Source organism: Pinus tabuliformis, chromosome 1_2 (assembly GCF_031772625.1).
Source record: "Pinus tabuliformis cultivar Carrire ecotype Pingquan chromosome 1_2, CPIR1, whole genome shotgun sequence".
Taxonomy (NCBI): domain Eukaryota; kingdom Viridiplantae; phylum Streptophyta; class Pinopsida; order Pinales; family Pinaceae; genus Pinus; species Pinus tabuliformis.
This window is the reverse complement of record NC_142298.1, coordinates 627,763,352-627,835,440: the sequence shown is the minus strand read 5'-3', so window position 1 is coordinate 627,835,440 and position 72,089 is coordinate 627,763,352.

Genomic DNA, 72,089 nt, shown 5'->3' with positions numbered 1-72,089 from the left:
CATATTAAAACAAATCTATCACAAAAAAATTAGAAAACAAAGATTTTCTAAATGCAATTAAAATTATATTCACACGAAAATAATAATATAATATAAATACATTACGCTATCTCTAGAGATAGATAGCTAGTTTATCTTCGACATACAGTCTCTTGGTTGAGTGAATATCTCAACACATACTAATCTAGGAAGCTAACTAGTTGGAGAGAATCTCTTAACAACTAGACCTCAACAAACTCCCAAATACAAAGAATAGACTTCTATACATAGAATAAATCGCAACAAAGACAAGTAGGAATTATATTTTCCAAGTGGAAAGAATCCACAACATTATCATTTACAAGTTTAAGCAAAAGCATTCATAGTGTCCAAATAACGGGAAGATGCAAAACATGCAGCTATATATATATATGGGTTTATTTTAACTTATAGATGAAATAATTTTTTTCATCAGAATTTGACGATACAATTTCAAGCAGGATTGTGATTTTTGTTGTTTAAAATACATTTTTGAATGTATAAATAGATTCAACACCCTGAAAAGCCTTTTGGTCACTCGAATTCTACAGATTAAACAACTTAAACTCAACCTTTTAAAATCTCTACTAGATAAGTTAGACTATGCCACTCAAGGTTCTTAAATTCTCTACAGGATTTTGATTAATATTATCTAGAAAAAACACTTTGGAAATTAAACAAGTGCTACATAGTATCTACTCCTTGCCACTTAGTTTAAATATAGTTAAATTAAAGTAAAAAACAATAAAGACATAATGGATAAATTCGTTGACTATCGTGTGCCCAAAATTGGAGCAATTTACCTAGATTGTACCATCCAATTTATTGAGTATGAATGAATGAGGTAGATTGACTATTGTAGAGTGAAATTGGCCCTTGGTGTGCCGACTATGAATAAATTTCTACTCAATGGGATTATATTAAAGAAATATTTCAAATTGGAGAAATAAATATATTTAATAGAGATGCTTCGTAGTTGCATAATTATTGTTTAACTTAGAGAAAAATTTAATTAAAGTACAAGCTAGTATTATTAATTTTTTAAATAATAAATGCAAAGTATTTTGCAGTGTTAATTTTTAAAATAATAAGTATAGAGTATTTTTATTTATCAATAACATTTAGAGTTATCAAATAATTTTATAAATTAATTTTAAATTTTATATATTATTTTATTTTATTATTAATTTTTTAAATTTGAAAATTTGAAATTTTTCTTTTTTATAAATATATTACGATTTAGTTAAAAATATTTCAACCAATATCTTTTCTTAATTAAAAAATTAGAATATAAAGTTTAAAATATATAAAAATAATAATTTTAAAATCATCAAATATTTGAACTAATATTTCAAACTTTTAAATCAATAATTCACTTACAAGATATGGAGAAATCTTTGTAATTAAAACTTCAAGGGAGCAGAAAATAATGCTTAGTTTAGTAATGAGATAATGATAATGTTCTAACAGACTTATCTTTAGATGGCAATAACTTTAGATGGCAACCATTGTTATCAGAGAGATTGTAATGAGTATGTAGAAAAAATTCCCACAAAGCTGCACTCAAATTGGTTCCTATAAAATTGCACATCTAAATTGTAAGTTAAGTCTGGGTAATAATGAGGTGCAAAACTTGAGTCTTGCGCCTTAAACCATTTGGCCAACCTGAGCACATGTTCTTTAGGGGAATTTTGAGGTTTGGGCTCCTAAGAAAAATGTACAACCAAAATAAACTTTATAAGAACCAATAGGATTCAAGATGATGATGTCAACCATGGGAGATGATTTACCATTTTTAGAATAAAAAAGTAAAAATATTAAAAAATAATAAAATAATAAAAATATTTTTTCAACTCGTATTTTCAACTTATCTCCCTAAGGTTTTACTCAAATTTCGAGCGGTAGCACTCATTGGATGCAAAATTTAATCACTCATCCAAGGATTACTCATGTTGCATACTTTCGATGAACCTTGCTACATGAAAAATGATAAATACATGAAAAAGTGTGATTGCAATCACGTTTTTCATGTATTTCTCATTTTTCGTGTAGCAGGGTCCATCGAAAGTATGCAATATGGGTACTCCTTGGATGAGGGATCAAATTTTGCATCCAACAAGTGTTGTCGTTGGAAACTTGAGTAAACCCATAGGGAGATAAGTTGAAAATACGAGTTGAAAAAATAGTTTTTTTCTTTTTTCCCTTTACACTTTGATGATGTAATCTAATCTTATTTTATTATTTCCACTATTATTTTATAATTTCTTTAAGAGGCCCATTTTAGACTTCAAAATTCCCCTAATAAACTACAACTGGTAATAATTTCTAAAAGACATATATAAAACAATTTTAAAAAACCAAAAAAAAATTAAGTGTACACTGGAAATATCAAGATTTTCCAATTTGACATCTAAGACATCATTTAAAACCAGACTTATATCAAACGATATATATCTTTTGATTTTTACCTTTTTAATTATTTAATAATTTTGAAATTAAATAAAAATGACTTAATAATAATTTATAATTAATAATAATTTATAACTCATTGTGAAATAATATATATATATATTAAAAATAATATAATTAATTTTAATTTAATAAATATATTTTTTAAAACACTTTTTCTTTTAAAAATTATTGAAAAATCAAGACACATTAAATATAGAGTAATTAAAAGTATAATAACACTAAAACTTAATGAAAAATCAAGACACATTAAATATAAAGTAATTAAAGGTATAATAAAGATGGTAAAGGTCCCACTGGATCAAGTCACATCGCAATGCAAGGTTGACATGATTACGCTGGAGGAGGCCTGTAATGGTAATTCTTAAGAACAAGTCACTAAGCAAAACTCGGATGGAAAACTCCTCTATATATAAAATACTGCATAGTGAAAAAGTTTTTTTTTTGTGAGTGAAAGTTTACTTAAGTTACATTGTTCCAGTTATTGTTTTTGAGATGTAATTTTCTCTGGCTTGTTTAAAATATTGTGAGTGACATGGTTGTTATGTAATGGGCTGACATAATGAAAATATAAGTGTAGTAACTTTGAGCATCCATGAATCTTTTGCGTGTGCCTTGATCTTGGTAATTTGTTTTTCTAGTTATGTGTTGATTATAAAAAATATTTATTTATTAATTTTATATAAAATAGGAAAAATATATTTGTATTTATTTATAATTTTTAATATAAAATAATAGATATATATATATATATATATATATATATATATATATATATATATATATAAAATATGTTATAATTAATATATATATATATATATATATATTAAATATATGCATATTTTTTTCATACTCATTTATTTTTCTATTATTTATTATTTACTTATCCATTTATAATATAGTTTTTAATTTTTTATATTATTTTAGTTATTTTTTTTTCCATGCTTATTATATAAATTAAGGAAGTTCATACTTTTCATACTTATTATTATTTCATAGAAGTTGATCTTAACCCATGATGATTTTCATATTTCATATATATATATACTTATACTTTTTAATCTTTCTCTTTATTTCAATTCAAATATTTTTAAAATTTATTGTTTTTAATCTTTTTCTTTACCCTAACTGATATAGATTTATGCTCACTCAGGATAGGACACTCGCTATGTTCCCAAGAAGTTTTCTTATTTGTGTGTGAGGGTAAGAGAATGGAAGCGAAGAGAAAGAAACATGACAATTATTGTAGAATGGTGCTACATATTGATGTGCTTTGTTTGCATATTGGTGTGTGCGGTGGTAAGATGATGGAGGGGAAAAGGAAGAACAAGGGCAATTATTGTAGAATTGGAATGCATATTGTTCTGTGTGAGGGTTAAAAGATGGAGGAAAAGAGGAAAAAGAAAGGGAAATTATTCTGAAACCAACCTATCCACTTTATATATCTACAAATAATTTAGTGAAGATGATTACATCATTGGCCATTATGAAATAAGCAAGGATTTGATTTTTTCAAGCCTTGGTTGATTGTAAAGATCCAAGGTTCTTCATAATAGTTGTCTCTGCAACACAATGATGGAAATGGTCTCCTACTAAGCTTGAGTCCTATGGCTCAACTATTAAATTGACAATCAATTTTCTCTTTTTATACTTTGTGGTTTTTGTTTTAATCATTATTAGTTTGATTTTGGATTTTATTCTAGAGGTCTCACTAAAATAAATTCAATAGTTATATAATTTTCCATCTATCTTGGTACTTTATAGAGTTCATATACAAATTATGCATCCAACAAGTTGACATGCTTTGTTGACCACAATGGTACCAGGTGGATGCCACACCAACCCCTATTAGTCAACCATGGAGCTAGTTATGTGTGGAGTTTCAAGAAGATTCTATAACATCTAGAAAACTTAACACTAATTGAAGGATGAGGAAGACACTAACCCTAACCCTAGACAAATATTACATTATTTTAAATAGTAGGTTGCTAGGAGGAGAGGGTGTCCCATTCTTTTAGCTTTGTAGTTGAGTAGAGCATCTATGAGTGGTATTTAAGCATACAATAGAGGAAGAAGAATATTTTTTGGTCACTGTTTAGGCCAAAGTGTTAAAGAAAACTCTATAGTGAGTGTTTCTTTATTTGTGTTTTCATTTCCATAACTAAAGGAAAGAGAGCAAAGAATAGGTCTCCACATTTTCATATCTAAAGAAAAGATAATAGAGCAAAGGTATAACTTTCTAGTTGGATTTTCTCCAATTTTGAGTTTCCCAAGATACATCTTGTATTCATTTGTGTGGATGGTGTGTTCATTTTCCCATTCTTTCATTTTCATATTTTAGTTATTTTCAGAAATTTGAACAATAAGCTAGTGATAATAAATCTATAATTTAAGAAAACAAAACTACATAATAAAATATTTCATCATAGTGCAAGATGTATTATGAAGAACTACTCCGATAGAATATCACAAGACTTGAAAAAATAGAGATAGTTATCTTTGAATGTTGGGTGAATTTTCTATGGAGTTCCACTTCCTATCTCAATGCCAAGTCTGTCGATGAGTTCACCTACTATAAGCCCCCTCTAATTGAGTCTTTTGAGGCCTCCACTATTCCATGCAGGTATTTATTTACACAAAAGTTTAGCTTACAAAGTAAAATAGGATATGACACGATTACATAACTCAATTCTAGACAAAAGAAAAAAAAAATTATCTAAATAAAAAATTGGAGTTGAATTTGAGGACTACATTCCTAACACATGCTTCTCTTACACAAGTGATACAAAATTTTTAGCCTTACTAAATTTCACTAGCTCAAAAAATAATGCATAGCTCAATTTGTGGAGGAAAAGACACTAAAACAACATACTACCCTCCATAAAACTAGACTTGATGAAAAAAAAATAAAAAAAATTTGAAGCTATATTTAAAGCAAAATTTGACATTGATATCATAGTCTCCAACTCAAAGCTAGAAACAATTATCCTTTAATGGTTCCTAAGTTGACTCAAAACACCTTCCAACCCTATTCTTATTAATGAAAATTCCATACTAGTGGAAGATGAAAATATACCTACATATCTAGGCTGGCATAGATAAAGCCAAATAGGCTTGCAAATATCATTATGTTATTTCATGTTTTCTACTATAACTAAAATTATAACTCTATCAAAATTATTATTATTATCGAGTTTATAGGCGATAGACCCAATATGTTGAATCATGTGATAAGGTCCATAAAATTTGGGAGCTAATTTTTGGAAGCCATTTTCTTTGAGAGATGTTTTCTTATAAGGTTGGAGTTGAAGAAACACTTGGTCAAAAACTTTAAAATACCTTTCTGAGCGATGTTTATCAACTTGTTTCTTCATCCTATTTTGTGCTTGATGGATATTATCCTTAAGAATAGTGAGAGTGGTGGCTCAATTCTGAAGTAACTTATCATGTCTCTAGCCAATACCATGCATCTTCTCATGCTGACCATGCTCCCCCTAAGCATGTAATGGAATTATAGACCAAAAAGTGTCATTTTACAAAAACAAAGGTGTTACAACCATGAAGTACAAAAAATATTCCCTAATAAATGTGATGACACTTAAAAATGATCAAGAACATTTGAAACACATTGCATGACTGTAAACACCACTTGACGACCAAGGCGATGCTAGATACAACAGTTAAGTAGGCTCCAAACTTTGAATATAGTGAAATTTTTGGAGGGTGTTGTAGCAACAACAACACACACACACACACACACACACACACACACACATATATATGACCTTGGTAGATTAGTTCCTTAATCCTTGGGAGAATGGAGTCTATGTTGATTATGCGTAAGATTTCTTGGTTCTTAGTCAAGGAGGCGTCAAAAGTACTTCACAAATCCTCCAGGTTAAGTGAACGAAATCTTGTAGCTTTTACACTTCAAATGCACAAGAGGAATGGCTTTTCAAGGTCAAATTTTACCCCTAGGAGATTTCGCTCAGAATACATGGCCCATACAATGGAGAGAATGTTATAATAGAGACAATTCCAAAATATGAAGCAATAATTAGCCCTAAAAGAACGAAAATCTCAATCCAGCATATATGACAAAAGTAACAACAATAAAATCAAAATTTTATATTTACATGCAGTAGAGTATATCCAATCATTCACAAATGACAATAGAGAATCTCTAAGAGAAGATACACCAATAACCATACATCAAAATTCATCCATAAATTCTCCAATTCATCCTCCAGAAAAAAGTGTGAAATCCTCTAAAGAGAGAGAGATCCAACCAGAGTGATGATGAGAAATGATCTCACCTCCCTTGTATCTATACACATGTTAGGAGTTCGAATTAGCCTCCTTGGCTTACATAAGCCTCAAAAATAAAACAATGTGCTAATAATTCAACTTTTGGTGACAAGCACACCAAACTAGCTCATACACGAAAAAGTAAGCCTCTCAAGAGGTCTAATAATAATTTATGCATGTCGTAGGGCCCTCTAAGAAGCCTAATGAGCTTCATGGGTACCACAATGAAGAATAGGACCCTCAAAAATAGTGGACAAGGGGTTGGCCCCTTGTAATAACCTGTGGTGCTCCAAATGACATGTGGGGTCACACAAGTGTCCTCGTGGGTCTCCAAACAAATAAAATATGCATGTAGGTTTCCCTCAAGGGCCAATACGATAATGTAGGTGATACCACATCATCGTACAGGCCCTGGATCATCTTCCAAGTATATGGTGTATATTTGGGGCCATTTGGGCATCATGGACCAGGTACATCCTCTTCGTCCAATAAGTGAACCACGACAAATATCTGAATGGTTGTGGGAATCCACGAAGTGCAATATGTTGCTGTGGAGACCCATGGTGCTCAACTCATGCCCTATATGTGCCAATGTAGCTCTCTAGAGGATTAGGAACCTATGATGATGATGATGGTGGTGGTGGTGGTTAACGTCCACTGAGACCAAATTGGTCTATCGGACCTATAATTTTCTTAGTTTTTAATTATCTGGCTCCTCATCTTTCTTGGCGAGATTGGTGTTGTAGCTTTCTTTCTCTACGGTCTTCCAACTTCCTTTATCTTACATCTCCTTCATCGCTTCTGGTTCTTGGGACATTGGTGTCTTAGCTTCGCGATCTATTGTGTTTGTCCTTTTGAAGATAGTCGGAGAAGAAGTTTGGTCTAGGAGATCTGCTTTGTTGCTACATGAAGATTTATTTTGTGCGGTATTCAAATCCTCATAACTGTTGATTTGTTGGGTGGGGCTTTCTCCTTGCTTGTCTTGAGAGTTGTTTCTTTCTTGCCCGATTTCTTGTGATTCAGAGTTTTCTCTAGAGTATTCTTCTTTGATAACAGTGTAGTTTTCATTTTGTGCTCCTTCCCACCATGTAGATTTGTGGTGGTTTTTTCTAACAGAATTTTTCTGGGAGGCTTTTGGGCAATTTTTGGCTAGATGCCCTGTCTCAAAGCACGATCGACATCTGAAGAGGACACTTTCGTAATCGAATTTCTAGTTCCACACATAGTCTTTACTTGTTAGGTTTATTTCAGCTGGGAATCCAGCGCTAAAATCCATTTCCACACAGATGCGTGCATAGGTGGTTCTGGCATATTCCTCTATTTCTGGGCACCTACAGTAAAATTTCCCAATTGCATTTCCAATGGATTTTAGCGAGGAGAGATTCCAGAGATGCAAGGGTAGGCTTGGCAATCTCACCCAAACTGGTGCTGAGGTTATGACTACTGTAGAGGGATCGAATGATGGGTTCCATGGCTTCATGAATAGCCCTAATTTTTCCCAAAACCAAGGGCTAGAATCTAGAAAACATTGTCTCCTTTCAAGATTTTCAAAATATACTATAAAGAAACCCCTAACACAGGGGTAGATATTAATTTCATTAGAAATGATAGGCTTCCATACCTCCAAGATCTAATTGTGGAGAGCTGTCAGCCGCGACCAAAAACCATTGAACCGACGGATTAGGGCACTTTCAGAAAACTTCAAAGCCTCATCGAGTGAGGCTTGGACCACCTGGATAGTGGGAGCTGGGGCTTCACTGACGATATGGGAAAGAGATTGCCCTTTAGAAGCAGATGAGCCAACATATATTTTCACGAAGCTGGGAGCCATATTTTACTTGCCCATAGAACCCAGCCGCAGAGAAATAAAGCAAAAGATAAGATTAGATCTAGACCTAGCCATAGAAGATTAGATCTAGAACCCAAAATGTGCAAACAAACTTATTCACTCAAAATTTTCAGATGCCGATGACTAACAAGATCTCACCTAAACAGCGAGTGCAGATCAAATCGCCACATCCACTATAAATAGTATCGCCACAAATCCCTTTCACAACCATCCAATTCTCGATTAATTTCCTTATTGTATCACAATGGCCACGAGACCAAACCCCAAACGAAAATTTTCTGCAATCATGCATAAGATCCAATGCGTCCCCTAGCCTTCCAGTACAACAAGTCATTAGAGAAATCGAGTAGATGAGCTTGCCTAATCATGGACCACATGTGAGGAATTCATAATGGCCTGACCTTCCATAATGGGCTTTGGGATGTGCCAACGTCTCCTAAACTCCTAACGGGGTTAACCAAGTATCATATTAGGTAGTTTCTACCTTTAAAGGGGATAATGTAGTCAAGGTACATCCGTCAAAGGGTGGTGGCATGTGACAGATAGGTGAATGGAGTAGGAGATGAGAAGGAGCAGCCCTGGGTCACATGTTGGGGTACAAGGGTAGCTAATGAGAGGGAATTCCACATTTGGGTTTATAAGGTGGAGGAGGGAGCAATCGTGGTACATCTGGTGCCCCGGCCTTGATTTTTCCACCCTTCTTTATATGGCATTTTCCTTTTTATGATTTTATCTGATTCATTGCCTGGGGCTCAAAGGGTTAGAGCATGATGTGTAAGATATAGAGTGAAATCCCCATTTTAAGGTGGGGTGGTCCATCGCTCACCAGGGTTTGAGACAATCATGGGTTCCTATATGATGAAAGAGGCTCACAGAACATGTAGGAACCAAGGTGATGGCCATGATGGTGGGGTAAATATCATGTATTGTATTTTTCCCACGTGCTAAATTCTTTTGTCTCGACCATCTTTTGAATTTTGTGGTACTTTTCCTGTTGAATGTGGCCATATATGCTCTTAAGTTTCTTTTCAAATACATCAACCTTCGAGCTTCATTCCAGGCCATAACCCAAGGTGTGTGCAAGGGGAAGGGGCGAGTTGAACCTATGTGGACTCGATGGAGGAATGTGGACCTAGGTGGGAAAATGATGAATGAGGTAGTAATGGATGAAAATAGGGTGATATAAGCAGATAATGGAGCAGGACAGCGCAACCAAAATCAAGGTTTCCTGTGAAATACCATCCCTGGAACCAAATGTCAATAAAAGAGATCCCACGAGACTAGAATGCAAGGTTAATTCCAAAAAGGGGTTAGGGGACAAAAGCACATACATGACTCATTATTTATGCCGAATCCCCCCATTAATCCATGCCCAGAAGTGTCTATGATAAGCAAAATACAATACTCAATTTCAAAATGACAAGGCATACCTTTAGATTTAGGAGGCCCACCTTCAAGCATACGAATATGGAAAATGGGTGAGAGATCACATGGCTGGCTCAGGTGGTAGAGAAATGGCATAATGAGCTAGTTGATTTCTACAAGAGGTTGTAGGTTGTCAACTGAGGACCATCTTGGAGAAAAAATTTCTCCTAGGGATATTACTCACAAAATTGTGGGTAACACACATATATAGAAGCTTCCATATATGCGCACATATATTGAAGCTTTTGTATATGTGTATAGTTGTATATGTGTATATATGAAAGATTTCATAAATGTGCACATATACAGAATCTTTCGTATATGCACATAGTTTTATATGCTCATAGGATAGTAATAGTGGCATATACAAAAGTCATCTTTTGTATATGTACACATATATAGAAGTTACACATATATGGAAGTCATCATCCATATATGTGCATATATACGGAAGTTTTGCATATATGGAATCTGATATACATGGAAGTTATGCATATACAGAAGTCATCTTTTGTATATGCACATATACAAAAATTACACATAAACGGATGTTGCAATATGGAAGCGTGCATATATAGAAGTCACATATATGTGGAAATGTATTCACAAGATTAAAATTAACCATTTTTTGTTCTTTGTTTTATGTGTAATTAAAAAAAAACTCATTCTTATTCTTGCATTTTCATTTGTTCTAAAACACCACACACTCACTCAAGCATCATAGGGGAACACATAGTCACACATATGTGGAAGTCATATTTTGTATATGTGTATTAGACATATACAAAATCCATCTTCTGTATATGCACATATAAAGAAGTTACACATATATGGAAGATATGCACATATACGGAAGTTGTGCATATACGGTAGATGCACATATGCAAAACATGCACATATACATAAGTTACACATATATGGAAGATATGTGCATATACAGAAGTTACATATATACGAAAGTTGTGCATATACAGAAAATGTGTGCATATATGGAAGTTGTGCATATACAGAAGATGTGGGCATATACAGAGGTTGTGCATATATAAAAGTTATTGTATATGCATATTATGGAAGTTATACACTGCTTATTTATATGCACAACTTTCGTATATGTGCATATACTGAAGTTTCACATATATGGAAGCTATGTGCATATATGGAAGTTGTACATATATAGAATATATGCACATATAGAGAAGTTGTGCATATATGGAAGATATGTGCATATACAGAAGTTGTGCAGAACTTTAGCCTCTGTATACGCGCAACTTTCGTATATGTGCATCTTTTGTATATGCGCATATCTTTAGTATATGTGCAAATATATATGCGCATATCTTCTGTATATGTGCAAATGGATATGCGCATATATGGAAGTTGCGCATATACATAAATTGCGCATATACGAAAATTGTGCATATATGGAGGTTGCATATATACAGTGATTGAAGTTGCACATAAATTATGTATATGCACATCTTCCATATATGCGTAGCTTCTGTATATGTGCATCTACCTTATATGCACAACTTCCATATATGTGCATATATGGAAGTTATCCATATACGGAAGTTATCCATATACAGAAGTTGTGCACAACTTCAACCTCTGTATATGTGCAACTTTCGTATATACACATATTTTCTGCATATGCACAAATTTCGTATACGCACAACTTCCGTATGCACATATATGAATGTTGTGCATATTGAAAAGATATGTGCATATATGGAAATTGTGCATATACGAAAGATATGTGATATACAAGATGTGCACATCTTCTGTATATGCATAACTTGTGTATATGTACATATCTTCCGTATATGTGCTTATGTCGTATATGTGAATTTATTTCATATATGTGCATATTTAGAAGTTTAACATATACAATAGATGTACATATACAGTAGATGTGCATATTTAGAAGATATGCATATATACGGAAGTTGCACATATACAAAAGATATGTGCATATACGGAAGTAGTGCATATTTGGAGAGTGTCGTATATTCATGTTACGACAGTTGTGCACTTTTTTATATGTGCAACTTATGTATATGTGCATATACATAAGTTTCGCATATACGAAAGATATGTGCATATACGGAAGTTGAAAGCACAACTCCCGTATATGCCCAACTTCCATATATGTGCATATCTTTCGTATATGCGCATCTCTTCATTATATGTGCAACTTTTATATGTTGTACTTGCAAAATGTGTAAAATGAGTATTATAAAAATAATATTTGTAAATTCTAGAAGACTTGAAGTCTTGGATGTGAAAACCTAGGGTTTGTAGATGAAACCTTAGAGTTGATGTTTTCGTTGAAAGAAGAAACCCTAGTTCATGCAAGGAAATAATGGCATCATGATGATGATGAGGATGAGGAGGAGACCCAAAACCCTAACTACTCGTATATATATGGAAGATGGATTATGTATATTTTTTTTGCATATATACAGAAGTCATATTTCGTATATGCGCACACACACACACACACACACACACACATATATGAAAGTTATGCATATGTGCATATATACAAAATTTACACATATATGGAAGCCATCTTCCATATATGTACATATATATGGAAGTTGCGCATATACATAAGCTATCTTATGTATATGCATTTTATTGAATTCTTGCAACCACATTGGATTCGCTGACACAATGGGAGATGAGAACTTATACATCCTTTGAAGAGTAGTAGCATTGTATGATCCAATTATGTGATAGCTCTTTGATTGCAATGATTGATTGGTTATATCTGATTCCCAATTAAAGAATTTAGCATGTCTTTGATTTGAAACAATTCCTCCCTTGCTCTCACATTGTGGAGGTGAGATACCTTGACATTGAAACGCCTACATGCTTCTCCTAGTTTCATTGATTACTATAACATAAGGTTGTACTTATTACTATACAAAATTTTCACATATATAGAATCCAACTTCTATATTTGCACATATATACGAAATTTGCACATATAAGAAAGCCATATTATATATATAAACATGTATATGGAAGATGGCTTATGTATATGCACACATATATGGAAGTTGCACATATATGTGCATATAAATAGAATATGTCTTCCATATATGTTTTTTGTGCATATACGAAAGTCATCTTTTGTATATGCACATATATATGGAAGTTGCAAATATATACAAAATTTGTACATAGACGGAAGCCATCTTCCATATATGTGCAAGTTGCACATACACAAAAGCTATATTATGTATATGCATTTTATTGAATTCTTGCAACCACCTTGGACTCACTAACACTATGGGAGGTGAGAACTTATACATCCTTTGAAGAGTAGTGATATTGAATGATCCAATTATGTGATAACTCTTTGATTGTAATGATTCATTGGGTATATATGATTCTCAATTAAGGCATTTAGTATGTATTTTCTTTGAAACAATTTCTCCTCTGCTCTCACCTTATGGATGTGAGATACCTTGACATTGAAATTCATACATGCTTCTCATAGTTTCACTAATTACTATAACATAAGGTTGTATTGTCATCATCAACATTATTACCCAATGCATTATTTTGAGAAAAAAAATTCAAGTTTGGATTATGAAAAACAAAATTTTGAAAGGTCCTAATAGAAAACTATTATGTCAAAAATAATTTAGGAAATCACTTAAGAAAATTCCCACCACTTGTAATCGAATAATATTCATAATGTTTGCAAATGTTAGTGTTGATCATAGGAAACAAAATTATGGAAATGGAAAAGTTTGTTTTTGTCTTATACAGGAAAAAAAAATTATGCATTAATAATGCACACAAGTTTCTTCTCCAACATCCACCCCATGTGGGAAGGGAGAGTGAGGAGAGTGAGGATAGTAAGGGCGAAGGTGCACATGTGTTCTTGTTCTAATTTCTCTTATGAGAATGAAAAGTGGGGATTGTAAGGGTAGGAAGAAATATGCACGCATTACTAATGCACACACATTCTTATCGCACTCCCATTGAAGAATAAAGAGATAAATGGAGGGGTGGAATAGGGAGAGAGAGATTGGGGGTTAGATAGAGAGAGAAAGATGAGATTATAACCCCCAAACCATTTATACTGTCTAAAAATTTCACTATATTCAAAGTTTGGAGCCTACTTCACTATTGTATCTAGTGTCACCTTGGTCGTCAAGTGGCATTTACAGTCATGAAATGTGTTTCAAGTGTTTTTGATCATTTTTAAGTGTCGTCACATTGATTAGAACACATTTTTTTACTCCATTGTTGTAACACCTTTTTTTTTGTAAAACAACACTTTTTGGTCTACAATGTCATTACATGCTTAGGGGGTGATCTGATAATCACCCTATGGGTGATCTCAGTTGAAGATTTATTAAACAAAAGGTATTATAGACTCATGTGCTGGTGTGTGTTCTGTTTCATTTAAGCAACGGATCGATTAGAATGCCAATACACAGATATTAAATGGAAAGACAACAAAGAAATACAGTAAGCAAACACAAAGACACAAGAATTTTAATAAGGAGTTCACCCTATCCTCCAGGGCTACATCTCTGGTCCAACTTTCAGTGGTGGCCTTGTTTTATTGTGCCTTTAGCAGAGAATTACAATGCAGGGACTCAATGTGAGTTCTCCTGAAGCAGGTTTTGCTTGGCAGGGTGGTTCTTAGATTTCCCAAGCCACTAGAGTGCACAGACTCTTCTTCTTCCTACCAGCTCTGTGACCTTCAGGTCTACAATGGACAGAGCCAAATATGATACTCAGTCCAGATAGATTCCCCTATGGGATGGCTTGAATCCTCAAGCTCTGGTGCTCAATGTTGTCACTGGTCAGCTCGACCCTCTCTCTCTTTCTGCTCTTCTCTTGCTTCACTGCCTTTTCTCTATATTCCGCCCTCCTCTCGGGATTCTGGTCCTTTCTCCCTTGTCTCCCAGACTTCCTCTGACTTGATTGTGTATTTTGTCTCCATTCATCTCTTTTTATCATTCGAACCCATGCCCGCTCAGTTCCTCTTCCGCCTCTGTCGATTCACCTTCTGCAGCTGTGCTTCTTCTGCTCCTTGTCTCTTCGACTGGCCATCTGGCTCTGTGGCTCTCTTTGCATTACAAATGCATCATTGTCTATGAAACGCCCACTTGTAGCATGGCACAATGATCAGGGGTAGTTAAAAAGGAATCGGGGCCTTCCTTCAGGCAAAACCCGAAAATGGAACAAAATTCCAATACACAGAGTTTTATCGGAAATACTCTATCGGGCGCGAAATCCATATTTCAAATTGTATGAAATCACTCCTATAAACCCATCGGGTCTACTATTCTATTGCAAATCGCTATCGCATGGTGTGGGACTTAAAACACAATACACTAATAATACACAGAAAATCCGAAAGCCCGGATTTCAAATTTTATGCAATCGGGCTTATAATTCCCATCGGGTCCGCCCTTATCAGCTTATCGCAAGTTGCGTGCCCAACGACCCTTTGTATCGGGGATCACCGATCGCCTGATCACTGATTGTCAATATCGGTGTATCTCTATTGGCATATTGCAATTGCAACGGCCCCGGGGGTTCCTTCCTTTGGTCATACTGACCGCCGATCTGTCGATCGCTCTAATCGCCGATCATTGCAATCGCTAAGTCTGGGGTCCCGATATCGCATACCTGCTTGCCTTCGATGCGATGAGTCGGAGATCGCTGATCGGGGTTCTTCCACCTTGGCCTTAAGTCCGCTCTTTGAACCTTTTGCGATGCGATGTCTCCTTTTCCCGATCCGGGGCTCCCAGGGGCTACTTTGACCTCCTGCGCAGTCTCCATGGGCCTCAGTCAGCGCGCTTTGACCGAGGTCCTCGTCGCTCCACACTGGCTGCCATTGCCACTGGTTCAGGATGTCTTTAATTGCTGTTTTGGATTCTTTAGAGATTTGTTTCGTCTCGATATAGTCAAGGTTATTTGATAGTCGTTTATGGATCCGATTCAGATCATGGCCTTCCCACTGAAAAAGCTTTTGGACCACCAAAAGTTGGTTTTCTTCAAGCATCGACTAAGTGAGGAAATTGTTGTCTCACTTGTCCAATCTCAATCCACTTCGCACTGCTTGGCTTCGAACCTTTAAGCCCAATCCTAAGGTATTCCACTTGTCCACTACACGTCATCCTTACCTTCCTGTCCAGCACTGTGTCTTCCCATAATTCAGTAAAATATTCAAGTAGCAGGTCATCAACAGACGGTAATTGACTCTGCTCTTCAAGGTCCTCAATCATTGAAGGTTCAAACAACCCCAAGAAATCTTCATTCACGACTGAGTAGATGTGCATGTAAGCTAGTAGATCAAGGCGAAAAGCATTTTTACCAATCTTCTCAAGTATCCTAAAGGGTCCATATCTGATAGGTTTTAGTTTTTTACCTTCACCTTGCATCCTATCCTTGCTGATATACAGCCAGACTTGGTCTCCAACTTGAAAACTATGCTCCATCTAATGCTTATCATGCCTAGCCTTGTACTTGGTCTGGCTCTTTTCCAGCTATTCCTGTATGCCTGGTGGATCTCATGGATCTGTTCAATGAACCTAGTTGCCTTGTCCACATCACTATGTTTATCAACCATGGTATCTTTACCAAAGACAAAATCCAAAGGGGACCTTGGTATGAAACCAAAACAGGTCTCAAAAGGAGATCTCTGTGCAGAAGAGTGTTTGGCTCTATTGTAAGCATGCTGCACATAGCACAAGTGCTCATCCCAAAGCTTAGGATGTTTGTTGCAATATCCTCTCAGTAACTGGATCACCGTCCTGTTAACTACTTCTATCTAGCCATCTGTTCGTGGATGAAAATTTGTGCTTTTCTTTAATTTGGTGTCCATTAGTTTCCATAGACTTGACCAAAACTTCCCCACAAATCGGGTGTCTCGATGAGATACAATAAAAGTGGGTAATCCAAAATGAACCCATACATGTTCAAAGAATAATTTTGCAGTTTGTTCAGCTGTAATCTGTTTACTACAGGGTATCAAAATACACATTTTGTTGAACCTATCCACAACAACATATAGGTAATCATGACCTTTCCTAGATTTAGGCAGTCCTCCAACAAAATCCATGGAAATGCTTCCCTAAGGGTGAGAAGGAATTGGCAATGTAGTGTACAAAGCCTAGTTTTCTATTGCTGGGCTTGCTTTTAGCGCAAATAGCACATCCCTTTACATATCTAGAAACTGTATCACTCATTCTTGGCCAATAGCAGAACCTTTGCAGTTGTGCAACTGTTTTACTTACCCCAAAGTGACCCGATATCAGAGAAGTGTGTGCTTCCCTAATTATCTTTGCTCTCTCGGTTTGTGGAATGCAGAGTTTCCCACAATGATATAAGAGTCGGTCCTTCAGATGATAGTCCAATTCTTCTATTCTTTTGCCTTGACTCAAAGTTGCATATACATCTTTAAAGTCCATGTCTTGAGCATATTGTTCTATGTAGCTTTCATGCAGCACAAAATTATGCTCAAGTATGGTAGATGCATTGATAATGGGTCTAGACAACATGTTTGCAACCTTATTATGTATGCCCTTTTTATATCTAATGACTAAATGAAACTGTTGTAGAGAATCCATCCATCTGTAATGTCTTGATTGCTGCAACTTAGTTTGGGAGTGTAGGTATTGAAGTGGCTGATGATCAATATGTATTACTGTTTCTTTTCCCATTAAATAATGTTTCCACTTTTTCACACTCTGAACTAATGCATACAATTCTTTATCATATGTAGGATAGTTAACTACTACGGGATTAAAAGTCTCAGAATGGTAACATATGGGTTTACCGTGTTGTGTCAACATTGCTCCCATGGCATAGTTACTGGCATCAGTTTGGATCTCAAATGGTCTTTGTAGATCTTGCAGTGCTAGTATAGGTGTTGTACTAATATTTTCTTTCAAGGTGTTGAAGGCTTTCTGTTGTTTGCCTCCCCACTAAAACACCTTGTTCAATCCTGTCAAAGCATGTAAGGGAGCTACAATTGAGGAAAAATTTGATCCAATACTGTGTTGCTCCTAAGAAGCTTCTCACTTCTGTAGCAGACTTGGGTTTAGGCCAGTTTGCAATGATTGCCACTTTAGAGGGATCTATTTTCAATGGGTAGAGAAGTTTTGCCAAATTCACATTTGGAGAGTTTAAAATAAAGTTTTTCTCTTTTCAAAACATCTAATGTCTACTTCACATGCTTTAAATGTTCTTCCCATGTTTTACTAAAAATCAGAATTTCATCCAGATACACAATAACAAAATCATCAAGAAAGGATCTAAGTACATCATTCATTAATCTCATGAAAGTAGCAGGAGCATTAGTTAGGCCAAAGGGCATAACCAGGCATTCATACAATCCCTACTTTGTTTTGAAAGAAGTCTTCCATGCATCTTGCTCTGCGACTCTGACCTGATGGTATCCACTGTGCAAATCTAGCTTGGTGAAATAAACAACTTCCTTTAATTGATCTAAAAGATCATCTATGCGAGGAAGGGGATAATGATTTTTTATTGTTATCTTATTCTGTGCTCGGTAATCAATGCACATTCTCCATGAGCCATCTTTCTTTCTCACCAAAACGATTGGTGACCCACATGGTGATGTGCTAGGCCTGATGAACCCTTTCTCGATCAACTCCTGCACTTGCTTCTTGATTTCAGCATTCTCTAAAGCAGACAACCTTTACATCCCAATTTTAGGCAAAGGAACATCTTGCTGCAAAATAATATCATGTACTATTCCATTTTTGGGTGGCAGACCTTTAGGTTCCTAAAATAAGACATCATACTTTGAAACAATCTTTTCTATATCAACTTGCTGATCAGCATTACAGCCCTCAAATACATTGGTTTTTTCAGGTGTCTTTTCCTTTACAACCATCAGTAGGAGCTGTTTGCATGAATTTATCATTCTTTTCATCTGTCCTAAGTTTATGAGAGTATAATTATTCTTGAGCTTATAAGCTCTTACAAAGTATTCGATTCCATATTTAACAAGTAGATACTTGTTCTCAGCTCTATAAAAAATAACCTTTCTATCATACAAGTAAGGGCTTCCTAAAACAATCCACATATATCCAAAGGAATTACATCTAACTCAACCTCATCTACAAATGCTGACCCAAAAGAAAACTTGAGTTTGCACTGTCTAGTCACTTGTAGTTGTGCTTTATCATTCAACCATCCTAATGGGTATGGCTTCTTATGAGGTGTAGTTGCTAATCCCAATTTCTTTACAATTGCTTCAGAAATTAGATTTACTTGTGAGCCACTATCAAACAAAGTATCAATCTTTTGATTTTTGGAAACAACTCGAATATGGAAAAGCTCATGTCTTTTTCTCTCATGTTCTTCATCAATAACAGATTGAGAAAAATTCCTAGTAGATGCTTCAGAATTCTTACCTTTTATACCTGTGGCTGTAATGATTGTTTCATCTCCCGAGTCTAACCCCAAATCTTTCTAAATAGTTGTAGCAGTCTTCTTCTTCTTGCCCTCGGACTTCTTAGGTCTCAGCTCTGGATGCAGAATCCAACAGTGCTCATCATCATGCCCCTCCTTTTTACAGTGAGTGCATGAAGCTTTTCCTTTCTGTGTAGTGTTAGCCTTCCTTGCTTTCCACTTCTACTTTCTTTTCTCCTTGCTCTTGCTTATAGTGGGTTGGGATGGTCCCCCAACTTCTGGATTTCCATTCTTTCCTCTAGCTTCTATATGAGTAGCTTGTACAAATACCTCATCTATACTAGTGGGAATAAACATGAGGATGGTATGCCTCATGTAGCTATGTAGACCACCAATGTACTTCAAAATAGTTTTTGGTCAGTTTAATGAAATACCCAACATCAATGCTCTCTTTCTGAATTCTTGAGTATACCCTTGCACACTTTGCCCCTTCAACTACCGAAGAGTTTGCCAACTCATCATGGCTTGTTGCATGTAGGCCAATGGATAGAACTGTTTTTTGATCGTAGCAACAAATTCATTCCAAACAGAGATGGTCTTACCATGCTTCTTCATATCAACTTGGGTTCTGCCTTCCCACCAAACCAAGGCAGTGCCTCCTAAGCATAGGCTTGCCAGCTGAATCTTATTCTTGTCTGAGTCTATGTTCTGTACTCTGCAATACACATCAATTTGTCTAATCCAATTGTCCAACTTTTCAGCATTTAGCTCTCCATCATATATAGGCAAATCAAATTTAACATCTAGTTTAATCAAAGATGATTTCTTATTATGCACAGGGCTATTAGGAGGTGTAGGAAAGCTTTCTTCTTTCCCCTTTCCTTTTGAGCGGTCATGGGAATGAGATTCATCTTCTTCTTTATCTTGTTTAGAGCCTGATGAATCTTCATCCTTATGCTTTCTAAAGTCCCTATACATTTCTTCTACCATAGACTTTATAGCTAGGAAAATTTTTATGAATTGAGGATCTGGCCCTATATAACCTTCCTCTGACATTGTCTTCCAAGAATAGACTCTCCCAATTTCATGATTAGTTTCCACCAACTCTCCTTCTCCTAATTTGAGCTTTGATCTAGTGAGCATTCACATCTAAACCAAAACAAGCTTATCTGACCTTACAACCTACTGCTCTGATACCACTTGATCTGATAATCACCCTATGAGTGACCTCAGTTGAAGATTTATTAAACAAAAGGTATTACAGACTCATGTGCTAGTGTGTGTTCTGTGTTATTTAAGCAACGGATCGATCAGATTGCCAATACACAGATATTAAATGGAAAGACAACAGAGAAATACAGTAAGCAAACACAAAGACACAAGAATTTTAATAAGGAGTTCACCCTATTCTCTAGGGTTACGTCTCCAGTCCAGCTTTCAGTGGTGGCCTTGTTTTATTGTGCCTTTAGCATAGAATTACAATGCAGGGACTCAATGTGAGTTCTCCTGAAGCAGGTTTTGCTTGGCAGGGTGGTTCTTGGATTTCCCAAGCCACTAGAGTGCACAGACTCTTCTTCTTCCTACCAGCTCTGTGACCTTCGGGTCTACAATGGACAGAGCCAAATATGATACTCAGTCTAGACAGATTCCCCTATGGGATGGCTTGAATCCTCAAGCTCTAGTGCTCGATGTTGTCACTGGTCAGCTCGACCCTCTGTCTCTTTCTGCTCTTCTCTTGCTTCACTGCCTTTTCTCTGTATTTCGTCCTCCTCTTGGGATTCTGGTCCTTTCTCCCTCGTCTCCCGGACTTCCTCCGACTTGACTATGTATTTTGTCTCCATTCATGACTTTTTATCATTCGAACCCATGCCCACTCAATTCCTCTTCCACCTCTGTTGATTCACCTTCTGCAGCTGCGCTTCTTCTGCTCCTTGTCTCTTCGACTAGCCATCTGGCTCTGTGGCTCTCTTTGCACTAAAAATGCATCATTGTCTGTGAAACGCTCGCTTGTAGTGTGGCGCAATGATCAGGGGCAGTTAAAAAGGAATCAGGGCCTTCCTTCAGGAAAAACCCGAAAATGGAACAAAATTCCAATACACAGAGTTTTACCGGAAATACTCTATCGGGCGCGAAATCCGGATTTCAAATTTTATGAAATCGCTCCTATAAACCCATCGGGTCTGCCATTCTATCGCAAATCGCTATCGCATGGTGTGGGGCTTAAAACCCAATACACTAATAATACACAGAAAATCCGAAAAGCCCGGATTTCAAATTTTATGCAATCGGGCTTATAATTCCCATCGGGTCTGCCCTTATCGGCTTATCACAAGTCGCGTGCCCAACGACCCTTTGTATCGGGGATCACCGATCACCCGATCATCGATCGTCGGTATCGGCGTATCGCTATCAGCATATCACAATCGCAACGGCCCCGGGGGTTCCTTCCTTTGGTCATGCCGACCACCGATCTACCGATCGCTCTAATCGTCGATCATCACAATTGCTAAGTCTGGGGTCTCGATATTGCATACCTGCTTGCCTCTGATGCGATGAGTCGGAGATCGCTGATCGGGGTTCTTCCACCCTGGCCTTAAGTCTGCTCTTTGAACCTTTCGCGATGCGATGTCTCCTTTTCCCAATCCGGGGCTCCCAGGGGCTACTTTGACCTCCTGCGCAGTCTCCATGGGCCTTGGTTAGCGCGCTTTGACCGAGGTCCTCGTCGCTCCACGCTGGTTGCCATTGCCATTGGTTCAAGGTGTCCTCGATTTCTGTTTTGGATTCTTTAGAGATTTGTTTCGTCCCGATATAGTCAAGGTTCTTTGACAGTCGTTTATGGATTCGATTCAGATCAGGGGGGAGCATGGTCAGCATGAGAATATGCATAGTATTGGCTAGAGACATGATAAGCTACTTCAGAATCGAGCCACCACTCTCACTCTTCTGAAGGATAATATCCATCAAGCACAAAATAGGATGAAGAAACAAGTTGATAAATATCTCTCAGAAAGGTATTTTAAAGTTGTTGACCAAGTGTTTCTTCGACTCCAACCTTATAAGAAAACGTCTCTCAAAGAAAATGGATTCCATAAATTAGCTCCCAAATTTTATGGACCATATCACATGATTCAACATATTGGTTTTTTTGCCTACAAACATGAAAATAATAATACTTTTGATAGAGTTATAATTTTAGTTATAGTGGAAAACATGAAATAACACAATGACATTTGCAGGCCTATTTGGCTTATCTATGTCAACCTAGATATGTAGGTATATTTGCATCTTCCATTAGTATGGAATTTTCATTAATAAGAATAGGATTGGTAGGTGTTTTGAGTTGGCTTAGGAACCATTAAAGGATAATTGTTGCTAGCTTTGGGTTGGAGACTATGATATCAATGTCAAAGTTTGCTTTAAATATAGCTTCAATTTTTTTTTCCATCAAGTATAATTTTATGGAGGATAGTATGTTGTTGCAGTGTCTTTTCCTCCACAATTTGAGTTATGCATTATTTGTTGAGCTAGTGAAGTTTAGTAAGGCTAAAAATTTTGTATCCCTTGTGCAAGAGAAGCTTATGTTAGGAATGTAGTCCTCAAATTCAACTTCAATTTGCTATTTAGATAGTTTTTTTTCTTTTGTCTTAATTGTGTCATCTCTTCTTTTACTTTGTAAGATAAACTTTTGTGGAAATAAATACTTGCATGGCATACTGGAGGCCTCAAATGATCCAAAATGGATCCTAAAACCTCTAAGTCTAAGTCTTTAATACTATCGAAAAACACTATCGCATGGAAAAAAACTAAGAATTGGCGGAAACAGAGCTAAGCGGAGGTTCAAATGGCATTGCACAAGAGCCGTCGGATCGGACCGATCAACAGTCCAGATCAAATCAGCGATATCGCATCGGCAGAGGTCAGCAGGGCATATCGACGCTAACCCTGAGTGAGTTGCGACTGCGATCTAGCGATATAACATGGACCATTGGATCGGCGCGCAGATCAATGGCGGGGACCACGTATATCGCATCATAGATTTAAAAGGGAAGGACTTATCGCAGGCTAGAGACACAAGCGATATGCGATTGCGACTTATCGCATCGCAATATAACAAAGGGGTGATGCCAAGAGGACCGCGGGCCTTGCGACATGCGATAAAGGCCAGACCTGATAGGGATTATGGATGTGATTTAAATATATTTGAAGTCCGATTTTTGTAGATTTTTTTTGTATTTCCCCGTGTATTGATGTTTGGCCACATGCAATGCGATATTACGATATTGCGATAGAATGGCAAACCCGAAAGGTTTATAAATACGACTTCATATAATTTGAGTTCCATGGTAAACGGTATTTCGAGCGGACTTTAGGTGGTAAGTGGTATTGGAGAGGCTTCGCCCGATCCCATACACTGGCCAACACGTAGCACACCGCAAGAGAGAGAAAACCGCTTTTTCGAGCGGGTAATCTCCGTGCACGTAGGCCACCCGAAATGGCTGTCATCCGTTGGATTGGGAGATCATGGATCAACGGTGGGCTTGCAACAACAATAAAAGGAGGACCCGAGAGGATTATAGGGTGGAATTTATACCATTTGAAGTCTAGAATTAATGTTGCGGTCGGGTTTTTCATTGGTTTTCAATGTATTTCTGTTAGTATCATATAAAGACCAAATATGTGTTATATCGGGGATTTGTGCAGAGGAAGACCGAATGGTTGGTTTCACCGCGCCCGTCGATCCTTCTGTTTCTAAAAGAAATTGTTCTTGTGCCTTAAGTGTTTTTAACAAAACGTGTCCACACCGAAAAGGGAGGTGAACAGACAGGGCCGAGAGGCTTAAAAACCACTCTATGGTAGACAAAAGAGGTAGAAGAGAGCGGAAGAGAAAGCAGGAGACAGAGAGAAAGAGGGAGCAACTGTGTACTCTTGTAGACTTGAGGATTTCGAGGGAATCCCTGTGTTTTGTCACTATTGTGTTGAGACTCTATTCGAGCTCACACTTGTAATCATCTGCTCTTGAAGACATAATATAGAGGTTGACACTAAAATCTTGGACCAGGAGATGTAGCCAGGAATTCTGGTGAACTCCTTGATTATTTACTGTGTTGATGTGTTGAATTATTATGTTTTCTAATTGTTAAATGTCTGTATTATTCGCAATCTTTTCGATCCATTACACTAAATAATATAGGCATTCCTACACATGAGTCTATAATACCTTAATATTGATTTAAGATCTCATTTTCAGATCATCAAAAGACTCAGTTAGAGGGGGGTTATAATAGGTGAAATCATCGACAAACTTGGCATTGATATAGGAAGAGCAACTCCATAGAAAATTCACCCAACATTCAAAGATAACTCTCTCTAATTTTTCAAGTATTTTGATATTCCATCGAAGTAGCTCTTCATAATACATCTTTCACTATGATGAAATCATTTCTTATGTAGTTTTGTTTTCTTAAATTGTAGATTTATTATCACTAGCTTATTGTTCAAATTTCTAAAAATAACTAAAATATGAAAATGAAAGAATGAGAAAATGAACACACCATCCACACAAATGAATACAATATGTATCTTGGGAAACTCAAAATTGGAGAAAATCCAACCAGAAGGTGATATCTTTGCTCTATTATCTTTTCTTTAGATATGAAAATGTAGAGACCTATGCTTTGCTCTCTTTTCTTTAGTTATGGAAATGAAAACACAAAGAAAGAAACACTAACTATAGAGTTTTATTTAATACTCTGGCCTAAACAGTGACCAAAAAATATTCTTCTCCCTCTATTGTATGCTCAAATACCACTCCTAAATGCTCTACTCAACTACAAATCTAAAAGAATGGAACACCCTCTCCTCCTAGAAACCTACTATTTAACATAATGTAATATTTGTCTAGGGTTAGGGTTAATGTCTTCCTCAACCCTCGATTAGTGTTAAGTTTTTCAGATGTTATAGAATCTTCTTGAAATTCCACACATAACTAGCCCCATGCTTGAATAATAGGGGTTGGTGTGGCATTCACTTGGTACCATTGTGGTCAACAAATGATGTCAACTTGTTGGATGCATAACTTTTGTATATGAACTCTATAAAGTACCAAGATAGATGGAAAATTATATAGCTATTGAATTTATTTTATTGGGACCTCTAGAATACAATACTTCTAGAATAAAATTCAAAATCAAACTAATAATGATTAAAACAAAAACCACAAAAAAAAGAGAAAATTGATTGACAATTTAATAGTTGAGCCATAGGATTCAAGCTTAGTAGGAGACCATTTCCATCATTATGTTGTAGAGACAACTACTATGAAGAACCTTGGATATTTACAATCAAATAGGGCTTGAAAAAACCAAATCCTTGCTTATTTCATAACGGCCCATGATGTAATCATCTTCACTAAATTATTTGTAGATCTATAAAGTGGATTGGTTGGTTTTATAATAATTTCCCTTTCTTTTTCCTCTTCTCCTCTATCTTTTAACCCTCACATAGAACAATATGCATTCCAATTCTACAATAATTGTCCTTGTTCTTCCTTTTCCCCTCTATCATCTTACCATCACAAACACCAATATGCAAGCAAAGCACATAAATATGCAGTAACATTTTACAATAGGTGTCATGGTTCTTTCTCTTCCCCTCCATCATCTTACCCTCACACACAAATATGCAAAATTCTTGGGAGCATAGGGAGTGGCCTATCCTGAGTGAGCATAAATCTATATCAGTTAAGGTAAACGAAAAGATTAAAAACAGTAGGTTTTAAAAATATATGAATTCAAATAAAGAGAAAGATTAAAAAGTGTGTGTGTGTGTATATATATATATATGAAAAATATGAAAATCATCATGAGTTAAGATCAACTTATATGAAATAATAATAAGAATGAAAAGTATGAACTTCCTTAATTTATATAATAAGCATGGAAGAAAAGCAAATAAAATAATATAGAAAATAAAAACTATATTATAAATGGATAAGTAAATAATAAATAGTAAGAAAAAAAATGAGTATGAAAATATATATATATATATATATATACATATATTTAAAATAAGGAAAAATATTATAACATTATATATATATATATATATATATATATATATATATATATATATATATATATATATTTATTTATTTATTTATTTTATATATATATATATATATTTATTTATTCTATATTAAAAATTATAAATGAATACAAATATATTTTTTCCATTTTATATCCTATTAAAAAATAAATGATTTTTTATAATCAACACATAACTAGAAAAACAAATTACCAAGATCAAGGCACACACAAAAGGATTCATGGATGCTCAAAATTACTAAGCTTATATTTTCATTATTTCAACACATTACATAACAACCACATTACTCACATTATTTTATATTTTCATTATTTCAACACATTACATAACAACCACATTACTCACATTATTTTAAATAAGTCAAAGAAAATTACATCTCAAAAGAAATAACTGAATCAATATAGCTTAAAAGTAAACTTTCACTCACTATTATAATAAAAAAACAAATAACAAAAATCTTTCACTATGCATTATTTTATATAGAGGAGTTTTCGATCCAAGGAGTATGCTCATATCCGAGGAGATGTTGCAATGGTTGATCATTGTTGTCACATAACCTTCAAAAATTTGAAGACTTCCTAGCTTTTGGTGTTGATCTTGTTTGAGATTTCCCACATCTTTTGAAGCTTCTTCTACATATTCCCAAAATCCCAAGTGTTGATCATGGACGAGTGCTTGTCGATCACCATTACTATTGTCGCAACTAGAAAATAACTTGTTGTGATCTCGCATAATTCCTTCGCCATATTTATTCCCTTTGACAATGAAACCTTCGATGTTATGAAAGGAAGGAAAATCGACCTATGAAACACCTTCATACTCATTCAGACTATAGTTTTCTGAGTTGTTTGCAAGACGTGACTCTTCCCAAGCCTTGGGCAGTATTCCACATGAAACAAGGAAAATTGCAGTATCCTCACCAATAGTGAACTTGCAACATCTCTACAAATCAACACCATACTTGAAAGGCAAGATTACTCGATCTGCCATTTCTGCAGTATCAAATTCCGTAACTAATTACAGATCATATCATTATATACCATAATCCCATTCAAAATTACAAAGTAAATGCCACCATTTATCCCTTAGTAAACAAACAACAATTTAATATAGATCCCAAACAAATCACAAATCACAAACAATATGTCTACCCTTGTCTCCATTCGACAACTTGGAAGATTGAAGGCATCACAAGACAGTGTTGGATGGTGTTACTCTTACTCAGAGTGTTGCGCCTCAATATAATTTCAAGTACCGCCATTGACGGAAAATAGGATCCGCATATATACAGTATCTACAATGCCATAGTAGTGATTAAGAGAGCAACGTGAACACGGTGCTGACATATCTAGTGAAAAATGGTGCACTGAGCAGTAGATTCACTACATATTCATATGACTCAAGCAAGTCAGTGGCATTCTACAGTGTTAGGGTGATGTCTCATAGTAGGATTACCGAAAGTGTTTGGTTGTAGGCTCATAGATAGCCCATCGAGACTGTTGCAGTGCCATTGGAGCTCAGATTGAGTTGGAATTCTACTTCCTTCGATATGAGTTTGCCTCTATTCTGGATAGTGATGTCATCTTTGGTCTTATGAAGAATTTGAAATTCAAATTTCGGTTGTTTGGGCAGGTTTTCACAATTCTAAATGAGCATGGCATCACATTATAGATCTTCTAGGAAAAGAAAGGACAGTAGAGGATTAGCTTTCTTTAATGTCTACAGAGGTTATGTTCTTCATAATAGGAGGCTTGGGATTTGAAATAACCCAGTTCTCGGGAAATGTAAGATCTTCCCATCTGATTGTCTAGTGTTCTATCTTATGGTTCTTTGAGTCAGTCAGAACAACCACACTTGACTTGGAATCTTTACTGGGTGCATGGAGGACTGCAGGGTATAAAGTATTCATATGTCGGAAACATCCTCTACACAACATTCCTGGTCAGCTCTAGACAGTAGTAAGGTTGAAACTCAAACTACCTTTCCACCCTACAAAGGCATCATTCTAGGAGAAGGACAAAATTCAGCAAAAGCTATACCTTTAGTCCTGAAAGATGATAATGCCTTAGGTATTGATGGTAGGATACATAAAGCCAGTGAACAATTAAATTGGACAAATACAGCCATCAAAGGACTGGAAATGAATACAACAAAATCTTCTGTTGTAAAAGAACAGTTTGACCAGCTTCAAGTTTCAGTAAATAGTGTAAATAGTTGCTTAAATGATGTACAGTTTTCATCTTCAGTTTTGAAAAGTTATACTAGAGAATCATTGAATAAACTGGAAGAGGTAGAAGACAAAGTTGTAGACCAGATACAATCTACAAAAGGGCTTATATCAGACTTAGCTGAAAAGTTTGAAAAGCTACACATATCTAAATCTGAAAAGCCAGTGCCTACTTCATTTTTGAGAAAAAGAAGTATACATATTCAGAATCTTGTTAAGCCAGTTGATAGATTTCCTCAATTATTTCCTAAAGAAGCTTTTCAGTCTTTAGCAGAATCCTCAAAAGAAAAGACTAACTCTACAAAACAAATTTCTATTGCTTCTTTATTTAAAGAACCAGAATCCCAGATACTCCCTATTTATGAGCCACTAGAAAGCCAGTTCAACAAATATTCTGCTCCTTATCTTAGTGGCAAGGGAAAAGTTCCAGAGACACACACCTTCTTTCCAGACTCTCGTAGGGAATGGAATATAGATAATTTAAGTGTGGGTCAAATCAGACAGATGATAGATATGATGTTTATTGAATACAAGCTCATGTGCATTAGAGGGAAAAATGAAATAGAAGCTTGTAAAACCATCATTCAATGTTTCACTAGAACACTCCTACAATGGTGGGAGATTAAGTCATCTCCATCCTTACTTGACAAAATGGAAAAGGAATTTCTTAAAGATGAAGCTGGAGACATTATCCACAATTTAGATGGCATACCTTAGAATAATATGATTGGAGCCCTCACCTCCATGATCCTTGAACATTGATGTGGATTTGAGACATAAATTGCAGAAAAGCATGAGGTTATTTTAATGAACCTTAAGTGTAATAAGATGTCTTAGTATGAAGACTTTCATAGAGACTGGATGCAACACATCTACAAGGCAAAAGATTCTAAGAATATCCTTTGGAAACAAGTATACCTTACAGCCCTTCCTTCCAGATTTGTAGATTTTATCAGACTGCAAGAAGTTTTTCAATTACCATTTGAATTTTATACTTGGGGAGAAATTCATTCCATTATTACCAAAGCTCTGCTTAGTCTGTGTACCAATTCTAAAGTAAATAAATCTTTAGAAAAGCTTTCAAGGTTGCCTGACAGTAATTCCATTTGCAACAAATATGGCTTGAACATTGATGATCCTCTTGTCAAAAGAAGAAAAGCCAAATGAAAGGTAAAGAAAGCAAAGAAACGGATGACCAGAGAAGATAGGAGAAAAAGGAAGGCCCCATCAAGGCCTCACAGGGGGTATTATAAATATGTCCCTAAGACCCATTATTACAAGCCTTCGGACATCCATCTCCATAGCTCTAAACAAGAGAAATGGAACAAGTTAACATGTTGGTTGTGTGGCAAAATGGGCCATACTCCAAATAAATGTCAAATTGGCGAAGAATCAAAGAAAAATAGAGGAAAGAAATCTCAGCCCCAAAATGTACAGAGAAAAAATGTTAAAATAGAATCTTCTATGTTGTGCATGAAATTTGGTTCAAGAAGTCACAGAACGGACCATTGTCCCAATGTTGTAATCAGAGAACAAGCACAACAACAACAACTTGAAGATTCATCCACTGAATCTTGCAGTTCCTCTTCTTATAGTTCTTCAGCTGAAGAGCTAAATACTCATATTCAAAATTGTTTCTGTTCAGAATCAGAAGATTGTCAATGTCATTATTCTAATGATTCTGACTCTGATTATTCTAGTGATTCCACAGATGATGATCCACCAGTGATCTAGCAAAAACAACACAAAGAAAAATTCCTAATGGCTCAAACAAATGATGAAGATGAACTGAAAATTTTAGCACAAATCCATGCTATGGAAGAAGGAGAAATGAAGAACAGACTTCTTGAAGCATTCCTTGACCAGTTGCATTCCTCAAGTTCTTCCAAAAGCACTTCCAAAAAGCCACTTTTCATGGACGCCTCCTATGAACGAAACACAAAATATTTTCAAAGACACCAACGGTAGGACAAAGTTCATTCACTCACTTTGGGGGAGGTAAGTAGAGAAATCCATCACCTCAAATCTGAAATCTCTACTTTAAAGTCCAAAGTAGAAGAGCTAGAGAAAGGAAAACAACCTCTAGAGAAAAATACCGCTGTAAATACAACTACATATAGTTGGCATGATGCACCAGTTTCTAATGAGCAAAAAGTTGAAATTTTTGAAGGAAAAAGGGATCTTGCAGCAGGTTTTAGAGAAATGAGAATTCTAGCAATAGAATACCAACAACATCATGTTCATGTAGATATCTGTATACAAAATGAAATGTTTTCATTAACTGCACTAATAGATTCAGGTGTAGATGTAAATATTTTGAATACCAAAGTTATTCCTGCAAAGTATTGGGTTTCAGCCAATAGGAAAGTTATAGGACTAGGAAACAAGACACTCAGATATGAAGTCCCTAAAGCTTCCTTATGCTTTGATCAACACTGTATAAAATTGAAATTTGCAGTAGCTGATATCCCTGTCGATTGCATATTGGGAAATATATTCCTAGCTGCAGTAGAACCTCATGGATCAATTAGATTTAAAGGAAATAAAGTTGGATTCTTTATTATTATCCCTACATCAGATGGCAACTTCAAAAGGATTGAAATGCCATATTTTTCAAATCCTAGGGTATCCACTATGGTCCAAGCTATGAAAGAATTGGACAAGGCAGAGTCAAAATTATTAGACCTCAAAGATCTAAAATCTACAATTCAGGTAGAAGAACAACTGAAAAATCCTGCAAATCAGAAAAAGATTTCTGATCTCAAAAGAAGAATTGAAAAAGAATGTTGTTCTGAGGAACCAAATGCTTTCTGGCATAGGAAGCAACATTCTGTTGATTTTCCCTATAAATTAGAATATGCAGGAAATCCTTGTAAAAGTAGAGCTATTCCTATGAACAAGGAATACGGGACTCTTTGTGAAAAAGAATTCAAACAATTGTTGGACAGAAATCTAATCATAGAATCTAACAGCCCCTGGAATTGTTATGGTTTCTTTGTAAATAAAAGGTCTAAATAGATCACAGGTATCCTTAGGTTAGTCATAAATTACAAACCTCTCAATTATATTATGGCAGATAACACTTATCCTATACCACATAAAGGAGATCTTTTAAGCAGAATTGCAGGAGCCAAAATCTTCTCCAAATTTGATCTAAAATCAGGATTCTGGCAAGTCGCCATTGCAGAAGAAGATAAGTTTAAAACAACATTCAGCATACCAGCAAGACACTACGAATGGAACGTCATGCCTTTTGGATTGAAACATGCTCCATCAAAGTTTCAAAAAGTCATGGACTCTATTTTCAAGCCTTATTTTGATTGGTTGCTTGTATACATAGATGATATTCTTATTTTCTCTAAGAATGTACAGGACCATTTTAAACATGTACAGACTTTTATACAGGTTGTCAAGAGGAATGGCCTATTTCTCACCAAGAAGAAGATTGAACTGTTTCAAAATCCTATTAAATTTCTTTGCCATACTATTCAGAAAGGTTGGATAGCCTTATAGAAGCATGCCTTGGAATTTGGAGATAAGTTTCCAGATAAAATTACTGACAAAACCCAGCTTTAGAGATTTCTTGGTTGTTTGAACTACGTCAACAATTTTTACCAGGACTGTGCTAAAGACTGGAGTCTACTTAATCAAAGACTAAAGAAAGATCCTTCACCTTGGACTGAAGCTCACATAGATGCTATAGAAATATTAAGGTGAAGGTAAAATCACTCCCTATTTTATATGTTGCTGATGACAATGCCTTTAAAATTGTTGAAACAAATGCTAGTGACATTGGATGGGGAGGTATCCTCAAACAGAAAAAGGATGGTGAAGAACAGGTTGTTCAATTTGCTTCTGGGACTTGGAACCTAGCTGAAAGAATTTACTCCACCATTGAGAAAGAAGTGAAAGCTGCCTAGAACTCCATTGATAAATTTGAGATCCATTTAGTTAATAAAAATTTCTTATTAAGAATAGATGCTTCTGCGCTAAAGAAAGTACTGACAAAAGATATTAAGAAGCCAGGGGAGGCAAAGTTTTCCAGATGGTAGGCTCTATTTGCCAATTTTGATTTTGAAGTTGAACATATCAAAGGTTCAACAAATTGTCTGTCTGATTTCCTCAGTAGAGAATATATACAACAGCCAGAACAAGTCATGATAATTGTAACTGAATGGGATCCTAACCAGTAGCAGGAAGTTTTAAGATCCATCAATGAAGATCAAAGTTGGTCAGAATATAGGGATAACTGGAGACCAACATGGCAGTTGAGAAACACCAAGGTGCTAGATGCTAATCTCCAAGCTCACATGGATATTCTACACCTTGTCCCTGAAAGAAGAGTTTTTCCAAAAGGAAGTCGATGGATCCATGATATGGTTTACTCTAGGAGCATGGCAGCAGCACACCAAGCAGAAGAATCATTGACTAATGATTTCCATGATATTAGCATGATTTGGTCAGAAGGAGGAGATAGACGCAAGATCTATCACAGATACTTCTGTATAAACAGAACCCGAAATACTTGCTGGCCAAATACAACAAATAATGTTGCACTTTGGCCCAGAAATGATCCAAATTTAATCTTTCCTAACACTATCTATAATTTTGCAGGATATAAGAAATTATGGTGGGATATTTTAAACGTTGATGGAAGGAATGAAACCCACTTTACAAAATTAAAATTTGGATCAACAGGAACCATGCAGAGAAACCAACAATGTGAGTGGTTACAAGATTGGTGGAATGACTATGGTGTCAACAAAACAACCATTGACCCTATTTACTATGAATCCTACTATCATTTGCAATGCGACATTTGTTTTGAAAAGAATATTTTTGACTGTTTTCATACTCCATGTAAAACTGTCAAGGATCTCCTTCAACTTTCTGAGCATGGAATTCTGCACCAGTACATGACTAGACACCATGAATGGCTCGTCATGACTAAAATAAAGCATCAAATCATACTAAATAAACCCATGATAGTAAGGAGAATATACACAAAAGCATGGGATGGCCACTTGTACAATAGATTCTGATTTCCAGGAATCACGATCTTTGATGACCCCACATCATAAATGGTTCTCGTGGGCTTGTCCTTAAAGTTTCCACAGTGTAATGATGTCTAGTCACAGGACTACATGTGACCAGTTTTCTCATGGGCTTTACTGTTCAAAAAGCATCCACTATGTAAAGTTTATGCTTTCCGTGGGATTTTCTATAATCCTCCACAGTGTAAATAAGTACGAAGATTCTTCAGTCATGAGACTCGGAGCACTTCTCCAACTTTTGGTGCGCTTTGAGCCACATCTCCCTGACTGACAGAATAATAAGTACCAAGTCTGTCTACCCGATGGTCGAATGTTTGTCCCCTCCTTTTCCTATATAAGAAAGGGGTAAGGCTCATTCGAGGCATCGGAGGTTGGAGTGTGAATTTTAGAGAGTCTAGGTGTTGAGAGAGATTTCCTACTCTGCAACTGCGGATGCTTGTCTGATCTGCTTGCATCACGAAAGATCTCTAAGTCTTAGGTGATCTGAGAAGCCTGCGTATCTGTGTGCTCGGCACAGATAAGAACCTAAAGTGGCCAGATCAATAGAGAGTTAGTCTGTATGTGTGTGTATATGTTCAAAGACTGAGTCTGTGTATTTTCCAGGAAGCCTTCAGTAAGCTATCTCATATATTGAGAAGCCAAGTCTGATAAATGCAAACACAGTCAATCTTAGGAAAGAACATCTTGTAAAGATCTCTATAATCCATTTTCTGAATTAATAAAGAGTGTATTATTCTGCATTTGAGTACTTGTGCATTAAAATGAGTTGTTGAGGTAGTATCTGTCTAAGTTATTCTTGCTTGAGGTTCGCCAGAGGTTTGCCAAAGGGTAGAAGGGACGCCAGACCGCATATAGGTGAGGGAAGCCATGAAGAAGGTCGACAGAGCGTGAAATACCTGAGTAGGTTCATGTATGGGTTCGTGTAAAGAAGAATAAGTGGCAAAGACAGAGAAGAGACTCAGCAAGGCCAGTCAGTTGTGTTGTTGTTGCAAGCTTCTGTGAAGCCCCTACATCAAATTGGTAGATGATATGTCATGAGCATGGCATTGCATTAATGTTCCATGGGTATGTCGGGGCTAGTATTAATGGTTCACAATATGTCATGGTGTCATGCACTAAGCCACCCATGATTGGCTTAATGACTCGTTCTTAAGAATTTTGAGTCTATAATAGAGGGTAGATTTCACTTTTTTCATAGTATTTTCACTTTTACTTAATTATCAAATAAATGTTGCCACACTCTAAGGTTGTGACAGATGGCACTTGAACTATAATTTGAGAAAAAAAAGCATGGACGATCTAGCACTAGGATGGATGGCTGGATATGTGAGCTTTAAAGTGATATTTATTTGACAGTCACCTCCCAATATTGATATGAAATGAAATGATATTTTAAGGTCCATGAGATTAAAAATATTCTATGAGACCATTAGTTCCCTGTTTTTCACTCTTTGCAATTCAGTTCTTTTTCGATCAAATTGATGATGAGCTGACCCAACCTTCCAACAATCCCCTCGCTAAAAAGACAATGCCAAGAAACTGATGTTAACATGTTCTCATAGCTTTCTCTGATGTCTTTGAATGCATCACATTCCAAAATGAAATGTTTTTCTGATTCCACAGCCCCAGACATGCAAAATGTACACACCCTTTCTTCCCAAGCTTCTTTTGGCCTCCTCAACCATTCTGTTTCACACTGAAGTTGATGTGAGTTGGTCCTTAATTGAGCAATAAGAACCTTTTCCCTCCACGAAATGCTAGCTCCAATGAACTCTTTTTGTTGTAAATCACACGTAGGGTTGAATTCCTCAATGTAATATTTCTTATTTCTACCCAACTCTTTTCCCCATAACTTTTTATGAAACTTCTCCATAACAAAATCCTTTAGCTCCTTACTATTTATGGGACAAGCATTGAGGTAGATATTGCATTTTTGCATCCATGTGTAGTTTTGTTTCATCCATGTTTTCTTTCTTTCACTGATGCCTTCATTGAAGATAACATTAGGCCATATACCTACTCTCAATTATTCAATTCTTTTTAGGTATCTTATGAGCTGCACCATAGAAACTGCTTCAATGGAAGTTGCTCCTGTTTCACTCAACATTATCTCATAAAGTACCGAACTTTTTATTTTGAACTTGCTCATGATCAAGCATTTTTGGATTTTCTCAATTTGTTTCTATTTTGAGACGGAAGTGCTGCTAGCCCACAATTCACACCCATATAGCATCACTGGACAAACTAGGAGTCCAAAAAGCAATTTAATCATTTTCCAATCCCATAACTTTGTCTCTCTACATCTATTTTGAAGAGCATATAATTCTTTCCACCCTTCTAAAATTCTCTTCTTTCTGCAGTCCTTCCAATTGAGTTTATTGTTGAAATCAATCCCAAGGTACTTGTACTCCTTTACTTCTTCAAGAATGTTGTCTTTAAAGAAGAAAGTATGCTGGATCTACTTCCTTTTATTAGAAAAAATCATTATTTTGGTCTTGCTAGTATTGACTTGCATCCCCACTGCTCTACAAAAATTCTCAAGGGCATATAAGTGCATTTGCAATCCATGGGCATATTTATAAATCAATACAATATCATTAGCATATAAAAGAAGCTTTATCACAAACTCCCCCAACTGAACACCATTTCCACCTTGCAGATTTAGCCACTCTTCCAATTTATATATATATAGATATATAGATATATATATATATAGAGAGAGAGAGAGACCAAAAAGAGTGGGGGATAAAGTTCAACCTTGCTTGATTCCAATGTCACTTCTAGAGATTTCTGAAATACCTACTGGGTTCTAATCTTGACTTTCACTTCTTCATAAAGTCTATGGACAGTGGCTCTATAATGCATAGGAATTTCAAGTTCTTCCATTCTATGCCACAACTTATCCCTAGGGACTATTTCAAATGCTTTTTTGAAGTCAACAAAGCACCAAAATATTTCTTCTTTGTCCTCCCAAACCTTTTCAACAATGTGTCTCAACGTAATGCCATGATCCACTGTAGAATGTTTCGGCCTAAAACCCGCTTTTCCTCTTGCCCTCTTTTCTTTTACTTCTGCCCACTTGCTAATTTTGTTTTCTACCATGCTACCGAAAAGCTTTGCAAACAAAGGATTGATCATAATTGTTCTATATTTGGATGGATTATTAATGTCTCCACTTTTAAAAAGGGGTATTGCTAGGCTAGTTGTCCAGTCTCTTGGGAATCCTTGTTGAATGATATTTTTGAATATTTTCATGATGTGCGGTGCAAGAACGTTCATTCCCTATTTTAGATACTATGCTTGAAGTTCAACCAAGTCCTTTGCCTTTCCTGTTTTTAGCTTCTTAATTCCATTCTCCACCTCCTTTATTGTGAAGAGCTTTGAATTTGTGTTGATCCTGGGGGGGGACTCCGCCTTAGAATCTTTCTCATAGAGTTGCCTTGCATATTCAAACCATTGATTGGATGTAATATTATTTTCAATTTGCTTCTTCCTTGGTTGCAGTTCCTGCCAGAAAAGCTTTGGATTATTCTTTCTTAAATATATTAACTCTTCTCTCCTTGTTTGCATGAACTCATCTTTTTTCCTTTTTAGTATCTGCTTATATAACTTTACATTCATCTTCTCTTTTCCTACCTTTTTCAAGGTTCTCCTTGCCATTTTGCATTCCTCATCAAACCAAGCATTTACAGGAAAACAATTTGATTCTAATTTACTATTTTTTGCTCTTTTGCACTTCTCAAGTGCACTTTGGATTATATTTGTTAATTCATGGTTGCTGAAGCGTTTGAAACCAGTTTTATCCTTCTGAATTAATCTCTCTAACATTGTCTTGAAGATAGTACCATTTTCTTGTGTTAGAAGAATTTTGCCCCTTGATAGTGATTATCGAGAGCATTGGGTTTTCCTCCTATGCTGCCTTTCTTCTAACCATGATAACCTTATAAAAATTGGGTTATGGTCTGATTTTAAGTCCCAAATATGCTCTCCAATACTAACTTCATCTATCTTTTCTATTAAGCTTTGTGAACACATCACATAGTCAACGATGCTTGCCCCATTGTATGTGTTGCAAGTGAAGTTCCCAGACATTTTCCATCTATCTAGACCATTGCAAATAATTAAGTTGAAATCCCCACACAGTGTAAGCAACTCATCTCTAAAATGATTGCTAACTTTGTCATCTTTTGAACACCTTACCCATTCGGGATTCTCCTCTTCAATGAGCCAAATAGGATTGTTATCCTCTTTGCAACAAAGGATGCTAGCTTGATTATTTGTTGATCTAGCATTGAAATATCCCACTAAAATAACTTCTACCTACTGAGATTACATGGAAATATCTTGTTTTAAAGTTGCATATGGATCCTTGCTGTCAAGCCCCTTATTTTTGTAAGTTTTTGAGACTTGAGGGGCAAAATAGCATGCTGCAATTCTTATGTGATTCTCATTCTCTAATATTTTCAACCATAGATATTGTTTATTTTCATCTTATTTAATTAACTGAATGTGACAACCTTCTTTTCCTTTCACTAAAACTAGTATTACCCCATACCCTTTGCCATTTTCTTCTACCTTGTTCCAAACTACTAACTTCAAATAACTGTCAAACACAGGAGTTTTGCAACCATCATGTTCATGAGTTTCTATGAGACAAATTATGTCTCTACCTTCTGCAATAGGCCCTAACCCAGGTCCCCTCCTCCAAGGGTAACCTCTACAATTCCAACAAACTAAACTTAGGTAGACCTGGGTAGGATTTGATTGCTACGTAGTTTGGCACATAAGACTCAAATTTGAGTCTTCACCCCTTTTTGTCCATGCTGCTCTTGTTGTTTTCATCTCTATTATTGAATTCTCTGTTTTTCTTTACTGTCAGCTTGCTGCCCTGATTTTCTTGGAGGCCCAAACACTGCAATAACGACTTTCCCATTGTACAACCATGCCCTTTTCCCTTCATTTCTTGTTGTTCTAATTTTCTCCACTTCATCCCTTCTCTCCTCTTGTTGTTTTTTGGTTAAATCTTCATCGAGGAAGAAGTATGAGCCTTTCAAGAGTTTCTTTTTGCCCAAAAGTTGTCGTTTTTCTTATACACTTGCCATGGTGACTTTTATGGGTTGAGACCTCTCTTCACATATCCTCCCAACCCTTCTTGCTTGGCAAATTTTCCCTTTCCAATGTAGTTTCTCTTTCAAAAAGTCTCTTGTCAAATTGAGAGTACTTTCATTCTTCCCATAATCTCTTATTCCCTTGATAATAAAGTTTGTTTTTCTGTCCTGTCTTTTTTTTTTGTCTTGTCTGTCAATGTTGTATATTGCATTTACAAAAATAAATTGCATAATAAGATAATTAAAATTATAGTCAAAATAAAATAAAACATTTTTTTTGTAATGTTAATTTTAGACAATATTATTTAAGTTTTAGTTAAAAAAATAAACTAATTGATAGTCAAAAACTTGCCCAGTGTGTTATCTACCTAGGTGCGATAGGAATAAGAAGTTATATATATATATATATATATATATATATATATATATATATATATATATATATATATATATATATATATATATATATAGATATATATATATATATATTAGTTCTTTTTTTCTTTTTTTAAATGTCAATATATTAAATTTATTAGACATTTATCAAAAATAATTTAATGTCAACTTCATTTAAAGTTCAAGTTCAACCAATATTATAATATTTTCACCCTTCAAAGTAATTGGAGTAGTTTCTTAGTTTCCTTGTTGGCCCATCACACATTCATGGCTATCATTCAACTCTTAACACATACCATAGGAAGATGAGTAAGTAAAACTTAGAGAACCCACTAGAAAAAACCAACCTATACCAAAGTGATATATCTTTATCCTAAAAATGTTTCACACCACTTGTTTTAACTCTTAGAAATTATCCCCCTCATTATGGTAGAAATGATTGGCTGATAACATAGCATAATGCTTATTAGCTTCTTCCCCTCATTCTCGTGCTTATGGAGTTAGAGGCAATAGTCAACAACTTTCCAAACTAAATTATATGTAACACCCTCCTCCCACATCTACCCAAGTAACCATGCTAACTGGGTAAACATGCGATGAGAAGTTACTATGATTGGATTTGACCTCTTATGTGACCTTAAGGAAGTGAAATCGACGGAACACATCAACCAACCTATCCACATTAGCAACAAAATCCTCAGGAGACATGTCATCCACTTAAACATCTTGTCGCTGGGTCCCACTGATGTTATGGACATCTTAGGCCTTAGTTGCTCCCATGCTATAGGCAAGAGAGCATCCAGAAACCCAAAGTCACTCTCACAAGCTTGCCTACTAGTGACTAGAGACTAAATTTGTCAGTGTTATGCCAACAACTCTGGGATTTGAGCCACTTTTTTAGGCCCAGAGCCTAGGTCATTGCCCAGAATGGGATGATAACTAAGGAACAGTAAAAGAACAGGGAAATAATGATGCAAAAGAAATAAGTTGAACAAGACCTTAATCAGACCCCTACTAGCCATGTCAGGCATTTCATCAAACATATCATCAACATGTAAGCTACATGTGTAAACAATAGAATTAAGTGTAGGGATCTCATACTCATCTGAGAATCACTATGAACCATTATTCACCATAGATACATTATCCATTCATTTACAAGTAAAAACATGTTGAGAGCCATACATAGTTGTTTTCATAAAACATACATATAACTAGAATAATAGGGACGGAAATATCATAAGCATATCAGCAATGAAATCCACATATACATTAGTACATTTACAGACTAAAATCAAGGGAATGAATTTCTCATTAATCAATGCAATAAATCAACTAGAGATGGGACTACCACGTTCCACTCGACCATATAATGGCTGAGCCAAATATCACTTTAGCCATTCACCCTCGTGCCATATTCCAAACATGAATGTGGGACTCAAACCAAAAGAACCAACCAGAGCATAGCAAGGCTAAACCACCTCACCCTTATAAATAGAAACCAGGATTTACCGTAATCCATCCCGGATCACTAGGCCAACACAATGAACACATCATAATAGGCTTTACCGTGATCTCCACCCAATCACTAAGCCAAACAAGCATGGTTGCCACCAGATTTCTCCACCTACACTGTGAGGAATTTTCGTGCCTCCTAGTCTCTTAGGATTTATCGAAATCCAAACCTGAATCACTAGGCCCTAAACTGAGACCCACTCTCCAAGCTTTATCTCATATCCTAAACCACCTCTTGGCTTTACTGTATATCTTGACATTCACTGGCAAGGATTCCTAGGCCCACTGAGGCAACACAATCATGGCTTTACCGCAACCCATAGTCTGTCTCAGGGGTCACTAGGCCAATGGCTTTACCATGATCCATAGTTTGGTTCAGGGATCACTAGGCTATGTGTTCTATTATTCAGAGATCCACCCCATTCATCTTTGAATCCATCTAGAAATCTAGCTCAAGCAAAACATGAGAACACCATCACACCATGGTTATCCCAAAATGGCAAGGCTAGGCTGAGAACATTGTTACACCTGGAAAAACCCATGCCATTATAGAAAAGAACCACATGAAATATTGTGCATGTCAAATCTAGCAAGGAAAATACACATGAAAATAGATACTTACAAAGAATCCTATTGTAGTTGCATGATCCTGCATTTCCCTGCTTGATCTTTTCTTCCTCTTGCCTCCTTTGCCTTTCTTGATCCAATGCCAAAATTTCTCCAAGAAAACTCTAAGTGTCCAAGAGTGAGAGAGAGAGAGATAGAATAATGAGAGAGCTCCAAAACTCAACTGACAAAAGGTTACCAACTGATCCTTATAATCCTTTTTATGAATGAGGCCTCTATTTTCTTTATTTTCCATTATTTTCCTTCAATTTCCTCCTCACATGCAACATGTGACCTTTCACTTCCCTTTTCTCCTAATTTCCATTATTTTTCATAAACAAATGTGCTAAAAATTCCATTTTTCCTTTCCAAGGCCTTAGTCGTTGCCTTTTCCAATTTCCTTAGCCATAAACAACCAAATGAACACCCCCTAGGATGTCTTGCCCAACATTTAGCTTGGAATAAGTGTCCCATCAACCGTGGTTATTATTTTTGCCTTTATTAACTTTTATTACATGGAATTTTCACCAGGGATATTATAGAACCCTCCCCCTTTGGGAACACCATCCTCGGTGTTAGACCACACCAAGAACTCAACCAAAATCGTTGAAAAGAAAACATTATGCCCATGGAGCTTTATAACATAGCTCGATGTAGTATTTACAATGATCATCCTGCTGAAAAGCAAACCAACATCATAAAAACATAATAACATGACATCATAATGACATGACACCCATATCGCTTATTGGAGCTTTATAACTTAGCTCATGGAGATATTTACATCCATCTACATATGTACATATAGAAAAATCATCAAAACATATGCCAAATCATATACCAAAATCACACCACGCCAAAACTACTTTGCCTCAACCAGAAAACAAGGAAGGATACATAACTGGCATCTGATCCATCATCTCCCGTGTAGCTTCATCGGGCCCAAAGTTCTTCCTTTTCACTTTAACTTTCTCGATTGCTTAGTTCTGGAGCATGAGCACCTTTTTCTGCAATATTCATTGAGGCTCCGAATGGAATTCTCCATCTATTCCACCTACAATACAAACCAGTCAATCACATGATCAACATCCTTAACATACTTCTTAAGCAAAGATACATGGAAAACATCATGGACTTTCATTGTCGAAGGGATTTCAAGTCAATAATTTATTGGCCTAATCCTCTCAATGATACCGAAGGGTCCACAAAACCGTGGTGCTATCTTGGCACATGATCCAATCCATAAGGAGCTCTTCTTTGGTTTGATGTGCAAGTACACATGTTCCCCAACCTGGAACTCCTTTAACAACCTATTCTGATCTGAATAGATTTTCTGCCTATCCTGTGTTGCCTTTAGATTCTTCTTGATCACCTGCATTTCATGTTCCATGTATGCTAACATCTCTAGTGCAATCAACGCCCTGTTAACCAGATCACTCCAACTAATGGGAGTATTGCAACTCCACCCATACAATGCCTCAAAAGAACTCATCCTCATGAATCCTGATAACCGTTGTTATAAGTGAACTCTACCAAGGGAAGATACTCTTCCCACTTCTGTTGTTTATGCATCACATACATCCTCAATATTTCCTCCAATATCCTGTTGACCCTCTATGTCTATCTATTTGTTTGTGAATGATACAATGTATTGAAGGCCAAATATGTGCCCAAACCTACAAATAACTCCTTCCAAAACTTGGAAGTGATCATTGCATCTCTATCTAACACAATATTATTTGGAACACCATGCAACCTGACCACATCTCTGATGAATACCTATGCTACATCGCTAACAGAGAATGTAGACTTCACTGGAATGAAGTGTGCAACCTTCATCAACCCATCCACAACAACCATGATGGAATCATGTTGTCTCACTATCTTCGACAAACCTATAATGAAGTCCATGGAAATGACCTCCCATTTCCACTCTAGAATCGTAATTAGCTATAGTAGTCTACTTGGGTGCTTACACTCCGCCTTCACACGCTGACAATCAAAACACCTAGCCACAAATTCTGCTACATCCTTCTTCAAATTCAGTCAATAATAGAATTTCTTCACTATAGTCAATGTCTTCTGATAACTTGGGTGACCTGAATAAGGTTTCACATGAAACTCTCTCAAGATCACCTTCTTGAGCTTGCTACTATCTGGAACATATATCATGTCTCTAAATCTGACCAATCCATTTGTTGTAAGACAATAATCCATACCATATGCCTGTACCTGTACTACCACTTGTACATGTACCACTACCTGTACATGTACCTGCACATGTACATTTACTTTTACTACGACCTATACCTGTACGAGTACTTTATTGCAACATATGCACAATCTCTATATACCTGACATCATGTTGAACTGCCTACAAGATCCTATCTTGTAGATATGTCCCATAGGAGCTCATAGTTTCCAAGTGATTTACATGTATCTTCATGTCGAGAGAATTTTCCACCCTGTTCTCTTTACCTTTGATGTACCTGATCTCAAAATCAGACTCATTGATCATGGCCAACCATCTAATATGCATGTTGTTTAGATTCAGCTAGTCAAACAAATACCTCAACCCAATATGATCACTCATAAGTACAAATGTCCTGCCAAGAAGATAATGTCTCCACATATTCAATTAATGTATGATCGCTGCTAACTCAAGATCACGTGTTAGGTAGTTCTGCTCGTGCTCATTTATTTTCTGTGACTCATAGCATACCACCTGTCCATCTTGCATAAGGACTCCACCAAGATCTCTATTGCAAGCATCTATGCATACTACAAAATCTTTGTCTGGATCTGCAATCTTTAGCACTAGTGCATGTGTCAACAACTTCTTAAGCTACTCAAAGCTAGCCTCATACTCCTCTATCCATTTGAACTTCTTACTTTTCCTCTACAATGATGTGATAGGATAAGAAATATGTGAGAAGTTCCTAATGAACCTCTGATAATAGCCTACCAAACCCATGAAAGATCTCACCTCATCCACACTCTTAGGAGCTAGCCACTCCATGATGGCCCTTCTCTTCTCTGGATCTACTGCAATGCCTTCCTTGGAGACAAGATGCCCTAAGGAGTGCACCTTAGTCTAAAGTAAACTATACTTGTGGAGCTTAGCATACAATTGATGCTCTCTCAACAACCTCAACAATGATGTTAAATTCTTGGCATGCTCTTCCTCATTTTTAGAATATACCTGTATATCATTAATGAATACAATAACAAACTTATCCAAATATGGACGCAACACACTATTCATCAAGCACATAAATGTAGTTGGAGCATTAGTTAAGCCAAATGGAACTACCATAAACTCATAATGCCCATGTTATATACCTAGGGGGGATAATATGGGGTACCAAAGGAGGTACCCAAGGTAATAATGTAATAATGGGATGGGCCATAGTAATAAATAAGGTGGTTAACCCATATCATGTAAGGGACCACATGTAGTTAATAATAATGTAATGGGCCCATGGTATTAGTTTGATGGTATGAGGGAACCATGGTAATGACCCATGGTATTGTATGTATCAAGCCTATATAGAGGCTAGAGACTCCATGTCAAGGAAGATAGTGAAGGATTATTGTATGAACAGGCATATGGCTTGTGGAGTGTTCTCCTTCCTTAAGGAGTGAATCTATGGTGTTGCCCTACCTTAAGGGTTTGATCAATAAAGAATCATTTCATATTAATTCAGGGTTTATTTCTATTATCATATATTTCTAGATTAGATCTATAACAAGTGGTATCAGAGCACTTTTTTGGGCACAAAAGTGGAGAATTTTTTTTAATTTTTTGCAGGATTTCGGGGGCGGCGAGTTTGTAGATCAAATCTTTATGTTTTGGTGCAAGATCTAAAAAATGTAATTGCAGATCTAGATTCCATGTGAAAAAATACCCGATTTCAAAAAAAAAAATCGGCTGAATCAGAGTCCGGATGAAGGAGATATCGCTGATCTAAAAATCAATGGGGTTGCAGACAATTTTTCAGGGCAGCGAGTTTGCGGCGTAAATCTAGATGTCACGGTGCACGATCTACAAAATCTAATTGTATATCTGGAATCTTTGTAAAAAAATACCTAATTTCAAAAAAAAATCAGTCGAATCGGAGTCCGGATGAGGGAGATATCGCTGATTTAAAATCAGCTCTTTTTTTAGAAATTTTGGTGACGGCGGGAGAGTTGCAGCGCAGATCTGAAATTCTAGTGCCTGGATCAGGATTTCTAACACATGTGCAGATGAAGAATGATTGTTCCATTTCTGAAAACAGGTCATAATAGGGATTCTGAGCAATATTGACGAAACTGTGACAATTTCAAATTTTCGCCAAGTAAATGAATTTTTCTCAAACCCTCTTCATGGAGATGCTATATTTTACAGGGAAAGATGAGGGTCCTACTATTGAAGAATTCATACAGAGATACAAGTACATACATGGGACACATTGGAAGATTCTAATGAAGTTTAATATGAGAGATGAGGCTGAAAAATGGTGGTTATCACTTGACCACAAGCAGTTGACCAAACTTTCAGATGCAGAATTTGAAAAACTCTTTTTGGACAAATGGTCCCGAGCTAGAAAAAAGGAGAATGAGACACATAAGGGGTTATTTGCTACAGGTGTCTCCTTATTGCAGGTTCATGGATTCATTCAAAAGGAGAAGATCGTTGTTTCTATAAATCCTAGTTGTAAGCATAATTTTATCAATGTTAATTTGGCAAAAAAATTGCAAGTTCCAACAAAACACATTGAAAACATACACGTTGATAAAGAGGATGTTCAAGTTTATAAAGATTTAAAGCTTTTTATGGATAAGTATGTGTTGCATTGTGACTTTTATACTTCAGATATGGATAACATGGATGTTGTTTTGGGATACCCTTGGATGGAATCAGTGGGTACTATAAATATTAATGTGCAGAAGAAATTCCTGAAGCTCTAGTATAAAAAGAAGAAAATTACATTACAAGATATTTCCATTAATAAACAGGTAGAGTCCAAGGAGGCTGAAGCAGAAGATGTTCCAGGGTCTGACATATTAGATGATGAGCCAGTGATGATAGACAATCAAACAAAAATAGAGGCTGAAGAAGAAAAGGTTACAGGTGCTGATACATCAGAGGAGGGCTCAGTGGTTGAAGTCATATTGGAAAAGAAGACACCACAATAGGCACCATAGCAGGGTGAATTAAAGAAAAAGACACCGTGGGTTAAAACTTCAACATATTATCACCCACATCACCTCGCAAGAAAACAACCAACTAGATGGCAACCAATTAGCCACAAGGACAACAACCCCCGTATGATGGATAGCGAGGAGCGAAGATCCACCTACTACACATCCACACAGAAGAGTTGCCATGGTAAACTTCCATCTCAAGCGAGCGAGGCACCAGCGAGATCGAGGGTTCACCTTTCTCTTGGATGGCTAGATGCACGTGCATGGTACCATTGGACTACTCTTTTGAGTAGATCTATTATTTGTGTTCTTCCCATGTTTCAGGGACGAAACATGCTAAGGGGGGTGGAGTGTTATATACCTACGGGGAATAATATGGGGTGCCAAGGGAGTTACCCAAGGTAATAATGTAATAATGGGATGAGCCATAGTAATAAATAAGGTGGTTAACCCATATCATGTAAGGGACCACAAGTAGTTAATAATAATGTAATGGGCCCATGGTATTAGTTTGATGGTATGAGGGAACCATAGTAATGACCCATAGTATTGTATGTATCAAGCCTATATAGAGGCTAGAGACTCCATGTCAAGGAAGATAGTGAAGGATTATTGTATGAACAGGCATATGGCTTGTGGAGTGTTCTCCTTCCTTAAGGAGTGAATCTATGGTGTTGTCCTACCTTAAGGGTTTGATCAATAAAGAATCATTTCATATTAATTCTGGGTTTATTTCTATTATCATATATTTCTGGGTTAGATCTATAACAAGTGGTATCAGAGCACTTTCTTGGGCACAAAAGTGGAGAATTTTTTTTAATTTTTTGCAGGAATTCGGGGGCGGCGAGTTTGTAGATCAGATCTGTATGTTTTGGTGCAAGATCTAAAAAATCTAATTGCAGATCTAGATTCCATGTGAAAAAATACTCGATTTCAAAAAAAAATCGGCTGAATCAGAGTCCGGATGAAGGAGATATCATTGATCTAAAAATCAGTGGGGTTGTAGACAATTTTTCAGGGAAGCGAGTTTGCGGCGTAGATTTGGACATCCTGGTGCACGATCTACAAAATTCAATTGTAGATCTGGAATCTTTGTGAAAAAACACCTAATTTCAAAAAAAAAAAAAGTCGAATCGGAGTCCGGATGAGGGAGATATCGTTGATTTAAAATCAGCTCTTTTTTCAGAAATTTTGGTGACGGCGGGAGAGTTGCAGCGCAGATCTGAAATTCTAGTGTCTGGATCAGGATTTCTAACACATGGGCAGATGCAGAATGATTGTTCCATTTCTGAAAACAGGTCATAATAGGGATTCTGAGCAATATTGACGAAACTGTGACAATTTCAAATTTTCGCCAAGTAAGTGAATTTTTCTCAAACCCTCTTCATGGAGATGCTATATTTTACAGGGAAAGATGAGGGTCCTACTATTGAAGAATTCATACAGAGATACAAGTACATACATGGGACACATTGGAAGATTCTAATGAAGCTTAATATGAGAGATGAGGCTGAAAAATTGTGGTTATCAATTGACTACAAGCAGTTGACCAAACTTTCAGATGCAGAATTTGAAAAACTCTTTTTGGACAAATGGTTTCGGGCTAGAAAAAAGGAGAATGAGACACATAAGGGGTTATTTGCTACAGGTGTCTCCTTATTGCAGGTTCATGGATTCATTCAAAAGGAGAAGATCGTTGTTTCTATAAATCCTAGTTGTAAGCATAATTTTATCAATGTTAATTTGGCAAAAAAATTGCAAGTTCCAACAAAACACATTGAAAACATACAGGTTGATAAAGAGGATGTTCAAGTTTATAAAGATTTGAAGCTTTCTATGGATAAGTATGTGTTGCATTGTGACTTTTATACTTCAGATATGGATAACATGGATGTTGTTTTGGGATACCCTTGGATGGAATCAGTGGGTACTATAAATATTAATGTGCAGAAGAAATTCCTGAAGCTCTGGTATAAAAAGAAGAAAATTACATTACATGATATTTCCATTAATAAACAGGTAGAGTCCAAGGAGGCTGAAGCAGAAGATGTTCCAGGGTCTGACATATTAGATGATGAGCCAATGATGATAGACAATCAAACACAAACAGAGGCTGAAGTGGAAAAGGTTACAGGTGCTGATACATCAGAGGAGGGCTCAGTGGTTGAAGTCATATTGGAAAAGAAGACACCACAACAGGCACCATAGCAGGGTGAATTAAAGAAAAAGACACCGTGGGTTAAAACTTCAACATATTATCACCCACATCACCTCGCAAGAAAACAACCAACCAGATGGCAACCAATTAGCCACAAGGACAACAACTCCCGTATGATGGATAGCGAGGAGCGAAGATCCACCTACTACACATCCACACAGAAGAGTTTCCATGGTCAACTTCCATCTCAAGCGAGCAAGGCACCAGCAAGATCGAGGGTTCACCTTTCTCTTGGATGGCTAGATGCACGTGCATGGTACCATTGGACTACTCTTTTGAGTAGATCTTATTATTTGTGTTCTTCCCATGTTTCGGGGACGAAACATGCTAAGTGGGGTGGAGTGTTATATACCTAGGGGGGATAATATGGGGTACCAAGGGAGGTACTCAAGGTAATAATGTAATAATGAGATGGGCCATAGTAATAAATAAGGTGGTTAACCCATATCATGTAAGGGACCACAAGTAGTTAATAATAATGTAATGGGCCCATGGTATTAGTTTGATGGTATGAGGGAACCATGGTAATGACCCATGGTATTGTATGTATCAAGCCTATATAGAGGCTAGAGACTCCATGTCAAGGAAGATAGTGAAAGATTATTGTATGAACAAGCATATGGCTTGTGGAGTGTTCTCCTTCCTTAAGGAGTGAATATATGGTGTTGTCCTACTTTAAGGGTTTGATCAATAAAGAATCATTTCATATTAATTCTGGGTTTATTTCTATTATCATATATTTCTGGATTAGATTTATAACAAGTGGTATCAGAGCACTTTCTTGGGCACAAAAGTGGAGAATTTTTTTTTTATTTTTTGTAGGATTTCGGGGGCGGCGAGTTTGTAGATCAGATCTGTATGTTTTGGTGCAAGATCTGAAAAATCTAATTGCAGATCTGAATTCCATGTGAAAAAATACCCGATTTCAAAAAGAAATCGGCTGAATCAGAGTCCGGATGAAGGAGATATCGCTGATCGAAAAATCAGTGGGGTTGTAGACAATTTTTCAGGGCAACGAGTTTGCGGCGTATATCTGGATGTCCTGATTCATGATCTGTAAAATCTAATTGTAGATCTGGAATCTTTGTGAAAAAATACCTAATTTCAAAAAAAAAAATCAGTCGAATCGGAGTCCGGATGAGGGAGATATCGTTGATTTAAAATCAGCGCTTTTTTCAGAAATTTTGGTAACGGCGGGAGAGTTGCAGGGTAGATCTGAAATTCTAGTGCCTGGATCAGGATTTCTAACACATGGGCAGATGCAGAATGATTGTTTCATTTCTAAAAACAGGTCATAATAGGGATTTTGAGCAATATTGACGAAACTGTGACAATTTCAAATTTTCGCCAAGTAAGTGAATTTTTCTCAAACCCTCTTCATGGAGATGCTATATTTTACAGGGAAAGATGAGGGTCCTACTATTGAAGAATTCATACAAAGATACAAGTACATACATGGGACACATTGGAAGATTCTAATGAAGTTTAATATGAGAGATGAGGCTGAAAAATGGTGGTTATCACTTGACCACAAGCAGTTGACCAAACTTTCAGATGCAGAATTTGAAAATCTCTTTTTGGACAAATGGTCTCGGGCTAGACAAAAGGAGAATGAGACACACAAGGGGTTATTTGCTACAGGTGTCTCCTTATTGCAGGTTCATGGATTCATTCAAAAGGAGAAGATCGTTGTTTCTATAAATCCTAGTTGTAAGCATAATTTTATCAATGTTAATTTGGCGAAAAAATTGCAAGTTCCAACAAAACACATTGAAAACATACAGGTTGATAAAGAGGATGTTCAAGTTTATAAAGATTTGAAGCTTTCTATGGATAAGTATGTGTTGCATTGTGACTTTTATACTTCAGATATGGATAACATGGATGTTGTTTTGGGATACCCTTGGATGGAATCAGTGGGTACTATAAATATTAATGTGCAGAAGAAATTCCTGAAGCTCTGGTATAAAAAGAAGAAAATTACATTACAAGATATTTCCATTAATAAACAGGTAGAGTCCAAGGAGGCTGAAGCAGAAGATGTTCCAGGGCCTGACATATTAGATGATGAGCCAGTGATGATAGACAATCAAACACAAACAGAGGCTGAAGTAGAAAAGGTTACAGGTGCTGATACATTAAAGGAAGGCTCAGTGATTGAAGTCATATTGGAAAAGAAGACACCACAACAGGCACCATAGCAGGGTGAATTAAAGAAAAAGACACCGTGGGTTAAAACTTCAACATATTATCACCCACATCACCTCACAAGAAAACAACCAACCAGATGGTAACCAATTAGCCACAAGGACAACAACCCCCATATGATGGATAGCGAGGAGCGAAGATCCACCTACTACACATCCACACAGAAGAGTTGTCATGGTCAACTTCCATCTCAAGCGAGCGAGGCACCAGCGAGATCAAGGGTTCACCTTTCTCTTGGATGGCTAGATGCACGTGCATGGTACCATTGGACTACTCTTTTGAGTAGATCTTATTATTTGTGTTCTTCCCATGTTTCGGGAACGAAACATGCTAAGGGGGGTGGAGTGTTATATACCTAGGGGGGATAATATGGGGCACCAAGGGAGGTACCCAAGGTAATGATGTAGTAATGGGATGGGCCATAGTAATAAATAAGGTGGTTAACCCATATCATATAAGGGACCACAAGTAGTTAATAATAATGTAATGGGCCCATGGTATTAGTTTGATGGTATGAAAGAACCATGGTAATGACCCATGGTATTGTATGTATCAAGCCTATATAGAGGCTAGAGACTCCATGTCAAGGAAGATAGTGAAGGATTATTGTATGAACAGGCATATGGCTTGTGGAGTGTTCTCCTTCCTTAAGGAGTGAATCTATGGTGTTGCCCTACCTTAAGGGTTTGATCAATAAAGAATCATTTCATATTAATTCTGGGTTTATTTCTATTATCATATATTTCTGGGTTAGATCTATAACAAGTGGTATTAGAGCACTTTCTTGGGCACAAAAGTGGAGAATTTTTTTTTTAATTTTTTGCAGGATTTCGGGGGCGGCGAGTTTGTAGATCAGATCTATATGTTTTGGTGCAAGATCTGAAAATCTAATTGCATATCTGGATTCCATGTGAAAAAATACCCGATTTCAAAAAAAAAATCGGCTGAATCAGAGTCCGGATGAAGGAGATATCGCTGATCTAAAAATTAGTGGGGTTGCAGATAATTTTTCAGGGCAGCAAGTTTGTGGCATAGATCTGGATGTCCTGGTTCACGATCTACAAAATCTAATTGTAGATCTGGAATCTTTGTGAAAAAATACCTAATTTAAAAAAAAAAAAATCAGTCGAATCGGAGTCCGGATGGAGATATCGCTGATTTAAAATCAGCTCTTTTTTCAGAAATTTTGGTGACGGCGAGAGAGTTGCAGCGCAGATCTGAAATTCTAGTGCCTGGATCAAGATTTCTAACACATGGGCAGATGCAGAATGATTGTTCCATTTCTAAAAATAGGTCATAATAGGGATTCTGAGCAATATTGACGAAACTATGACAATTTCAAATTTTCGCCAAGTAAGTGAATTTTTCTCAAACCCTCTTCATGGAGATGCTATATTTTACAAGGAAAGATGAGGGTCCTACTATTGAAGAATTCATACAGAGATACAAGTACATACATGGGACACATTGGAAGATTCTAATGAAGCTTAATATAAGAGATGATGCTAAAAAATGGTGGTTATCACTTGACCACAAGCAGTTGACCAAACTTTCAGATGCAAAATTTGAAAAACTCTTTTTGGACAAATGGTCTCGGGCTAGAAAAAAGGAGAATGAGACACATAAGGGGTTATTTGCTACAAGTGTCTCCTTATTGCAGGTTCATGGATTCATTCGAAAGGAGAAGATCGTTGTTTCTATAAATCCTAGTTGTAAGCATAATTTTATCAATGTTAATTTGGCAAAAAAATTACAAGTTCCAACAAAACACATTGAAAACATACAGGTTGATAAAGAGGATGTTCAAGTTTATAAAGATTTGAAACTTTCTATGGATAAGTATGTGTTGCATTGTGACTTTTATACTTCAGATATGGATAACATGGATGTTGTTTTGGGATACCCTTGGATGGAATCAGTGGGTACTATAAATATTAATGTGCAGAAGAAATTCCTGAAGCTCTGGTATAAAAAGAAGAAAATTACATTACAGGATATTTCCATTAATAAACAGGTAGAGTCCAAGGAGGCTGAAGCAGAAGATGTTCCAGGGTCTGACATATTAGATGATGAGCCAGTGATGATAGACAATCAAACACAAACATAGGTTGAAGAAGAAAAGGTTACAAGTGCTGATACATCAGAGGAGGGCTCAGTGGTTGAAGTCATATTGGAAAAGAAGACACCACAACAGGCACCATAGCAGGGTGAATTAAAGAAAAAGACACCGTGGGTTAAAACTTCAACATATTATCACCCACATCACCTCGCAAGAAAACAACCAACCAGATGGAAACCAATTAGCCACAAGGACAACAACCCCCGTATGATGGATAGCGAGGAGCGAAGATCTACCTACTACACATCCACACAAAAGAGTTGCCATGGTAAACTTCCATCTCAAGCGAGGGAGGCACCAGCGAGATCGAGGGTTCACCTTTCTCTTGGATGGCTAGATGCACGTGCATGGTACCATTGGACTACTCTTTTGAGTAGATCTTATTATTTGTGTTCTTCCCATGTTTCGGGGATGAAACATGCTTAGGGGGGTGGAGTGTTATATACCTAGGGGGATAATATGGGGTACCGAGGGAGGTACCCAAGGTAATAATGTAATAATGAGATGGGCCATAGTAATAAATAAGGTGGTTAACTCATATCATGTAAGGGACCACAAGTAGTTAATAATAATGTAATGGGCCCATGGTATTAGTTTGATGGTATGAGGGAACCATGGTAATGGCCCATGGTATTAGTTTGATGGTATGAGGGAACCATGGTAATGACCCATGGTATTGTATGTATCAAGCCTATATAGAGGCTAGAGACTCCATGTCAAGGAAGATAGTGAAGAATTATTGTATGAACAGGGATATGGCTTGTGGAGTGTTCTCGTTCCTTAAGAAGTGAATCTATGGTGTTGCCATACCTTAAGGTTTTGATCAATAAAGAATCATTTCATATTAATTCTGGGTTTATTTCTATTATCATATATTTCTGGGTTAGATCTATAACAGCCCATACCTGGTACTAAACACAGTCTTGTAAATGTCCTCCTCTTTGATGCGTACCTGATGGTATCCTAATCTCAAGTCGATCTTGGAAAACATCGCTGCTCCCTTCAGCTAATTTAATAAGTCATCAATCCTCGGCAACGGGTACCTATTCTTGATTGTCACTTTTTTCAACTGCTTATAGTCGATACGTAATATGAGAGTACCATATTTCTTCTTCACAAACAATACCAGTGCACCCCAAGGCGATACACTTGGCCTAATGTATCCCTTTTCCAACATTTCCTTCAACTACATATTCAACTCAACCAACTCCGGTGTGCTCATCCTGTAAGGTTCTTTTGATGTTTAAGTTTCCCTTGGCACTAAATCGCAAAGTCTACTTCCCTATGTGGTGGAAACTTTGTAATGTCCTTAGTAAATACATCCTGAAACTGCTGAAAAATTGGGTACCTGCTCAACACATTTGCATCCTCATCCTCCTTACCCTTGTCATTAGAAATGTGTACTACAAATAACATACACCCTTTTCTGCAGCTATGCTTGTTTACATAGTTGTCACCATCCTAATTGATGTGGATTTATTCTTACCCTGCAAGACTCTTAGTTCTCCATTGTCATCAACATGCTCAATAGCTTTGTGTTGACTGTGTTGGACCCGCCAACATGTAAGGGGATCTCCCGAATAAGAAGTCTCGATTAGACCTCAGACTGTTTGGTGTAGGTATCCCAGCAATGGGTTGTATGGTAATGCCTTGATCGCGATTTCGCACAAAGGCAAGTAAGATAACTATGTTGGTAGCAAGGGTGTGACAGTTGTAGTGAGTAAAGGAAGGTGCACGAGAGGTCCTAACAGATAGGGGTTGAGATGAGTGCGCCCCTTGGAAACCTATAATAGTACACAGCTTGGAAGGGAACACACGAGTGAAGATGCATCACAAAATGGAAGGCAAGCTAGCGAGCAGTCCAAAGTGATGGTTAAACCAACAACACATTTCAGAAAGATACATACATACTTATACAAAATAGTCTATACATGCATGTGTAAGAAAGCAAATACATATATCATTTAGAGTAAACCAGATAGCATAGAATACAATACAACATATGCATGAAACATGTGCTCTTTGTTATATTAAGAAGTGTAAGTTTCGGTCATACAATACATCCATGTCCAACCACTAGTTCCAATAGTGGAACATTACAGCAACAACCGCCTGCTCCTCCAAAGAGATAATAGCTCTGCGCAATGGAGAAGCCAAGGCTCGTTACGATACTATCCAAGATTTCTCTAAGATACTCCTATCGAAACTTGGTTGACCAAAAGCCTTTACAATGAGTTATGAGGTTTTATTTATAGCAAAGGGTGGGGTGACCCTTGACATTCCCCTTTGTGACAGTTCATCTACCCTCATTAATTTTCATCTACTCTATGAATATTACATCCAACTATCAACACTTGAACTTCCACTTGACAAGACGTTGCATTATAATGCAAATGTGCTCATGTGAGACAAAATTGTTTGAGCAAGCCATGCAAGACATCACTGATACTCAGTTCGTTGTGGTGAGACCAACTCTTTGACATGCTTGTGATGGTGAAGTTGGTGAGCTGATGCCAAGCTTGGTCATCCGTGGTGGTGTGCATGCACCCCATGGTGACATCTTGTTGAAGCAAACTATTTCCTCCGTTGCGTCTGGGTGCATTGGTGTGGATACTTCATCCAACTTATCTGCTAGCATGTGCATGGTCCTATTGGTGCAACCGAACTAGAAAGACATTGATTCATAGTGTCTGTGTTGATCTTCCAGTGTGTGCTGGTGGTCATGCGCATCAACTGTCAACTACATGCAGCTCCAGTTAGACTTTCTTCTTTTCTTCATCTTGGTGAATGTTCTGAATGGGTTGGATTGCATGCATGCGCACAATGACATGCATGCTGCTGAATCACTTGATGCGATCAATAACACTGCTCACCATTTCTACTCCATGCCAATTGCTAGGATGGATCTATAACTTGTACAGCGCAGTTTCATCTATGAGTGCATGTTGCGCCTGTTGTTGTTCCTATTCATGTTGTAGCTCACTTGCTTGTCTATGCAGCTCATGTTCTTCCTTGAGTTGTTGCTTTAGCACATGCAACTCCTTTGATCCATTCTCTATCTTCACGTGATCGCGTCATCAGCTCATAGCCTGAGTCTTCAAAATTGTTTTCATCATCAGTGGATCTTCTTGAGCTTGCAACTTTGTTCCACCTTCATGTTGTCAACAACCTTCCTCTTGCATTTGTTGCATCTGTTATGCTTCCTTCATCTATAGTTCATGATGCTGCTCGTTGTGTTGTTGCTGCCGTCATATCTTGAAGTCCTTGTCTACAAACAACTTGATGTCTTCATGAGTAGGCAAGCTCATAGACACTTGATTGACTACATCCCCAAGTGTGCTATGAACAGTGTCTTTGACTCTTCTCTCCTGGAAACCATTGTACCTGTGCTGATGAGAGGCAGATGAACACCCACAATACTTGGACCATGGAAACATTCATGGAAAGAAATTTATCAGTCTAAAACCAAAATGAACTTGAGAGCTGACTTGCAACATATTTATGTGACTGATCATGAAGGTCATGCAACTTCCGCCGGGATGTCGGGAGACTAACTTCCAAGACTGCACAAGGCATAGTCTGGGCTACTGGGAGGCTGACTGATTGCTGGAACTGCACAATGCACAGTACAGTCTAGCTGCTGACTGTTGGAATTGCGCAATACGCAATTCCAGCTAGGAGTGAATGCAGGTTCAAGGACTGCATTGTGCAATTTTCTGGGCTAGTAGTCACTGTCCCTCAGAAATTTACAAAACAGTCATGGAGGAAAGTGTCTGGGCAAAAATGCACATTTCTGGAGAGGAAGACAGAGCCTTCCTTCCCCAGATTGCGCAATGTTGTCTCAGTGAAGGCAGAGTCTAGGCCAGGGTTGGCTAGACTCGTTGATGGGCAACTGAAAGCGAATGTGAAAGTGAATGCATGGAAACACTAAGTGAAAGTAGAAGTGATTGATCATGCATGCAAACATTGAATGAAAGATTCAATAAACAGATCAACATGCATGTGAGTGAAGCGAGTCGCCGAATCGACGATCGTTCGTGCAAAACAGTTTCATGCATACGATAGTAGTGAGATAACAACGAAAATTGAAATGGTGCTGGTACAAGCTAGTATGTATCAAAATGACAGCAAGCGCTCACTGAAATCAAGCAGACAACATTCATACGAAGCGAAACACAAAAAGTGCCAGAAATGCAACACAAGACATGGAAAGCGGGCTTACTCCAAAATAGTTGAGTTGAATCTGTCGACAACTCCTAGATGCGATGTGGGATGTCAGAGCTGCAAGTTTGATGTGAGGAATGAGCTCTGCAACATTTGGTTGATGAGTTATGATAAAATCAATGTTGTGACGCGCATGCCACAAATCTAGGTAAAGCGACACTTGGTGGGAGGTTTCTAAAATGATCCTTGCATGTAACCTCCAACTGCCAAAAATAGATCCCTAAAACAAGGGATGCCTTTGCATCCTACCTTAGGAGAAACAGCCCATGTAGGCAAGTCTGTTTTGCTCAGTCCCGGAGGGAACCGGTCAACTCAGCTACACATGCAAGAGGCTACTGGGAGAAAATGCATTTCTGGATGGGAGTTGGGTTCACTGCTCTGAAGATTTGCACAATTTCTGGGTAGATCAGCTGACTGCTGCCCAAATTTGCACAAATTCTAGGCTGAGCAGCCTAGCTGGGAAGGATTGTGGAATTTTCTTGGTGAAGCTTGCTTTGCAGAATTACGCAATTCTGGAGCCCAGCAGGCTGCCAATCAGGATTGCGCAATTTCTAGAGGGAAGGCTGGTTTCCCTCCATATTTGCACAAATTCTTGAAGGAGATACTTAGCCTGCTACTGGACCAAGTCCGGATGAACAGCCTGTGAGGGGAATGCATCAAGGTTTGATCGACAGGTTTTCTTTATGCAAGAAAATCGCTAGAGCTTGTGTACTTGACGAAGCAAGACATGCTGTTGTGAAAGGTTCGTAGGGAGGCTCCAAAATGAAGCTAAGGAAAAATTTTGGAGGGTGGTTGTAGCCGCTACAACACTTGGAGACACATTGGTAGAACTTTAGCTCTTTGAATGGACATTTTTCGTGAAAAACAAGTATAACACCTCCGGAAGTATTGTTCAGTTCTCAGTTCGTCTTGGTTTCCACACTTTCTTTATTTTAAGATGTAGCATCTGCCACATTCTTAGTCAATTGACACACATTGCAAGCCAAGTCAACACAGTTGTTTCAATTGGGGTTGAGGGGTATATTGGTGCACAAGCAGTATAGTCGTCAAAGACTTAGTTTCATCTCTGGTGTTGCCCCGCTTCTAGCAGGCCTGGACAGTACCCCAGCAGAGTCACATAGGAACACAAGCATGGCTCCACTGCTAGTGAGCCTAGTTAGTACCCCAGTGGAGTTACTTGCATCACCTCTCTTCTCAGGAAGCCTTTCTCTTCTTACACCTTATTCATTTTTCATTTTTTCAAACTTTTTTCACTTTTTCATTTTTTCATTGTTCATCTTCATAACTGTGCATAGCACTTATTCATATTAGAGGTGGAAGAGGGATTCGACTTATTGAGAGAAGAAGAGGTTGTTCCTTTAGAGAATTAGTTTATTATACCTCTGATGTGCTTGTTAAGGTTTTCCCCCTCACCTTACTCTACTTGAGTGAGCTGACAAGGATTAACCCAAAAAAAATGGATTAGAGTAGGTGATACTAGTCAGCGTGCAAGCATTGTGTTTTCACCAAGGTTCATTTCAAACAATATGTATTTTCCATTGATGTATCATGGACTGAAGAAAACAAGTTCTTACGTAAGAGAGCGGACAACAAATAACCAAATGTTGATAGTTGTGCAAGTCCTCTCGTACTTTACCCAGCTTGTTTCAAGAGTCATACATGATTTCATGCGAAACTAACCTACAAACAAAACAAGAAAACAAACAACAAAGAAAATCAGAAGAAAAAGCAAAAGCGAAAGCAAAGAGAGTAAGAAAACAAGCAAGCAAGCGAACAAACGAACAAAGAAAGTAAGCAAACAAGCATGCAAGAAAATAGACTAAAAGAAAACACTACTCCTACTTGTAAGCTAACGGTGCATGGGCCATCTCACTTGAAGTGATACTTCCAATGCAACCACTGACACATTGATTGACCCATGTTGGTGAAGGCATGGCTTACGAACAAAACAACCATGCAAACCAGTAAACAAGAAGTATATAATAGTGAAGACAAACACACTCCAAGTTTACAAGCGACCACATAACAGAGATGAGTGAAAGTGCATGACATGCACTCTGTGGAGCTGCCATGGTGTTGTGCTACACTTCATGAAGATGTTGAGTGTGTGCATTCTCTTTACTGTAACATGCAAGCAAACGTGAGAAAGGTAGACCACTTATGTTTTGCATGTGTGCTTATTGTGTAAGATTCCTCCAATGCATGAGCGATGGGATTGTGTAGTTCAAGCCAAGGAAGCGAAATCTGGGTGTTTGGTTGATCTTCAATGCAAAGCAAAGAGTGATGAGGAGCCTTCAGTGTTTCAACAATTTCTTGACCGGAAGTGAAACCAACCTCAGGACAGTGAGGGCCTAACATAACCATCATCTCGGGCTTAAGTACCTCGACAGTCTGAGAGGTTTAAACTTCATTGACATATAGATCATCGTAGACCAGTGTCTTGGACAAATTAACAACGATTGAATCAACATCATGATCAAATGAGGAAGTGGATAGATCATGACAACCAAGATAAAAAAATTTAGGATATTTGTCGACATCCTCATGATTCGATGAATCGGACAGAGGGGTAGATGAGAGCAAAGATGTTCACCCTCCTTGTTTTCAGAAATGATAGATGACAAATTGGACGGATTTCCAAAGGAAGATGTGTCCTCTCCACACTATGATGATAGACTGACATCCGATGTTTCATGTGAATGATTGGAAGTAGAAACATCCGAAAATGGGTTTTTACACCGGAGATCAATAGTAGCAGAATCACAAGGGATGTCAAGATGAAGTGGATGAAGCACGGTTGGAAGGGAGTCATCCTTCACCACAGTTTCTTCTTTAGATCCCTGCACACACTCATCATGAATTATGGCGTAGGTTGGCTACATAAAACCAACTCTGTCGACAACCTGATCCTCGTTCACAACAAGTGAGGAGTCTGAAATGGAAGAACACAAGGTAGTACAATCCATAGGATCAACAGAAAACGAGGACAGAGGTCGAGGGAACAAATCCATGTGACAAAAAATAGGCTTGCAAGCCAAATCTACATGGATATCAAGAGCAAGTGGGGTGGGAGGATGTGACAGTTCAACAAATGTGTGTGCATGATTTCCCACATCACTCCACAGTGGTAGAGTTGTTTGATGAGGTGAAGGTTGACAGTCACTTGTGACAGCGGCTATGCTTGCTCGTGATTGCGCAATTCCATCATTGAAGTATGAGTGGGCTTTGAGTGATTTCAAGAATTGCAGATTTTCAGATATGTAAAGAAGATACTCAAATCTCCCATCAATAAATTCCCAATCAATATCATCTTCGGGGAATCGGTATGCAATATTACAAAAGCGTGTGTGAAATTGTTCAATGGATTCATCGGGTGCTTTTCATAATTTCATAATTTCTTTGTTGAGTGCTTTATGGTCAAAGTGATTGAAAGCATGGTCTATCTCTGTGACCAAATGAGCAAGATAATGAATATATTTTTTAGGCAATGTGGCACACCAATGCATTGGGTTCCCTCGAAGCGTGTAGAAGAACAACGTGCAACTCATGTATTCTTCAAAGAATCCAAGTCTTTCACATGAGCCTACAAAGCCGACTGCATGCCTAACCAAGGTTATGTGGCCTCCACCATCATATGTTTTATGATGCAAGTTATCCAAGAGCTTTTCTGAGATAATGAAGTCGTTTCCATAAGACATGCACTCCAGAAGAGCAACTCGGTAGTTAGTCATGATAGATATGTAGAGATTCAAAACAGATGTGAGGACTCAGATTGTCATTTGACCCTCCTTTTAGCGCCAAAATGTTGACAGTGCTGGACCCACCAACATGTAAGGGGATCTCCCCGGTAAGAAGTCCCAATTAGAACTCAAACCGTTCAGTGTAGGAGTCCCAGTAGTGGGTCGTATGGTAATGCCTTGATCGCAATTTCGCACAGAGGTAAGTAAGAAAACTCTGTTGGTAGCAAGGGTGTGAGAACTGCAGTGAGTCAAGAAAGGTGCATGGGAGGTCTTAACACACAGGGGTTGAGATGAGTGTGCCCCTTGGAAACCTGTAATAGTACACGGCTTGGAAGGGAACACACGAGCGAAGATGCATCACAACATGGAAGGAAAATTAGCGAGCAGTCTAAAGTGATGGTTAAACCAATAGCACATTTCAGAAAGATTCATACATACTTATATAGAATAGTCTATACATGCATGCGTAATAAAGAAAATACATATATCGTTTGGATTAAACCAGATAGCATAGAATACAATACAACATATGCATGAAATGTGTTGGCTCTTGTTATATTAAGAAGTGTAAGTTTCGGTCATACAATACATCCATGTCCAACCACTAGTTCCAATAGTGGAACGTTACAGCCACAACCGCTTGCTCCTCCAAAGAGATGTACTAGCTCTGTGCAGTGGAGAAGCCAAGGCTCATTACAATATTTCCCAAGCTTTCTCTAAGATACTCCTATCGAAGCTTGGCTAACCAAAATCCTTTACAATAAGTTATGAGGTTCTATTTATAGCAAAGGGTGGAATGACCCTTGACATTCCCCTTTGTGACAGTTCATCTACCCTCATGACTCTTCATCTACTCTATGACTATTACATTCAACTATCGACACTTGAACTTCCACTTGACAAGACGTTGCATTACAATGCACATGTGCTCATGTGAGACAAAATGGTTTGAGCAAGCCATGCAAGACATCACTGACACTCGGTCCATTGTGGTGAGACCAACTCTTTGACATGCTTGTGATGGTGAAGGTGGTCAGCTGATTCCAGGCTTGGTCATCCGTGATGGTGTGCATGCACCCCATGTGACATCTTGTTGAAGCAAACTCTTGCCTCCGTTGCGTCTGGGTACATTGGTGTGGCTCCTTCATCCAACTCATCTGCTAGCATGTGCATGGTCTTCTTGGTGCAACCAAACCGGAAACACACGGATCCATAGTGTCCGTGATGATCTTCTAGTGTGTGCTTGTGGTCATGTGCATCAACTATCAACTACATGCTCAACTCCAGTCGGACTTGCTTCTTTTCTTCGCCTTGGTGAGCATGCTGAATGGGTTGGATCACATGCATGCGCACAATGACATGCATGTTGTTGAATCCCTTGCATGCAATCAACAACACTGCTCACCATGTCTACTCTGTGCTAGCTGCTGGGATGGATCTATAACTTGTACGGGCACAGTTTCATCCATGAGTGCATGTTGCGCCCCTTGTTGTTCCTGTTCCTGTTGCAACTCACTCACTTGTTTGTGCAGCTCTATGTTCTTCCTTGAGTTGCTACTTCAGCACATGCAACTCCTTCTTTATTCCATTCTCTATCTTTGCACGATCGTGTCGTCACCTCATAGCTTGAGTCTCCAAAGGTTCTTTTATCATCAATGGATCTGCTTGAGATTGCAACTTTGTTCCACTACGTGTTGTCAACAACCTTCCTCTTGCACTCGTTGCATCTGGTATGCTGCCTTCAACTATTTTTCATGATGTTTCTCATTGTGATGTTGTTGTCATCATATCTTTATTTCCTTGTCTCTGAACAACTTGATGTCTTCGTGAGTAGGCAAGCTCATAAACACTTGATTGACTGCATCCCCAAGTGTGCGTTGAATGATATCTTCAACTATGCTCTCCTAGAAACCATTGTACCTATGTTGTTGAGAGGCAAATGAACACCTGTGATACCTGGAGACATGGCAACACTCATGGCAAGCAATCTATTAGTCGAAACCAAAATGAACTTGAGAACTGACTTGCAACATACATGTGTGATTGATCATGAAGGTCGCGGAATTTCTGTCAGGAGGTCGGGAGGCTGACTGCCAAGATTGCACAAGGCACAGTCTAGGCTACTAGGATGCTAACTGACTGTTGGAACTACACAATGCACATTCCAGTCTAGCTGCTTTCTTTTGGAATTGCGTAATGCGCAATTCTAGCTAGGAGCGCTTGTAGGCTCAGGGACTGCATTGCACAATTTTCCAGGCCAGCAGTCACTGTTCCTCAGAAATGTGCAAAACATTCCTAGAGGCCCGTGCCTGGGTAGAAATTCACATTTCTAGAGAGGAAGAGAGATCCTTCCTTCCCCGAATTGTGCAATGTTGTCTCAGTGAAGGCAGAGTCTAGGTCAAGGATGGCCAGACTCGTCGATGGGCGACTAAGAGTGAATGTGAAAGTGAATGCATGTTGACACTAAGTGAAAGTAGAAGTGATTGATCGTGCATACAAACATTGAATGAAAGATTCAGTAAATAGATCAACATGCGTGTGGTTGAAGCGAGTCACCGAATCAACGACCGTTCATGCAAAACAGTTTCATGCATGCGACATTAGTGAGATAGAAACGAAAACTGAAACGGTGCTAGTACAAGCTAGTATGTATCAAAATGACAGCAAGTGCTCACTAAAATCAAGAAAATAGCATTCATACGAAGTGAAACAAAAAAAGCGCCAGAAATGCAACACAAGACATGGAAAGCGAGCTTACCCCAAAACAACTGAGCTGAATGTTCCGACAGCTCTTGGATGCGATGTGGAATGTTAGACCTGCAAGGTTGATGTGAGGAATGAGATCTGCATTGTTTGGTTGATGAGTTAGATAAAACCGAGGTTGTGATGTGCATGCTACAAATCTAGGGAAAGCAACACTTGATGGGAGGTTTCTGAAATGATCCTTTCATGTAACCTCTAACTGCCAAAAATAGATCCTTGAAACAAGGGATGCTTTTGCATTTTGCCTTGGGATAAGTAGCCCATGCATGCAAGTCTGTTTTGCTTGATCCGGAGGGAACCGGTCAACTTAGCTGCACATGCAAGAGGCTACTCAACTGCTGGGAGAAAATGCGCATTTCTGGCTGGGAGCTGGGTTAGCTGCTCAAAAGATTTGCACAATTTCCGGTCAGAGAAGCTGACTGCTGCCCAGATTTGTACAAATTATGGGCTGAGTAGCCCAACTAGGAAGGATTGCGCAATTTTTTGGGTGAATCTTGCTTATAAAAATTATGCAATTCTCGGGCTCAGCAAGCTGCTAGTCAAGATTGCGTAATTTCTAGAGGGAAGGTTGGTTGCCCTCCAGATTTGCACAAATTCTTGAATGAACTGCTGAGCCTACTGTTGGACCAAGTCGAGATGAATAAACTATGAGGGGAATGCATCAAGGTTTGATCAACAGGCTGTCTTTCTGCAAGAAAATCACTAGATCTTATGTACTTGATGAAGCAAGACATGCAGCTGTGAAAGGTTGGTAGGGAGGCTCCAAAACGAAGCTAAGGAAAAATTTTGGAGGGTGGTTGTAGTCGCTACAACAGTTTGCCATAACAGTCTACCTTGGTCCTATGAAGATACAACCAATCCATTCCCAACAACATACTGTATGATCCCAACGGTAATACACTCAAATGTGATGCGATAGACATACCATTTAAATCAAATGCACGAAATCTTACCCAATGATTAACTTGCTTCTTTGTACTAGTAGCCAATTGCACTAACCAAGACTTTGCATGCAACTCTCTACTCAAACCACACTTACCCACCAAGTCAGGACTAACATAGCTATAATTAGATCCAGGGTCAATAAAAATAGAAATAACTTGATCACAAAGCTTATCATCCATCTCAATGATAAATGCCTAGTTTTCTTCCTATCTTTTGTCCACTATTGCATAGATATGAGGAATACTTTGACCAACATCCCCAATAATTTGCGCCTCCTGTGCACTATATATCTTAGCCTTACCACCCTTATTCTATGGACAATCTCTCTTAAGGTGCTCCTTGCCACATGTCCAACACTCCAACCGACTAGTACCAACACCTCTATGCTACTACTGCGACTCATGTCCCTATCTAGCTACATTAAATATATTTTCGGTGCCACGTTCTCTTTCTCATATGCATTCTGAGGCCTTGTCCTCTTAGGCTGCCATTTACCTTTACCTTTACCTTTGTCTTTTCCCTTCCATCCTTGCTGAGATTCATTCTTACGCTTTTATTGTTCATAGAAATTCTTCAATTTCCTCATAACTTCCTCAAGTGACCAAGGTTCTTCATACTCAATCCGATCTCTAAATTCTAATGGAAAACCACCGACAAATCATTGAAATTTATCCTTCTCATCAGTGAGATATGGTACATAACTCATTAGCTCCAAAAACTTGGTCGTGTACTCTTCGTCTGTCATTGATCCCATCTTTAGCTCATATAATTCTCGGCCTTACTGTCATAGTACCTCTCTAACATGTACTTCTTCCTAAAAATCCTCTTGAACTCCCACCAACTCAAGTCATCTATCCTGATGTTCCTGACCCGCTTAACATCTTCCCACCAAATGTCTGATTTACGTTTCAAGCTGAATATTGCTACTCTAGCCTTCATATTATCTTTGTACTCAGGCAACTCAAAGAATTTTTTCATCCCAAGTATCCAAGCATCTGCATCTTCTGGCTTCTTCAAATCTCCATCAAAGTAGGTGGATTCATTTTCTTAAACTCATCTGGAAAGTATCCCCTACCATTCCTCCTATAAGGATGATAGTGAGAATGATCATGATGTCTATCAAAACCATAACTAAAATAGTACCTGTGCTCATCACCTCTTCTATTAGGAGTGTCCAACAACCTTCCATCTCTCACCGTCTCATATCTATCCGACCTGTGTCTACCAGGAAACCTACTACCATATGCCCCATTAGTCTTATACTCATGTCCATGGTTGATCCAAATCAACCCTTGTTGCTGCAAGTCTGAAAAACTCTGAAGGAGTATAGCATTAACCTCTGCATGTTTCTATTGTGCCTGTATGATCTGGTCATTATCTTCCTTACAACTCCTTATCTCTTCCTTCAATATTCTTAGTGTATCTGCCAAATCGGAAGAGTGCCCCACACCACGCTATTAATCTGATGCATAGGGAGATTCTATGTAGTCTACCACCTTGCTAGCCATTTGGTCTCTTTCCTGCAAAGCATAATATGTCAAATAAACCAAACCACAATAAATCAATGTAACTTAGCATAATTCGGGGAGGATACCTCGTTTGCAAGATCATCAAATCAGTTTGATACATGTATAACATAATCATAAGAATATATAGACATATAACAAGTAAGTGCATTAACTCATAAACATCATTCTAGCTACGGTCCAATGATCAATGCAAGGCCATATCAAAAATGCATGTTATGACCTCATGCATGACAACAACCATTACTCCAATGTACACATTGCCACATGCAACCATCAACATGCATAAGAAATGCCAAATCAACTACATATACGCATAAACACATGTAGTCGAGCATAAGCGATCAATTCTTGTAATCAACCTACAAGGCTTATACATGTAATCAAACCTACAAGAATGTATCCTAACATACAATGATGTAAGTAAGCGACATAAAATCAACTTATAAGTGACATACAACCATGTGCAACCATTCATATACTCATGATAATGCATTCCACAAAATCAACATCAAATTCTCCATGACAGCCTTACTTCAAACATAATCAATCATCAAACAAATGTAACAAGCACATGGAATGCAAGTGTAAGAAACACACATGCAACTACCATGCATGCATGACCAACGCACACCGCCCATCTAGTCTGAGGGGTGATACATGCTCTGTTACCACTCTGTAACACCCTCCTCCCACATCTACCCAAGTAACCATGCCAATTGGGTAAACATGCGATGAGAGGTTGCGATGATTGGATTCGACCTCCTATGTGACCTTAAGGAAGTGGAATCGACGGAATACATCAACCAACCTATCCACATCAGTAACAAAACCCTCAGGAGACATGTCAACCACTCATACATCTTGTCCCTAGGTCCCACTAATGTTTTGGACATCTTAGGCCTTAGTCGCTCCCATTCTATAGGAAAGAGAGCATCAAGAAACCCAAATTCTCTCTCACAAGCTTGCCTACCAATGACCAAAGACTAAATTTGACAGTGCTATGCTAACAACTCTGGATTTGAGCCACTTTTTCAGGCCCAAAGCCCAGGTCACTCCCCAGAATGGAATGATAACTTAGGAACAGTTAAAGAATAGGGAAACAATGATGCAAAATAAATAAATTGAAAAAGACCTTAATTAGACCCCTACTAGCCATGCCAAGCATTTCTTCAAACATATCATCAACATGTAATCTATAGGTGTAAATAACATAATTAAATGTAGGGATCTCATACTTATCTACGAATTGCTATGAGCCATTGTTCCCTCATGTCATTTGTTGCATTATCATCTATTAGGACATAGATACTGTCATCTTTGATAACTATTAGAAATAGTTTTTGAGTCAATTGGTCAAATTAGCTAGGGTTTTAAATTTTCTCAAAATAAAAGTTCATGTACAAAGTGTCATTTGGTCAGATTGTCATTATGTGGGGTCAATATGAGTTTAAATAGGGTCAATCATAAAGTTTAAAATCAAAACTTCCATGTGTGTCAGGCTTATTTGTTCATGATTGGAATTTTGACAATTTTGAAGAAATTTGTAGCAACTCCAGTTAGGGAAACTGAGGGTTGCTACCAAAGTTCTTGACACTTCAGTAGTGGATTCATCTCTTCGAACACTTGTCCCACTACGTAATTTTGATGTTGTGGTAATGGTACTTTTTTTTAAAACAAATTATGGGTCAGAGTCACAGTGGGTCATGAATACATGTTGTTTTCCTTTATCCCCTAAAAATTCACACTGTATACCTTCATTCCTACCTCCTTTTCTTTTCACTTTAGATTAGTTTTTTTGTCATGTGAGTTGGTCTTTCTTTCTTTAGGAAAGAGTCCATTGTTGTTAAAGCAGGTCTAGTTGTCTTTAGGATAATTCGTAGGTGGTAAGAAGGAGCTCTCTAGATGTTGCAGCCATGGCACATAAAAAGAAGTAACCCATAGACATGAATTTGTTGGAGGAAGACCCTTCTTTCATCCAATCTTTTTCCAGTGTGGGATGCCTGCATTTTTACAAGAAGTTGTAGGGTTTCCATGCGCATATTGCTAAGTATTTTTCCATAAACTTCACTGGAACAGAAACGAAGATTGTTTTTCTTAACTTTGCAGTGTCCCTTGACATAATTGCCTGTGCTACAGAGATCCCTAGGTCAGGAGAAATGTAGTTCAAGGTTCAGAAGTTTCAGCTGCTAAATTGTGATGAATTCCTCAAGGAAGAACACGTGGGGTTTGACATGACTGCTGGCATTTCCAGAACTTTCCTCAAAGAGCATTTTTGCGAAATCCTAATGGTCATCCAGAAGTATTTCACATGTGAAGGAAAATTCAACATGGTTTACCAGTATCATTTCAAATTGCTACTGCATTTCACTGGAAAATGGTGAAGAGGACTTTGTCTTTGCATAGAATGTTGAAACATATGTACAGAAGGAACAGTTGACTACACGAAGACAAGAATAAGTTGCAGGGACAAATCAAAGCATTAGAAACTCAAATTGAAATGATCAAAGTTGAGCTCTTGAAGAGAAATCTCAAGATTTTTGTTGTAGTAGATGGCACTCCTTGAATATGGTAAAACCCTCATTTTTTCCAATACTATGTTTAACTAATAGCTTCAACATTGTGCATAGTTGAAAAGGATATTAGGATTAATAAGGAGGCACAAAAAATCACGAAAAATAAAAAAACTCATAAATTTCATAGTTTCATAGCAACTCCCCATAGTTAAGCTGGATATTTGCTACGGAATTGTTGTATCTTTTCATGGAGGAGAATGCAAGTAAAAATATCAGCTAAGGGAGTTCTAATGGCATGTGTTTAGCTAAAAAACATTAGTGAAGACTTCAGAACTTGCAGAAAGATCATAATGGTAGCAGAAGGGTGTTTTTTGTAATTTGCTACCAATTTTTGCTACGGAACTATTAAACTCTGTTTTTCTGCGTTATAAAAGTTTTGATTGGGCATCAGACAACAAGGAAACTAAATGGACTACAAGTCATAGGAGTGTCCACATCATCACACAAAGGACTCCTATTTTTTAGGAAGACATGTCAGCAAGTCAACCAGGTCAACATCCACGTGTCAAAAGCACAACAACAGTCCAGCACATTCAGCAGTTGGTTGGATTCGATAAGGTTCATCAACAAAATTTTGTTGAGCTCATAAATGATGGAAGAATCCTATTTGTATTGAAATTGTGTAAAACAAAAAAATCCCTACAAAGGCTCAATGTTTTGTAAGTCAAATAGGATTAGGTCTCTTAGTTGTTGATCGAATCTAGCCCAGGTGGCAGATTTTGTAAAGGAGATCTCACTCTATATATGTGTAGTTTCTTGACTCTAAAGAGGGTTGATCGATGATGTGAGAAGGCCACTTTATGTAAATCTTTTATCCAATTAATATACATTTGCAGCAGACTTTGTTTTTCTACCTGAGATTCAGTTTTGGCTTTATGTTTTCTTATCATGCTTTTATGTTGTTATCAATGTTCATAGCATATTGATTACTTGGAATTCATGTCAGATTGCTCCAAATTCCTTCAATTTGCTATGTTTTACTGTAAATGTTTACTTCACACCAGTTTAAAGCCAAAAATGCCTCAACTTCCATTAAACAGTGTTGTTTGTAATTGAATTTTTTGTTAACTGACTCCATGCCCAACAGTGGTATCCATCACACTCTCTTTCACCTGCAAAATCACAAAAAATCTAGAGTTAGCCATTTGAAATTTTGAGTTTTATATAGTGAATTTCATAAGTATCTTGAGAGAGCCCTCTTGGATTGGAAGGCTAACTTCTAGTTAAAAGTTGGTTTGAAATAGTTATGTTTGGTTGGAGGTTGACACGGCCCAACTTGTTCTAACCTAGTGATAACATTTTTGTGCATCTGTCGGGAGATGAAAAGCTCCATTTCCCAGATTTTCTTTGAGTCCCTTCATTCTGATTCTTGAGGGTGACAGGAAACCAGAGTTTTCTGAAGGTTTTGATATTACCCTGAGGACTCCAATCTAAAAAGATCCGGAAGATCAAAGCTTTATGGTGACTCCACTGCTTAAAGATTAGTATCTTGAAGAAGTTCCAAGATGAGTTCTACTGCAAGAAGAAATGTCAAGTATGCTCCTATGGATCGATCTCATATTTATGGTTTTCCAAATCCTATGCCTCATTTTGATTGGTTAACCCATGTTCAAATATGAAAAGAAAGATGATGTTGTTCTTCATTGGTTATATTTCATATGCATGTATGTAGACTGAGGGTTTAGTTTCTTGAGGATTGTCTCATGAAGATGTTTATGGCTACCCTAGAAGACGAAGCTAGAGTATGGTATGAAGGATTGCAATCAGGAAGCTTGTGTTCTCTTAAAGATTTCCATAGAACATTCTTTGGACATTATGGGAAGTCTCATCCTTCCTTACCATTGTTTCAAGACTATTGTAGTTTTTGTAAGGGTTTCATTCAATATCTTGAAAGCATTGATGATGATGTAGAATGTATGGATGATGAGGAGATGTTAGAGGCACTTTATGAGTTTTCTTCTCAAGGTAGTTGTCATGATGATCAAGAAGTTTTCCAATAAGCAGATGTCTCTTCTTTAGTCAAAGATGAAATGGATCAGCAATTTGACATTCAAGTCATATTACATGAAATTTATGAGAATTTGCAGCCTTGTCAATCTATATGCAGTCAAAGGTATGAGCCAAACCATTCAAATTGATTTTCATCCCATTCCTTTTGTGAGATTCTATGTCAAGAAGAAACTCCTCAAGATCAGGTTGTTGAAAATACATGCATGAAAATTCTGAACAGCGAGGTAACACGTGATGAAATTTGTCTACCTAGACAATAAGTTTTTTCCGTTGAAGATCATAATGATTTTGTCCCGATTAAAGTGCATGAAATTTCACTTTTAGGTAAGCTCGAGTTACATGAAGAGCTGAATATACAGTTTTTACCTTTTCTATTTGAGGATCATCAAAATGACATGGATGATATGCATAAATTTATTTGTATAAGACCTGTTAGTGTTCGGAATCAAGATGACAGTCCTCAAGCAAAATTACCAAAGGTCAAATCAAAATTGTTTGATAAGCAAAAGATTAGTTTTGATGCACACAATATGGATGTCATGTTTGAAGATGTTCAAGAATGTATGGATATTTTTGTTGATTTACATGGAAGGGAAGACAAATCTATTGTTTCCTTTTTATTTGATGATGTTCTTGGAATTGAAGACATAGGACAAAAGAAGCCATCAGTTATGAATGAATTCAACCCTCATGGTTTTACTCATCAAGAAGAGGTGATTTTTCATGATTATCAAGATCATTTGGTAAGTCTATTCCAGTCATCAGTGAAGGTGGAGTTTATCTTGTTTATAATTTTAGGTTATGGATTCAGTTTTTATTCTTATTTTCCAATAGATGGTCCACTTAAGAAAAGTCAAGGATCTCAGGTGTTGGATCATCTCTTTTACTAGTTATATTGGAGGTTTCATATTTCTTGAATTAACAAGGTGGATTTTAAGATGTTAGAGTAGGGTTATTAGTACATAGATAAGCTTGTTGGGCAAGCATTTCCTTTAGCTTTAGGCTACATTTTGTAGTTGTTAGTTTCAGTTTTTCCAGCAGTTTGATATCAAATTATAGCAGTAGTAATTG